General features: G+C 31.9%; 4 protein-coding genes across 5 annotated transcripts; 2 read left to right on the top strand and 2 right to left on the bottom strand.

Annotated features, from left to right (window-relative positions):
- Positions 1–17,475: 17,475 nt before the first annotated feature.
- Positions 17,476–22,873, bottom strand: LOC116774745 (uncharacterized). Of its 2 annotated transcripts, none has more exons than XM_061524073.1 (7): positions 22,746–22,841; positions 20,634–20,744; positions 20,141–20,211; positions 19,500–19,575; positions 18,183–18,329; positions 17,829–17,988; positions 17,476–17,677 (listed from the first exon to the last, which is right to left on the bottom strand). In XM_061524073.1, the coding sequence occupies exons 2-7, from the start codon at positions 20,734–20,736 to the stop codon at positions 17,539–17,541; spliced, it is 696 nt and encodes a 231-aa protein (XP_061380057.1). In that variant the 5' UTR covers positions 20,737–20,744; positions 22,746–22,841; the 3' UTR covers positions 17,476–17,538. The 2 variants fall into 2 exon arrangements, with proteins under 2 accessions (XP_061380057.1, XP_032523378.2); XM_032667487.2 differs by having other exon boundaries at positions 17,478–17,677; positions 20,634–20,748; positions 22,746–22,873.
- A 2,593-nt stretch (positions 22,874–25,466) lies between these two features.
- LOC116774876 (huntingtin) lies at positions 25,467–54,774 on the bottom strand. The gene is made up of 43 exons (XM_032667657.2): positions 54,599–54,774; positions 54,389–54,530; positions 54,002–54,123; positions 51,924–52,138; positions 51,486–51,617; positions 50,800–50,933; positions 50,279–50,468; positions 49,988–50,136; positions 49,703–49,831; positions 48,400–48,509; positions 47,682–47,806; positions 46,567–47,270; positions 45,941–46,137; positions 45,665–45,784; positions 44,657–44,912; positions 43,751–43,925; positions 43,126–43,407; positions 42,814–42,971; positions 42,018–42,524; positions 41,296–41,456; positions 40,744–40,837; positions 40,115–40,214; positions 39,365–39,459; positions 38,230–38,472; positions 37,448–37,841; positions 37,077–37,263; positions 36,628–36,769; positions 35,166–35,348; positions 34,814–34,932; positions 34,591–34,722; positions 34,153–34,305; positions 32,714–33,749; positions 32,319–32,515; positions 31,959–32,105; positions 31,194–31,382; positions 30,610–30,758; positions 30,323–30,450; positions 29,725–29,913; positions 28,990–29,153; positions 28,554–28,692; positions 28,053–28,188; positions 26,582–26,901; positions 25,467–26,359 (listed from the first exon to the last, which is right to left on the bottom strand). The coding sequence occupies exons 1-43, from the start codon at positions 54,661–54,663 to the stop codon at positions 25,895–25,897; spliced, it is 9,174 nt and encodes a 3,057-aa protein (XP_032523548.2). The 5' UTR covers positions 54,664–54,774; the 3' UTR covers positions 25,467–25,894.
- A 259-nt stretch (positions 54,775–55,033) lies between these two features.
- On the top strand, positions 55,034–56,909 carry LOC116774725 (pyridoxal phosphate homeostasis protein). The gene is made up of 4 exons (XM_032667461.2): positions 55,034–55,267; positions 55,491–55,848; positions 56,064–56,305; positions 56,375–56,909. The coding sequence occupies exons 1-4, from the start codon at positions 55,175–55,177 to the stop codon at positions 56,441–56,443; spliced, it is 762 nt and encodes a 253-aa protein (XP_032523352.2). The 5' UTR covers positions 55,034–55,174; the 3' UTR covers positions 56,444–56,909.
- A 568-nt stretch (positions 56,910–57,477) lies between these two features.
- On the top strand, positions 57,478–70,499 carry LOC116774726 (uncharacterized). Its single transcript, XM_032667462.2, has 5 exons — positions 57,478–57,837; positions 67,091–67,472; positions 67,822–67,989; positions 68,285–68,420; positions 69,522–70,499. The coding sequence occupies exons 2-5, from the start codon at positions 67,244–67,246 to the stop codon at positions 69,646–69,648; spliced, it is 660 nt and encodes a 219-aa protein (XP_032523353.1). The 5' UTR covers positions 57,478–57,837; positions 67,091–67,243; the 3' UTR covers positions 69,649–70,499.
- The last annotated feature ends 1,590 nt before the right edge of the window (positions 70,500–72,089 follow it).

Below are 72,089 nucleotides of genomic sequence, written 5' to 3'. Positions count from 1 at the left end.
TCGTGATTGATTCCATCTTTTTTTATTATTTCTTTTTGTAGAAGAGGATCTAAGGAACTAATTTTGTTACACCTAAATAATATGGTGTGTACTATAATCTTTTTTAACAAAATAAGAGGAAAATTTAGTACTTTTACTAACAGAGGCAATAATTAGCTCATTAAACTCACAATTAATATCAAAGTGCTTAATTATCTGCTAAAATTATTTCTCAAACTCATCAAAATTTCTTTGCCCCGCTGTTGTAATTTACCATTCATTAGGATTGTGTAATTTATGAAGAGCTGTCGTTAATTAACTGAAGATATTAAAATCGTTTTTTTTTTTTGTGAATTACCCTAAGGAATTAAGGAGAGCGTTAGAATGAGGATGAATCTTTCGATAGAAGAATTACATTTACGTATATTTGATATATAAAATAGCGAGCTCATTAATATTTGAAATTGTAACGATTTACTGTATTAGTAAAATGTTTGATAATTGTTTATATTAATTTGTTAATTGACTCAATGTTGGCTTTCAACGAGGTCTTATATTTTATTAGTAATATTTTGTGTTTTGTACAATGTTCTAGCTATTATCATCTCACTAACTGAATTTTGTCTGTTAATTAGCAAAATGTGACATAGTAGAGTGATTTTGAAACTTAAGTCATATATATGAATTGTGATATATAAATATAATTGTTCCATTAAAATACCCGAAAGTCGTTGCAATTAAAAGTGAAGTTCTAACGCTATTTAAACCAATACTTTAAAAAAAAATTAGATTAGACCTCCTTAGGTAAACAAGCTTATTGTAAAATCGCAGTATCAACTACCAAACGTCTTATACGCACCACTTCTTTCCACAAAGTATGAAAGCTAAAGGAAATGTTTAACATTTATCCCTTATCTCGTTCACCTGACTAGATAAATTGGCTATTTTATTAGTCCTTATATGTTAAAATAAGATATTTAAACTTTCTATTTTAAAATTATTAATCTCTTCAAACAACGATTCTTTACAAAAGGAAAACAACGAAAACCTTTCAAGGGCCTTAAATTTTGGGTGATTTGGATTTTCAGATAAGTATTATACGTTATATATATTACCTTTTATGATAATTTCTTATGAGACTTGAATCTTGTTTCGATAAAATCTAAGGTCCAGGCATATATGCAAAATATATTTTAAGTACAACAAAATAAATTAAAATATTTCAAAATTTGTTTTAAAAATGCCTTAAAAAGTATTTTTTTTTACGTTCATTTTAGAAATTTTCATTAATACCACTCTGCCCCAACTTAAAGTCCTTTTCAAATTTAAATTAAGTTAACCATAAATTAAATAAAATTTAGGTTTAAAATTAAAATCTGTACTTAATAACATAATACAGAATCATAACATTACAAGGACAAACCTAATTTTCTCAGAAGATATTGGCTATGAAGACTGAATAATATTATAAGCAGAATATTTATTAATTTTAATAGTAAAATATTTAATCGCACAGAAAATTGTAAGATCTTATTGAAAAGATATAAGTGCTAAGAGATTTGCCTAAGATATAAAGTTGTGTCATCTTGTTAGTTCAGTTTTATCAATTGAGCGACAGCGGTATGTGAATGACAATGTGAAATATTCCTGACAATGCGACGAAAAAATGCACAGAACTCTCTCAATATTTTACTACGATCAATTCTAATCGGACTAATTAGATGAGATTAAAATTTTATCCTATTTGAATGTAGCAAAGAAATGTATAAGGTATAATAAATTTTCAAGATAAGGTATTAGATTTAACAATGTATTTTAATTATATTGACTTTGATTAAGTTGTTTTTAAATAAAAACTTATTATGTACTATTTAAACGAAGTATTTAGATCATAGTTTTCTATTTTGTTTTCATTATATTTGATAATATAAAATATTCCATAAATAAAATTCAAATGAAAACCAACGAACTTGAGAAAATCATCCGCAATTTTCACATTTAATTATTTTCCTTGACTACCTTAGAGTTCTGTATACTTTAATGATAATGGGAAGAACCTTTTAGGACATCAATAAAATGTGTGCCTCAAACTCGAGAAGGAATCAACCGAGATCTTTTTCGTATTGCCTTTGAATGTATGCGTAGCAAAATATTATGCCTTCAAATTGTAGAATAGAAATTTTAAATTAATATTATATTTAAATTCTGCCACAACTTTATTTTAATATTAAACTAGTTATTAACTTCAGATAATATCGGTGAATTTACGCTACGTATGACAAAGGCTTAATGAAAACTTTTGGTTGATAAATGACTAAGATAAGCCATTGATTTTACAGATGCCTACAAATCCAAACAGGATTATAATTCCGTTGGTTTTAGTTGGAAAAGGTTAATAAGGGATAATCAAGGATGGCAAATGGATGGCTTTTTGGTAACAAATAAAGTTCATATTTTATTATATTACAATTGCCAAAACTTGTGGCGATTGATTTACGGTTTTTATGTTAAGATAAAAAAAATATTTTTTTTTTTGTCATGACTTGTCTTGTTCCAATAATAATAGACTGACAGTGATATAGTGCGTTCGAGGCCTACGACTTCATTTTCACCTTCCAACAGGTGGAATGTAAGTCAAGCACTATCCAGTTAATATTAAAAATATATATATAACAACCCTACAAAATCGTTTAATATCACGAAGAACGAAATAGGAATATTTGTCAGCTAGCAACTCTTATATTCTTGGAAAGCTACGGAGAGGAAATGAAATTCTATTAAAAGCAAAATATTAATATTTCATAAATTTTATGTTCAGAAAAAAAATATAAAAAGGAAAAGAACGCATAAATATTATGAAAATAAAAATAGTCGGATATACATAAAGAACGTTATCAAGAATTCTAATCACTATTTAAACGAACGAATTAAATTTTCAATCAAAATAATTTTCCAAGTGTAAATCTAATTCTGTGATCATTATTTTTCAAAGATTTTGTAGTCACGCCCCCTCTAATTTATTCTTAGTATGTAAAATAACAATGAATAAATTACCTACTAAATACCTTTTTCGGTAACTAACCTAAAAACTTTCATATCTTTTTTAACGTATTATAGATTGTACGAATTTTACGTACAAATGTATGCTTAATTTTTCTTTTCGAGGAAATTAATAATATGAAGGATTTTTAATATGTTTTATAGAAACATAACTTTTTCATGGAAATTTTTTTTTGTGATAGAAAATGGCATATATTTTTAGATATTTTGCAACATTTAAATACTTGGAATAGAAAAATGTCCCTAAGTGCAATAGTTTATTAATAAACTCAGTGGGAACCTACTGATAGGTTTCTTAAAGGTTTCATTTAAGTAGAGTTCATTGTTAATATTGGATATATATTAATTTTACTCTTATCTTTAATACATAATAATATAAAGGTTATACGTATAGTGAAAAATTTACAAGATCATTAAAAATCTTATCATTTATAACTCCTTAATAATATGTCAATATTTTTCTCATGTCCATATCAAAAGGTAGAGAAGGTAAACAAATTAGCTGTATAAAACTTTTGATCCCGTTAAAACCTATCTCTTTAGAGGAGAATTTTAGACGTTAACAGCTACACTGTTATAGATTATATACTAAAAGTTGTTGAACGAGTTTGAAGGTTCAATATATCATTTAAGCCGTATAAATACTTAAAGCTTTATAAAAAAAAACAAAGATGTACCTACATTCTAGAATATTCGAAATCACGTTTTAACCAATGGAAGCTTTCAAACACGTTAATTGAATAAACAAATCACATTCCGAATGTTCAGTTTGTTCAGAAAGCAAATAGAGATAAGTGAATTGTAGAGTAAATACGAAAAAGGAGCTATTAATTTACGGTTTAACAAAATATGGGTTTTATTTCAGGAAGATTTCTACTATAATATTTTAACTTAATCTATGCGGCGTTTTTTAAAAAAAGGTATTTTTAAAAATTTATTAGAAAGTCGACACTAGAGACAAAAATTTTTAATTTATTTATATTTCATAATAATAAGTAAATAAACATAATATGTACATTTACATATATAGATTTTGATTTTCAGTCAATCGTACCTACCGCTTATTGATTGAGGTCAGAATGTTTGCTTTGCTATGTACATACAGATATGCATGCTGCCATCTCTAGTTTAATTTAAATAACACATGAATCGAAGTTGACAGAACTCAAATGATATGAAAATGCAAATAGCAAAATTCGTATGAATTACTTTTGAATACTTCAAAGGATTAATCCATTTTAATGAGAACGTATCAAACTTTTTGCATTACATAAAATTAATTACTCCCAAGACTAAGCCGTAATGTAAAAAAATAAACAATAAATGTGAATAAATAATTTTAATAAATATCATGTTTTAGGCGTGAGTTATATTAATCGGCTCGATTCATTTTACAGCAGTTCGCTAAAGTTATAAATCACGGTGAATTATCAAAGGCTTTGTTACAAATGTTAAGCGATTATCGATTGTATCTGCTTTTGTTAAGGTTTATATTCGTCTACTTACTGCACAAGTCGCGACCTACGTTTTTTGTTTATACAAGAAATCCTTTTTGATTTATATGTATAAGTTTGATTAAAAATATAATGGATTTTCTTGGATTTTACATTTAAAAACTTCATTATTTATGATTTCCATCACATAGTTTTTTTTTTTAATTAATGATTGCTTAAGAAGAAAATCACAAACATACTTTCTTTAATATTCAAAATAAACAATTAATAGGTTTTATTGTCACATCTTTCCGATTTTTTGGAGTTTTCAGTGTTGTAAAAAAATATAAACAGTGAAGTCTATAAAGTAAAATCCTGTTTTTGTTGGGACGAAAAACTAAACATAAAGGAAAATAAAATTATAAAAATAAATACGACATCGTATGTAGATATTGCAACACTAATAGCTACTTTTTTTCTGATACACTTAGCATCAAAATAGTGCAAGACACAGACATATGCAATTCAGCATCTTTTTTCAAATATATATGTATATAATTAAGAAAAAAAAATCGTATATTAAAGCAGTCACATATATATATATATCAATCATTTAATTCGGATGGAAGGCCATGGCCATGGCCAAGGTGTTATGAAAAAAAACATTTTATTGTCCTTTTTCTTGTGAACAATACTTTAAGCTACATATCAATTTAAAAAAAAAATTATAAAATATTTGTATAACCTTCTCGTGATACTTTAACACTATTTTTATAGATAGAATAAATTTATTATCAAACTTTGATTACAATGATCTTGCATTTTAATACTACATATAAATTCAAGGAACGAACCTTATATTTATATAAAATTTTTTTTTTCGGAAAACTGAGCTCTTTTTTAATATTATATATTTTACATTTCCCTGACGTTTCGATTACTTTTCAGCGACCGTGATCACGGACAGACGAAATGAAAGTCACCTTTTACCCTCAAAACTTAGATTCATTTTAAATGTGCACACGCGAAAATACTTTTCATATTCACTCATTTGACAGTACGTCATCAGTATGGAGGATGCCTGAAATATTATTGATACAGTTTGCGACTGTCCATATAAAGTCTTATAGGATGTCCAGCCCGTAAATACAAAGGTTTTAGAAGACTCAACAGGTCGTCAGGAATAGCGTTCAAAGTTGAAACATTGTCAATTTTACGTCCTAATCACTTCATCCAACGAAAAAACTTAGATGAACGATAAAACTTTCATTATCAATATTAAAAATTTGTATTATTTGGAAATAAATTAGTTATTTTTTGAAATTTTCTACATATTTTAACAGTAAAATAGTTGGTAGGTATTTTATTTACATTTTCAAAGCAAAACTGCAAAAAACTAGCCGACCGATTTGTTTCTGCGTGAAATTGTACTCGTTCAGTTGTAACTTTTCAGTTCAACATGAATTACTTGCATCAGTTCACATTCTATTGTGAAAAAATATTTTATATTTTATTTTATGTGTCATCACATAAACCTAGAACTCAGTTCATTTGCTAGGTCATTAAATATTTATATGTAGTATAGTAAGAAACATGTTTTAATTTCTTGATTTAAATTAAAATTTGTAAAAATATACTGAAATTTTTATTGACACGAGCATGATTTGAACCTGCAAAACTTTTTTTTATGAGAAAGGTGGCAAACGAGCAGACGGCCTATTTGATGGGAAGAAGTCACCGCCGCCCATGGGCATCCGCAACATCTCTGTTGCGGATGCGTTGCCACCCTTAGTTGTTGAGGAAGGAAGGGAGGAGTAGGAATATTTTTCATTCCATATTTACTAATCTTAATTTAAATATAATCTCAAAATTGCTGTAATGTTAAAAACGTTATTGCACGAACTTTAGATTCTGGTCTACAGGGAAATAAGTACTTTTTTATTAACCTAAAACTAAAAATTTTATATTGCTAAAAAATGAACACAGGTTATTTACCTTGAAATGTATGACAAAACATTACGGGGTCACAGTTTGTAATTCACATAATATTTCATAATTTTAAAATGATAGATTGTTACATCAAACAATATTATCAAGTAACGAGTATTACGAAAATGGAAATATTCTTCTAAAGAAGGAATTTCGTCATTAAATTTACTATTAACTCGCTTTAAGCTGATACAGATATAGGTGTCATAGTACATAAACGTGTCAAGTCCTACATACATAATTGTGTTAGAATTGTAGCCGCATTTGAAAGCCTCCGGCGACTGACATTTGATGCGGTCGTGTGCATACCTTAAGTTTAGGTGATTTAAAATACATGTCTTAATATACAAGGACATAGTATTTTAGACATATTATTTAATCCAGGATTCATTTGCTTATACTTTACAGTAATGGTTCTTTAAGAATTTCAGACATTTACTCTCTATACTGTTCTCGGTTGTGCTTGATTTTTGTGCCATATTTTGTACATTTGTAACTGTACTGAAATTGTGTTTGAGCTGTTCTCACTCACGCCATTTAATGACGATCGATAAACAGCTATCGCTTCCGTTTTGGAAAAAAAAATAAGATCAAAAGCTGCTATTTTCTGAAATAATAAGAAAACAATACGGAATTTGGTATAATATCTAAAAAAAACATGTATGACAAATATTGGCGATCATTTTGACGTGGGAATGAAAATTATAAATTTTATAGAAATAGTAAGAAAGATATTAATACAACACAAATTAACTGTTTAGTTAACATTTGTTGGAAAATATACTCGTGAAATAGCACAATGACTTCCGTGTAGAAAAACTGTTCGTTCCAATTACTCGCTGGGACACAATTGCGTCATCCCTCAAGAGGTAAATTGTTGTCGATGGAGGCAGGACACGTCACCTAATAAAAGCTGACCGTAATAAACAATAATAACATAATGTTTGTTTAAACGACTTACCCTAATACAAACAGCCTATCATTTTATCCTCTTTATAAAACTATCTGACTAAATGCAGCAACTGATTAAGATTTTCATTTAAACCTTCGAAGATTTTATATGATTTTTACGCTTTGTGCATTTTGATGTTTTTGCTTTCAGGTAGGAAATATCTAGATCAAATCATATATAATGGTTTGGGAAAATCACAAGCCTATATTGAAACTAATGTTGTAAACAGTTAGATTTATAATGTTCTGGGATGTTTATTATATTGTGTTCGTTTAGTATAAGCTTGAATAATATGTAAAGTAACAACTCAACCTTCAATGGCAAAATAATACCTGTGGCTTTGCTGAACGGAATAATGTCACAATTATGTGACAAATAACGTCATTAAGTGAAAATTATTAGAATGCTCTTTTACATTCAACTAATTCAATAATATTATATGTTCCATTTAATTTCATTGCCTTTAAGTCATTTATTAACGAACAAGCCCTTTGCTCTTTTAAATTAAGGAAAATTAAATAAAAAATTGAGAGTTAATCTATTAATCACTATTAAGCTAAACTGTCCGTATTTTTTTTATATTAATATTTGCCCTTACATATAATGCGTCAAAATACATTGTAGGTTTAGTTTAATTAAACTGTCACAAAAGATTTTTAGAACCCGTATTATGTTAATATAATTTTATTAAGCGGTATTAATTAATATAAAGCTATCTCTAAAAAGCAACCCGATGACCTGTGGCGATGTGCCGATGCGTGAAATTGAAATCATTCAGATAAAACCTTTCAGTTTAACAGAAAACTATCCAATCATTTAAAATAAGTACGTTTCAAAGAGTATGCAAATGATGCTATCGTTTAAAATATGATAAATTAACGTTTAAAATCAGGTCAAAATTATAATAAAAATAATTGATATTCGTGATGAAATTTTATGAAAATCGTTAGCAGTAACGTAAAAGGTGTTATTTCTATCCAGTTTATGAGATAAGATATAATAACGAACAGAGAATATAAAAAAAATGTTAAAATAAACGTAAACTTGATGATATATTCATTATTACTGTTATTCCGCCTTTGTCTTCTCGATCTGTAATCAAAAATAATTAACGAAAGCCTCTTATATAATTTATACGTAATGACATCAATTTTCAATTTCCATTATACTATAAGACCTTCGAATTTATAAATATAAAATTAGAAGACGTTGTAAAAAAAAAATAATTATAAAATATATTATTTTTTAAACAATTATTATAATTAGCATTACATTCTATTATGCCAAAGTTATATCTAATAAATATCGATAACTACTTGATTTGAATTCTGAAAGTGTACAAAATAAATATTGCGATTCCTATTTTAATACATACCAAAAGTTTTGCAACACTATTTATAAGTAATAACACAAACATGCTGCCACAGATGTACATATTAAATCGAGTCCGGCCGGCTTCAATATTGAGGTCAAACTTCCGTCTCCCCTTCGACTTCATCGATCTATACAACACAACTTTAGCCTTAACTATATTTAGAGATCTAAAAAAATATAAGCTCAGAAATTAGTTTAGTCTTTCAATAAATTACTAATTTACTAATTAATTTGATATTTTGAAAGATGACAATCATTAGTATTTGCTATGAAAACCTAACCGAACTTATTTGGTTTCACTTTTGGGTAAATATAGGGTTTTCCATTAAGGGCGCTTGATCTTTGAAATGCAAAAAAAAATACATGTAGGAAAGATATTTGCGAAATTTTTTATTTGGAAGGTCTATCGACTCCATTATGTATGGAATATGACATCATTCAAATGACCGCCACGGCTTCGGTTGGTGGCGCGCACACGAAAGGTCCAATTTTCGATGACTCTGGTGCACAAATCGGGCTGTATTTGATCGATGGCGTGGCGTATGTTGACTTTGAGGGCATCGGTGGTTTGCGGCTTGTTGGCATAGACCTGCGACTTAAGAAAACCCCACAAGAAAAAGTCCAGCGGGGTCAAATCGCACGATCTCGGTGGCCAGTTCACGTCGCCTCCGCGCGAGATGACCATGTCCAGAAATTGCTCGTGCAGAACTTCCATCGTAGCGTGTGCTGTGTGGCACGTAGCGCCGTCCTGTTGAAACCACATGTTGTCCAGATCCATATTCTCGATTTCAGGCCAAAAGAAGTTGGTTATCATCGACCGGTATCGCTCACCATTGACGGTGACGGCCACACCATTATCGTTTTCGAAAAAATACGGACCAATCACGCCTCCGGCCCAAAATCCGCACCAAACAGTCACTTTCTGCGGGTGCATTGCCACTTGGTGAACCTCGTGTGGATTGGTCTCGTCCCAAATACGGCAATTTTGCTTGTTGACATAGCCATTCATCCAAAAATGCGCCTCGTCGCTGAAGATGATTTTTTTGCCAAAATCGGCGTCAACTTCCAACTGCTCTAATGCCCAGTCAGCGAACACACGGCGCTGTCTATGGTCATTAACCTTGAGCTCTTGGGTCAGCTGGATCTTGTACGGGTGCAGGCTCAAGTCACAACGCAAAATTCGCCAAGTTGTCGTCTGCGAAAGGCCGAGTTCCTGTGCGCGACGCGGAATTGACTGCCGCGGGTTTTCGAGGACACTGTCGCGCACAGCGGCGATATTCTCGGCAGATCTCGCGTTACGTTGACGCACGGGAACCGGCTGATTGTTAACTGACCCGGTTGACTCGAATTTGTCCACCAATCGACGGGTAGTCGACTCGGCAGGACGATCATCGCGACCGTAAAACGGGCGAAGTGCGCGGAACGTTGCTCGAACTGAAGACCCATTTTCATAAAACAATTTTATGATTTGCACGTGCTGCTCGACACTGTAACCTGCCATGGTGGTTTGGGAGGACGGAATGAATATAACACACTGCATTTGATAGCTGTCACTCAAACAACATGGCCGCAATCAGCTGTCAAAATTCAAGCGTCCCTATTGGAAAACCCTATAGTAAATCTTTAGGCTTTTAAATTTCTTACGAACTGAAGATAATGCTGAATATTCCCTTACCAATTCCTTTTAAAATATTTCTTTTCTCGTAATAAAGATAAATTATAATGACAGCAGATAATAAAGAATAGTCGTGGTGGCCTGGATGTTAAAGGCCCGCCTCTTATACGTGAGAGCGCAGGTTCGAAACCTGGCAAGTACCAATGTGATCTTTACCGAGTCATATGTACTTTCTAATAGTATTCGGACATCACTGACAGACTATGAAGGCAAACATCTTCAGGAAACCTGGCCTTATATTTAAAAATTATAAGTTTGAAATCGCCAATCCGCTTTGAGCAAGCGTGGTGATTAATGCTCTAACCTTCTTGCATAAATAATTAATAGAGCTTGGTTTGATTTTATCTCAAGTCATGTACTGCTCTCTGTTTGACATAATCTTTTTATATTTATTTTTAATGTTCCATTTCTTTTAAATATGTATAATTTCTTTCCTATATATATCTATATGTATATACAGGGTGTCCCAAAAAGACTACGTCCCAGTGACAGGAGTTAGATGAGCACGAGATCTATCAGAAAATCGCAATTTGACCTCAGTAAAAATATCACGGTTTTCGAGATATTCGTACTTTTTAAATTTTTTTAAAAATCGCTGCCTTGTGTCGGATTTTATTGGAATTTACCATATTTTGCTTACATTATTCATTTGATTTAAGTCTACAATCGAAACTATCACTTTTTAATTTCTATTACAATCCAATTGCAACGGTCACACAGACGAAGTCGCGGGCATAAACTAGTGTACTGTATGTAATATGATAGCTTTGTTTTCTTAACACCCTATGAACTCTATTATGTCTGTTAATGTTCCCATTCGTAAAAATATTTCCTACATAATTTAGAAGAAATCATTCAAAATTACACAATTGATTAAAATGAGAAAGTTTATCACAGAATTTTCTGGTAATAACAAAATAACTTACTAGTATATATTAACAACAGGTATTGGCTCAGTTTAATTCCAACATATTATTGTGTCCAAAAACATAAACCACAGGAATTGCTTTGTTATGGCTCGGCAAAATTTAATTTCAGCTGGAATTGGACCATTCTAAGGGTCATGGGCTTAATAAAAACATCTACAAGCTGTAAAGTTTGTAACATAATTGGAAAATACGATAGTATTGTGTACAAATATATATAAAAAATCATTGGCAGTCTGTTCCGCTTTATATATAAAGTAATTTTATTGATATTATATATAAGTTTTGTGGATGAAGAAATTCAAAGACACATTTCAATTGCTGTAACGAACTTTTATTATAGAAAAATAGACTTTGCTAATTTTAATACCTTACAGCAAACTTTATAAAATTATAATTTAATTAAATCAATGTTGAGCCCACATACAAATTTACAATATCCATCGCTCCCAAAAAACCACAAAGAATATAAACAATTGTACCCAAAACTTTGAGGTACTTTAGCAATTTTACATAAGAGATTATTTACTGTTCACCTTCTACTTATAATCCTTGCTCCTTTTTTGGGTATTCGGGTCAGTACATGAACGCTTTTGTTTTCTGTTTTAAAACACGAAATTAAATATACGTTAAAAATCGTAAATATTTTTTTTTCTATAGAATTAAATATATTTTTTCTATATAATAAATTCCATTTTATTCATTTCAATTTATGAATCAAGTATAAATAAATTTCTATCGTCACGCTTTAATATTTAATACGCTATAACATTACACACATATTGTTAATATATATTTATTAATAATAAGAAAAACGAATTGACGATTTGTCTCTGAATCTTTTGTAAGACATGAAATAAACCCCTGAGGGAAATCAGATAAAATACAATATTGCTCTCATTGTCAGCTTGTATTACATTGGACTAGAAGCTTTTGTGTGGTTCAGATATCATTTATAATGTGAGATATATAATATCCAATAGTGGATACAAAATTCTTATAACATTACGGAGTTTGATCAAGAATAATACCATGTAAATTTAAAATTTTGAAATGCTATGATTAGTAATAATCAAGAAGGATCTCATAAAGACGACTGAAAGACTTATCTGTGATATACCCAGAAAATATAGTCATTATTGTTAGTGAACTAAATATACGATAAACATCGCTGAGTTAACAAACATAATCTAATTCAAAGGTCGTTGACTCGCTGCTTTTATACAGACAGACATGGACAAACGAGGATCGTCTGAACCTTTAAAGACTTAAGTGTTTGGAATTACACGCTTCCAAGACTACAAATAGATAGAGAGATTATAAAGATTGACTCCAAAGACTTGAGACGACAAAGTTCACATCAAATGTACTCTTATATACTTGGATTTGAATTCATTATAATATACTATTAAAAAAATAATTGTAATTTACTAACTTAATTCTTCTTTTAGACTTAACTTTTCCAACTATTTAATCTTTCCAATGAAATTAATAGAAAAACTAGTTTCTAGTTAAATTTTTGGTTTAATGAAGCTAGAAATGTAAATAGTATAACAACAAATTTTTTGAAAGAAAATTTCAAAAAACCCTTAAATATTTACGAAAATCTTTTTGAACTCATACGGTCCTCAACCCCTTTATTTGGAGTCGGTTAAAAAGGAAATTGTTTTGAATATATTTAATATATATTAAGCTTTAAATTCATCAAACTTAAAGCAAAAAAACAAATGAAAAACACTTCCAACTCCTTTGCTTTCAAAAATACAATTTTATATGACGCCAAGAAAGATAATAGATTAAAAATTTTATTGATTTAATATGATATATGAATATTATAAAAGTGAAAAGCTTGTTTTATTATTGCTAACATCTAAGTTTATGACTTTATACATATATATATTAAGTTATTATTGCTAACACAAAAAAGAATATGATTTATCGATAATTCAATCTTTATACAGAGACAAAGATGAGATGAAAGCCTGTAATCACGGTTACTGCAAAGTCGTCGAAACTTCTGATAAAATTAAACGATATTTTTATGATGACGTACCTAAAGATGTAAAATATTTGAGATTTTATAGTGAGAGTAAGAGAATTTATAAAAATTAAATAATAATAACTACCTAAAACATTTTAACAAAATCAGAACATTCAATATTTCAAAACATTTAGTGAGCACTAAGCATAACAAGAAAAATTGAAATAAACTGAATAGACCACAGCTCCGGAGAGTTTTTTCAATCAGTAATACAATCAGCAAACGGCTAACAGAACAGAGTTAACTGGGAGTAACATTTATTTATAAATTAACAAAAATAATTCCAAGATGGAAAATTCATAACACTGATGATCTCAGCTATAAAGAAAAATAATTCCAAGACGGAAAATTCATCTCTACTATAAAGAAATGCCTAAAAAAATTCTACAGTTCGCTTTTTGGAATTGAACATGAGTTGTATTCAACTAAATAAATTTACATCAAAAAGTACATCCAAAGCTCGTTTCACCAAGCTTAAGTTGACATAATTAACTAAGCAGTATGTATGTATGCAAACTGTTAAAAGTGACATTCACTCGCCTTCCTACGAACAAAGCTCCTTTGTGATGTCAGTGACACTTTGATCCCCTTTAATAAACTACAGCTAGTTTGCAGTAAGGTCTCTACAACGGCTTACTGCAATTATATTATATACAAACTAGTACCAAAAACCCTAGTCTAAATTTTCATCCTGTTTATAATCATTCGTATATATAACTATTTCTCATAAAACAGTCGGAGCTTCTCCTTTGTATATATATCAATACATGTTTTAAAAATGGACACGCTTTGAAAATCTATATATTCTTAAAAACACCTGAATTTTTCTGATAAAGTATTTTTAACAGATATCGATGAACCGAGATTGAACAACTAGACAGCATGACACAAATCTGGAGAGAAAAAAAAAGCATTTTAAGAAAGGTCATAATTTTGTCGCCATTGGTTTTACATATTTTTTCGTCTTCTAATATTATTAGGGTCTTATTTAAGTTTATATTACTAATACCATCTAGTGTCCTTGACCTCAAAGAAGCTATACACTCTTCTGTGTGCGTGTTTATGAATTAATTCTGAATTCATATTGGAATCTCTCTAAATTAGAGAAATATTATTTAGTAAACTCGGTTACTTATTTGCATGAAATAAGATTTTGCTAATTTAAAATACCCAAACTGTTGTTTTTTTTTTTCTTAATTAATGCTTCGTCCTCGCAAATACCTCAGTACTTAAGCAATACTTACCAAAACAGTAAATCAGATAGTGTATAACAATTGTGTGCATTTTTAGTTCATTATAATGAGACAACTTAGTTATCTAATTTATTTTATATTTCATAAATAACTTGACTTAATGAGGACTTTTCTTCTCCATAACTTCAAAGCTCTTGAATCAATTTTATTTTTCTAAGTAGAATAAAATAAATAGTAATTAACTCAATCAAACGAATCGTCGATATCTAAGGGTCTACTTACAAAGAAACAATTGATTGCAAATAGACGCTAAAGTTCTTACAACATTCATTGACTTTACAGCATATTTAATAAAAACGAAATCGAATTACATACCAGGGATGTATTACAAGTGAAACTTAACTGGTAAGACAATGTCAGAACTGACAGCTTCGTACTTAGAAAATCACTGTTTATAAACTCAAACGTCAGATAAGACAAGCAATGGAAAATTCAATACAGGACGATAAGGGTCGACACGGAATTGAAATGGGACGGGTATTTTGAACGGGAGATGATTGATGACGGAGCAAATTACACTAGTCGGGAAACGGTCTAATTTTCGAGATTCGGTATAGGGGACAAGTTACAAATTAATGTTCATAGTTTGCTTACAACTTCATGGACTTGATTTTGTATGAATTTATTTCGGAAATATCTTTGTGTTTTATATTTACTTAACAATCGATTGTGTGACAGTTTATAACAGTGTTACAGTTATTAGGACAAAATGAGACTAACAGGCTTCCTTAAAAGGTAGAGCCTAGCGGTGGTCAAGTAACTACAGCTCGAACATTGGCTGACTCGACCGGGGGAATACTACACTCTCACAGAAGATCGACGTGAAATAATCTTTAAAGGCTGCGTTTCGTCCGATGAGTGAGAGAGCCGGTTGCACTTTCCCTATTCCCACCTTTTCCTACCATTTTCTTATTCCCTCTTCTCCCTCTTTCTCAAGAACCAAGGTCGGCAACGCATCCGCAACATCTCTAATGTTGCGGATGTCAATGAGCGACGGTGTCCATCAAGTAGGCCGCCTGCTCGTTGGCCATCTTTCTCATAAAAAAAAATAGTGAAACAACATCGCATTTAAGGAAAAAAATTCGAACCATCTTGCAAAGTAATCTTTTAAGTATGCGTCAATCATAAAGTCCCCCTATGTTTTAAGCTCGGTTCGTCTTTTCTGCGGTTATAAGTGCGCAAACATGCTACTCTACCCGTTTTGAATTCTATATTTTTAAAATAGTGTTGTGCAGAAGAACAATTTGAAATAATTGTTTATTAAATGTTCTTAATAACTATCCTAATAATGCACTAGTTCTTTCCATCGCTTATAACTTGCATCGTGGCAGTCTCACACTGGATATAGCAAATACAGTTTGTGTACCATCACTGAAATAGTTCATGTTGTGAACAAATAAGTAGCTGGATACATTGAAAGTTGCAATTACAATTACATATAAAGGTCGGTGATCTTTAATCAGTTGTCACAGAAAACAATAAAGCGAATTCTCCCATTTTATTCTCTTATATAAATTAGGACCTAAACAAAAATTATATCATTATTGGACTAATAAGATATGAATAAAATATTATCATATATAAAAAAAATCGTTTTTTAGTTGAAATAGGTTTCCAAATATAAATAATAATACTCTTCTTGGATATAATTTTCTTTTATAGTTAAATATTTAATATTTAATAGTGGGAACGGTAATGTTGTATAAAAGTCAGATAGGTATATTATGAGTTACAACTTATTTGTATGTCCCAAATATCATAATATATTCCTGCTGTTAATGTTATTCAAGATTATTTTATAATTTTCTTTAATATTTCCCACTAATAATATTTTTTATGTCAGATAGCCAGGTACATTTAGTTCCATATAAATCTGTTTTTAAATTTCACTAACAACTATGAATTTAGGAGCGAGGAAATCCTATTGAAAATTATGAGTAGTAAAAACAATTTGCTTTTTTGCTGATTACAAAGCGAGTCGGATGAGACATCTTATTATTTTTGTATGTATATGTACATTAGTATACTGTTGCCAAAATCTTTGTTCTCCTATCTCTCCCAAGACCCTAACAATATCATTTAATTTTTTGTTTTAATTTATACTAATCCCTTATTCGTTATTAAAATCTAATCTTAGATTTAGTGACTGTTCCCTTACAAAATGGAAACACATTTTTTAAGAACCTTAGCGTCCCTGGAGCCTTATTAAGTCTGGTTATTAAGAGCTTATCAGTCAAAATGTTAATATAATGAAAAAGATCTGGACTCGAGGAAGACGGTTTAATAACATTACGCTGATGAAAAGATTACACGGACATTATGTAATTACCTGGAGGTTTTTAAATTCACGTCTTCAAATTATGTAAAGATTTATTTTATAATAATATACACATATTGTCATATATACATATAGTAATTAATTCTAGATTCACTATTTGCTGAGAGAGTATCAAAGATATTGATAAATAATTTCTTTATTGGTTTCAAAATTTATGTAGAGAATTATTATATTGATTATTAATTATCTTAATTCATACGGGCTCTGCCACTTCATTTCAATGTTTATTAGTATATTAGTCCATAAAAACTCTAGCATTATATAATATTTGTCAGATATATAGATTTTTCAGTAAAAAGTTACAGAGATGTACTTTCTTTTTAAGTTGTAGACAATACATGATGTGTGCATTTATGTAGTTTAAAGCAAAAGTGAAAAAATAATATAATTTTACCGACTTTAATATCCAAAATGTACTTCTATATACACCTTTTTTAATAATAAACTATTATAAATAATATGATTTATTTTTCACATGTATTTAATTAAATATAAATATATATTTCATAACAATTTATTTAATATAAGAATATGGTACCGTCTGAATGGTTTTCAACTTTTATAGTCGGCGGTGGAGGATCCCTTTCCAACAATATTCTTCTTGTTTCTAACAACACAACGTTCAACATGGAACATATAACAGCACCTATAAGAACCCTGGGGATAACAACAATATTAAATTTTATCTCTCATATAATCGTCATAAAATATTGAGATAAATTCAATTGGTATATTATATTAAAAAATAATGTACACAAAATCATTACCATATAAGCTATAAATTATTATTTTAAGCAAAGCTACTTACCAATAAGAATATCCTAAACTGGCGTCAACAGTCAAAGATCCTAAGGCTACGTAAGAGAATGCCAGATGTTTCTTAATCGTCGACGCCGCCCAATATATACCGAACGTCAACATAACTATTAAACCAGCACATTCTGCTGCCACATTTGTCCAGACACAACCTGAAAGTATTTTCATATATATAAATATATATATATATAATACCTCAATGTATAACAATTAGTATAATTCAAAATTGTTTTGGTTAAACACAATTTAATCTTAATTCGATCAAACTACAAAATACAACTTACATTAAATAAAAATAATAACTTTATTAACATGTGTTTGTACTAAGAATAAACATCTCACTTACCTGGTAAGGAAAATATAGGTTCTGTGGGATTTTTCAAAGCATTAAGCAACGCTAACGCCGCAGCGATAGCGGCAAGCGCTAGTTGTATAAAGAGGAAAAGGAGCACACTAACGTAGACACCGAATGGCAGAACCGGAGGATCAGGTACTGAAAAGATTAAAAATTTAACGAAACTAATATTTTCGTATGACTACGCATTAGTTTACTACTTCTGCCTACATGTGATCACGGAGACGAGATGCGGTCACACGCGATCACGAAATGTCGGGTGTATGTAGTTTAGAAAATAATAAACTAACGCGTAGTAATCCGAAAATATTAGTTTCATTAAAATAAATACTCGCAAGGTCAATCTCATTAAGATTAAAAAATATATGATTTACAATAACACTTCCGATACAAACAACTATACATTTTGGTAACGTCATTCACAAGGATAAATCTTACAAGTTCTTTTAACAATAAAACAATCAACTACGCCATTTAAGATCTTTTACTCTGTACTGTGCAAATATTCAATGCTAATATATTTTTTTTTCGTCTTGCACACTGCGGTCTTACACTGTCACGTTACAAAAAAGCTTCTTTTCCGTTTAAAAAAGCTGGATATATTTCAATGCAATACTGGTTTACCCGATCCAATTGGTTAGAATAACAATCTGAACCAACTATTTGTTTTAGCTTAGAACTTCAAAGTGAAGAAATTACAGAAAGCTATTCCAACAGACGGTGAAACGTTTGAAGAGAACCGCGTACAGTCGCGTTCGAAATGGAATTGATAATATGAGACGCGACCTGCATTGGTAATATTTTATTTTTTCTATAAATGCTCATGCATGATTGACCGAGATTTGTTCAGAGTGTACGCGGATAAACTTCTGCTTCTACTCTAAGATTCTCTTTATCTCCCTGACAGGTAGGAATCAGAGTGATCAAAACAACCAGATGTTTGGTACTTACGAAATTTTAGTACAATTCACTTAACATTGTACGTTTTTGTTGCAATTATAACAGAAAACATAATACGATTTTCTAGTATTTTTCTGAATTGTTTTTTTTTGTATGATTACAAAAATTAGTCTAATAAGTTATTGAAAATAGATATAAATAAGAAATATACGAAAAATAGATATTAAACTCTAATCTTTAACGTTACATCTAACAACAATAACTTGCCAAATAACACTTTATATTGACACCAAGAGAAATTATATTACTTTTGATTCCCCTTTTATGTGAAAGTGACTACAGGAGTCATATACTATAATGTCGAAAAAGTATTAATATTGTCTTTTTTTGATATAAGTTATAACTTACATGGATCTGTCGTATTAACAATCGTCACTGCACTACAACCGTCGTTCGGTCTGTAGCCTTGTGCTAACGCCTTCACCTGTATGAGAAATTTAATGGTATTATTAAAATTTCTCTTATTTCTAATCTAATAAAACATTTCAGGTCTGGTTTTAGTTTCATTGTCAGTTTGTTTGTATATAAATTGTGAGTACATGCATTTAATTGTATGTACCTATCGACTTAGTAAACACGAAGTAAAAGTAATTTAATAAAATATTATGGTTTGTAGTGTAATAAATGAAAATTGATAAACATTTTAAACTTTACAACATAATAAAGATATCATTCGCAAGTTTTTTAGAAATTTATTAAGTGTGTTAAAATAAAATAAATTGTACCAAACCAGTAATGATATCTATATATATATATATATATATATATAGATAGATAGATAGTCTGTCTCACGTGACATCACTTGACAGCTACACGGAAATCCGGAATAAATTATAGCCTATGTATTAATCTGACATTTAATATATATTATTGTAAAGCTCCATTTAAATACATTCAGTAGTTTTCGAGTCGAAGAGCATCAAACATACTTACAAACATCCTCACAAGCTTACGTAATTAAAATATTAGTATTATTAATTATCAATTACCTCTTCTTTTCTCGCTTCAGCTACAGTCTTACAACTGACGGCGCACGCGTTCTCAGAAGGTACACATGTCACTGCACATAAAATGTATAACTTTAGCAACACATTTAAAGTAACTTCACGATTTTTGTATATATACACATATATTCATTAACATTAACGAAATTTTAATCTACTAAACAACAATGGTGTTTACATTGTACGACAAATCTGTGTTTTGATGTCGTATATCGTGAAGACTATCACGTAGAATGTATTTTTATAGAGAACTGTTCGTCTTTATTAATACAGTGAAAACTTGTAATATATTTACTGAAATAGACCAACAAGTTAACAAAGCGCAGTAAACAATAAAATTGAAATAAAATGGCTACAGATATTATATTTATATCAAACTTTCCGACGCTATTATTCTAATTACAGTTACTTAATATTATATGAATGGTTTAGCTACTCACTATAGCGACTAGTTACTCGCTGTAATTAATATACTCACTATAAAGAGCACTAAAAGATGGTGTCGTTAAGAGAAATAGTCCAAATTCTCCGGAAAACAAACCATAGGTCACTGTACTATCCCTATAATTATCTGAGTACATAGTTGATACTATCTGAAACAAAGTAAGATTTTAAATACAAAATTATGACGTACAATAATGAGATCTAAGACTTTCGCGAGTATTCACTTAAATGAAACTAATATTTTGAAAATATTACTTTCATTTACGAGGTACAGAATTTTTAAGATTTTTGTGCGCTACCACTGTTGTTTTTTTAAATAAAATAGTTTTCAGTATCAACTAAAATAATTTTAATTTGATTTAAATTTATAAATACTGGAAGTGACAACTAAATAACGACATTAACAAAGTATAAGCTTCTTGTTCTAATTTTTAAAAACTGTATTTTCGGATTTTGTATCAACGATGCAAAGTAAATATCATTAATTATCGTGAACTTAAAATATTCCATCAAATTTTTAACACGACATTTTGAACATGTTTTTTGTTTTTGTCCTAACAAAACATACCTTTAGTGTACATTTACAAAAAAAAAAGCCTAAAAAAATGTTAATAAAATAGTGTTAAAAAGAAAAACATGAAGATCTTTAAAGCTTCAGTAAAATCTTTTTCATGTTGCAATAAATATATGTATAAGATACTAGATTTATAATAATAATACTAATAGCAATAATGAAATCAATAATTTAAGATCAATGGTGAATTTTATTTCATTCAGATCATTTTATAACACAACGATTAAATCATCAAAGTACAAACAAAAAAAATTTAAAAAGATTTTGTTAAAAACATAATCCGTAATCACGATGGGTAATTTGATAAAAATAGCAATAACATAATATGTAATGGTATACATACTATATTTATTAAAAGTTGTTTAATCAGTAACATTCTAGTCACGTGTTGTCGGTTATAAAACATACAAAAAAGCTGACAGCGGATAATGGAAGGTTTCAAATTACAGAGCAGTTTGTGTGACATATCGGGATTCTTACGGTTTTTTGTAGCGCAAAGCTATCGGTGCTGAAATTTATATTTTCAGTTCCATGTTTCATTTTGTACGTTTTCAATAACAATGATATTATTAGATATTTTATTGCTTTTGTAAATTTTGATTGATCGGGTTTAGATGTCGGGCCTATAATCGTAATACACCTTAATACTGCAGGTTTTAAATAGTAACTTGTAAATGATTTAATTATTCCTGCAATTAGTGTTCGTTACGCAAAGTACAAAACAATTCATTATTATCGGTGCCCACTGCTGATCAAAGGCCTCTTCTCACACGGAGAAGGTTAGAGCATTAACCACCACGCCTCCTCAAGGCGGTCTGGCGATTTCAAACTTTAATTTGAAATTATGAGTCCAGGTTTCCTTAAGATATTTGTCTTCACCGTTTACTAGTGATAAATAATTACAAATGCATAAAGGTATATCCAGAAAATATTCTTCTAACGAGGGACATCAGTGTGATTAATACGAGTTTGCATAGTCACACTATATACACAGCGTTTCCCGTTTCTCATATAATAACCTCCGTTATTAATATAATATGCAAAGTATTATGAATAAAAACAGTTATAAATTTGATTGTATTTCAGCAAACTTGAAATAAATATACCGATGTAAAGACAAACTTCATCATTTTAATGTAAGTAATTAAAATTTTACTGTTTCAGTATTGATATTTTACGTTCCACCTGTTTGAGACCAAACAATGGTTTTCGTTTCATTCGGAGGATGTATTTTTTAAGAATAGGATACGTATAAGTACTTCCATATTTATTTCTAAACGCTTACTTGCGTTTGTACGAAGGAATCCCCTGAAGGACTATGATATGTACCTTCTTATATGAAAAAAATCTGAAAAAGCAATGAACCATAAAGCATTTCCTGTCACTACTTATCTTAATATTTATCCATCCATCCATCAGTTCATAAAAATCGTAATTTGAAGTTAAAGTTTTAACTTATTCTTAGTCTGTTATATATCTATTCAGTTTGTTCCTTTATTTTTATTTATGAAAAAAATACATAATAAATTAGGTTCATAGCTAGATAATCGTAAAATACATTTAAATACAAACCCACGCATCACTCGCGATTGCAACTATTATTAATATCACACACACAACACTAGACACAAACGCTCCATAAATGTAGCCACGACGGGTGACCGCCATGTTGTTTAGCTGATTGATAAATTAACATTTTCTAACAATTATCAATACGATAGTGATTAAAATGTTATCAAATGATATCATACTTAATGTCTGAACAATATCTCGTTGAATCATTATTCTGATAAGGTCTTTGAGATACCGTTATGGAAAGTAGATATTCTTTATATTTCTATTGAAAATAAATTTACTTTGTGTTGTCTATTTTACTTTGCATCTTATTTTTTATATTCTGTTTCCTTAATGAGGTAACGTTATTTTCTTCCAATTTCTATAAAAAAATTGTCCTAACTCAATCTCTTTTTTTCCTATTGTAACGCACGTAGACATTTCTTATCGGGTCCGCAAAGAAGACAATTAACGAAACTCGGTCGCCTTTTTTACTTTTGCATAAGATTTATCTTAGTCCCGTAATTATTTAAAATGGATTCCTATCCGTTTATGTAGGAATTCTTATAAATATTAAACTCTATACCTAATACTTAAAAGAAATACCTATTTGAATTTATTCTCGATTATTCAAAAAATATATCTTCTCAAAAATTCCTTCTTACTCTACGTCCTTTTACACAAATTCGTTTACGATACGATTTTGAAATGAACTTTCTTTACGGTTCAAATTTGCAGTCACAAAAGCTGTTTCAGAATATGATAGTCACGAGCTCAACTTGTGTTAAGATGTCAGGTTAATTGATCTTTGTCATTATAAAGCTTTTTTTTATTATAGGTGAAAGATTTACTTTGTATTATTTAATTATAGTAGTTACATATTCACAACATCGACTAATCTATTATATTTATATATTGGCGGACCAGAAAAGATCGCTCTTTAGGGATAACGTCGCAAAGAACATTGCTATAAATACGATGAATGTTTGTTAATTTAATGTTTAGTAAGGCATATTATAAAATTTGATAAATATTAAGAATTTGAATTATAAACATAAGCAGCACGACCATATACAAATATTTTTTATATATTGTGAACCTTACAACATACATCACCTAACTATTTTTTGTCCATCTATTACATGTCGCATTACAGCCGGGCGCGGAGTTGGTGTAAAAGTGAAATGCTTTTAGGAGGACCTGGGTTTTGATCAGAAATTTCAACACGCGTCGACCATGAACGTTTTATTAATTTCTTTTTCGTGATCTTATTGGAAAATAATATATATCGCAATTATTTCATTAATATAATTGTATCTCTCGCCGCCTCCTTCTAACTATCATTATATTTCCCTTTGTTTTAACGCCCCCATCGAATAATCTTCAGAAAATTGGATTGAAAAGCCTTCGATGCGATAATTTCTCTTACATCGTGGTTTCACAAAACTAAATCAAACTTTTTGCTTATCTTTTTTAACGAGTATCGATTTAAAAGATTGCTTAAAAAAACCGCTATAACCTCAAATGAAAAAAAAACGATGATTTAAGACTTTCGTGAGTTTTATTCATTTAAATGAAACTAATATATTTTCGGATATACTACGCGGATTTTATTATTTTAAAACTACATAATCCAGACGGCAGACGAGATGTGAATTTACATTATTCACATCTCGTCTGCCGTCTGGAAAAAAATAATCATTATGACGTGTCGGTTAATATTATTCGAACAAAAAAAAATCACAAATAAAACAAAAATATTTAATTGCATAAGCTTTATTCTTAATAAGTTATTCCTAATTAATTTATTTCTTAAGCAAACATAAGAAAAACAAGTCCGAAATATGTGAGAATAGAAAAAAGGTTTAGAGTTATTATCTTACAAGTAATGTAGTCAGTATTATACGGCCATGTTGTTTGTTTGTTTGTTTTTTTTTATTCTTTGTGCGGTGGTTCATAACAACATGCAATCCTTGCTTGCTAGGCTTTCATTGTTTAAGGAGAAATATCTAGAACAATAATTAAATATAGCCTTTAAATGTTAAGATAGAAGTTGAATATATATATATATATAATATATATATATAATATATATATATATATATATATATATATATACCACTGGTCTGATACTTCCCCTGTCATTATATTCTACAGAAAAAGTACCTCAATAACAATTAATTTAAAACAATAATATAATTGAATTACAACCATTTAAAAGTCAAGATTATATCAGTTTTAAAAAAATATAAAATATAGATTAAATAATAAAATATGTAAGATTTATTTGTCTTGTAAATTTTTATATGTTACTAGTTTCTTACAAACAAATTTGATACAAACATTACAATGTATCTAAGACAGTACAATTAAAGCATTTAATTATTATTATTTTTATTACGTCTATCCAGTTACGACTAGGTCTACAACTATCAAGCAATCTAATGAAGGCCTCAAAATTACTTTTTGTACTACTATTTTGTTATTTATCATCTGAAATTTCCTATACGTGTTTGATACAAATTAAATATTAATTATAAGAGTAATTATTGTTTTTCTTTTGCTTTTGTCACTTTTGTATTGTTTAAAGAAGTATAAAAAGCACGCTCCCTGACAATCAATTTGAAAAATATTCGACGATTCCAGTGCGAATGAACCCATAACGCAAAAACAAATTAATAGCAACACAGTATCTAACTAAAACCTTCTTGATATGGAAAATAAAATGAAAAAAAAAGGTGCAAAATAACAATATTTATTACAAAAAAAAAAAAAATCTCACAGTGCCTGGTTCTGGATAATAATAATTATATTATATATGATAAAAATAAATAAACATTATACAACGATATTGCACTGTTATTTAAACTGAAAAGAAAAAAAATGTTACAGAGCTATAAACACTGTGATATACACAAACATACACGTGATTTAAATTCCTTTTCACCAAAAACAATATATTTTAATCATCCTAACAAGAGTGGAATTTATGAAACAAAAACGCGAAACAAAAGAGATCCTATATAAATAATTTTCTTTGCAGTCAAATATATATACAACCTTTTGGGATCGCTAAGTCGATCACTGCTATTCCACCTAACAGACGATCTTTGTTGCAAACATCAAACCATCAATATATATTCACTATACAGGCGGCGTTCCTTAACTTATTCCGTTAAACATCTCATCAGATCTCCCAAAAACTCGTTCCCTTCGCACAGTTGCTTCAACCTCTCCAACTGGTTGGAGCTGAAATTTGAATGCAGAGCCACTATGCATAGAAGACGTCTGTCGGTGAACGACATTGGCGTATTTCTTGTAAAATCACCAAATATACCCCAGTTTTGGCCCGAATCAGTCCTATTCGGGGTTAAAACATCATTTTTATCATTTTCTTCCGTGTTATTCCTTAAATACATGGAATTATTATGCAGTCCCTGTCTGAATATGTAATATGTTAGCGGATGTAACGTCCTTATGTTGGCGTTGGCGGATGCGGACACCAATAACGTGAGCAAACAGTACGGGACCAGCTTATGTGATATCTTCCCTGAGAGTAAATGACAGAGAGCTTCAAATATCCAACCGCTTAGAACTGGCAATTGATCTTGAGATATAGAGGTGTTGAATACCTGGAAAGATATATATATATATATATATATATTATTATTATTATTGATATATATATATATATATATATATATATATATTATTTGAGTGAAAACTAATAACATAAATATACTTATATAAAAAAAAAAGTAATAAAAATGTTTGTTTAACTAGAGCTTGAAAATTCTATTCTGTGTCACAGTATAGTAATAACTCTTACACTTAAGGAAATCCGTCCTGCTTACCTCGAACACAATATCAGCGTTCATGATAGCACATTCTATGTTATTGTTGAATTCTTTGAGTGCAGTCATATTTAGCCTTTCCGTTTCCTTGCAGCACTCCAAATACTCTATCACGACTCTACTCAGAGTCGCGGCCGGCGGTAGAGTCTCTCGCAGGAAATATTTCAGTGTCGCGGTACAGATCTGTTGATTCTCTCTATATTTACACTGCTTCAGGACTTTGTACAGCAGCGTTATGCGTTCCATTGAGTTCATCAGCACGTCCGGGTCCATGTTGGACACGTCGGTTTCGAATCTTGGACTTATCAGCTTACTGTCCGCTGGAACCAATACATATGCATTACAACTAATTTTTTATTGATTATTATTTTAATTAAGAGAAATATTAATATTAATTAATTTATTTATGTACCAAGAGTAGAAATAGTTACATAATTATAAATGAAATGTCATGCACCAAGGATAACCTATCCCTTATAAGACATTTTTGACCCTTTTGATAGAGGAAACCAGATAAGAAAGCGTGGTGTAGGTATAACAAAAGAGAGAAGGAAAAAAAATACTATAATGTATGTTACCTTTAAGTTATAAGCAAAATATTATTGAAATTGAACTATGGGATGTAAATTAATAGCTTCTATCCTCGACTCTGTCCGTCATTTCTTTGGTATTGTGTTTACAGAGAAAAAAACGATGTCCTTTTAACGAAATATATAATATATGAAAAATATAACACAAGTAGTTTATTGGAATAGCAGTGTATTTGAGGAATGTTCGCGTGGTTCAAAATAAAAGTACATATGTTTGTGTCAGAGGACCATACACGGAAAAGTGCGGTCGTAATCAAATTCAAAGAAAGACATGAGATGAATTCCCAACAGGAAAATATGTTTCAGAAGATGACCCTACACCATCAAAACTTATAGCGGTGTTGTAAATGAGGTTTTGATGTCAGTATTGAGATTCAAAGACGATCTTAAATTTTTCTCTTAAACGCTGGTAATAATGAAATTTCGACTATCAGATTAAAGTGCAAACGCTGATCTCACGTTGTATATAAAGAGAAAGATAAGTTATTATACGCGAAGAAATGTTGTCAAAATACATAATTTGTAACTAGAATATATATATATATATATATTTAAAACGGATTAAGTGATGAGATGATTATTTGAAGAAAGAACATGGACCAGAATAGTAACACATAGCACAGTATAGGAATGTCTGAAATCCTTAAGGGAGATAGTGTAAAGAGATATGCTGGCAAGGAAAGGTTGAACCAAGCACCGTGTGTGTGAACTACTCTTAACTCTGTTCTATAGTATAGGGATTTTTTATATAATTAATATGTCACTAGCTCGTGCAGTAGGTGCATCATGACCTTTCGAGTATTTTTTACGTAAAAGACCAAGAAGAATTCAAATATCCTGACAAAATTCACATATATATATACAAGAAGAGTAATAGTCACCAGAGAACAAATGCACCATCAGTATCTGAACCGCGTGGTGCTCCGAGTACATCTTCATATTGTCCAACAGTTTTTCTATGATAGACTTCTTGAGGTCCTTCGACAGGACTTGTTGCCGCAGCACGGAAGTTATACCCTGGCGGATGAAAATGTGTCTTACTTTAGACGTGACATATATATATATAAATATATATGGTTTATTGCATCATAACAAAAAAATCTTAAAGCCGTCTTGTTAATAACTGTATATAATTAATTTGTAAAGATTTAAAACAGTACTTATATGTATTATTATGAATGACAGACTGAAAATATTAAGTTAAGTCATATATAGTTATACATGAAAAAATATACATAGTTAAGTTAAAAAGAATGGGGGGAAAAATTCAAAAAAAATATTGGATATTATAAGAATTTTAACTTATATATGGCTGTATTAACAAATAGCACAAAAACATTATTCCTTTAGATATAAATGATCTTATGATTATCAAACGTTACCTTAACAACAAGATCCGTACAATAATGTCTAGGTTTATTCAATACAAAGTCAACAGCTGTATGCATTAGATCACTGTGACCCAGCTCCACTAGTGTGAACAGTACCGACCAGTTGAGACTCTGTTCGTGTGGTGATAGCCTGTAAAACGTTTATAATTATTATACAAATTGTTGAGAACACTATAATTTATTATACATTAATATCTGATAGATGCGACATAAATTAATGTCCTATTTTCACTTAAAAGGGTAAAAAATCTAATCTCTAATAATTCTCTAAGGACAACTAGCCATTTGAAACAACAAAAAAATATTATAAATCTTAATTATGTAAGAAAAATATTACATTATTATATATAATCCAATGCTTTCTAGCAGTATCTTGTCCCAACACTCCCCTTCACCTTCCCCTCGCTTGTTTTCCACTCCTCCTCACCTGTTATCCCCTCCACACCTCACACTGTCCCGGAGCGCCCCAGCGGCGTCCCCCGGCCCCCTCCCCGCCAGCTGTAACAGCCAGCCCCTCAGCGCCGCCTGACGGACCGCAGCCGCCCCAGATGATAACGACTTGAGAAGCTTCTCGTGAACACTGGACACCTCCTTGAGACAAACATACATAACATCTAAGATTTTCACGAGATATATGTATGTAACTATACTTGACGGATATATCACGAGATATTTTACATTTCATCTAACGGAATCGGCCCAGTAGATGAGATTTGAGGTGACAAATAAGAAAACTAACTTAGAGACACATTCATCTCGTCTACCCTTGATGAATTAAAACGGGTGAAGGTAAAATAAAAAATGGCAAATACTACTTTCCGGTTTCGTATGCGTTGAGTTTTAATTGGGTTCAGTGTTAAATGAATAGCCAGCGCCATCTATAACGTGTCACGTGACCTCATACACATTTCAACTGTTATGCCGTCGTTCCTGTGTAAGTACACGAAACTTTGTTATAAATTATAATCCTTATGCCATATTCATATCTTGGTTACATTAATGGAGAGTATCATCAATAAACACTCACTAGTTTCTGCGTTGAAGAGCCACAAACATACATACATTTTTCGCTTTTATATGTAATATCAGTAGCTTATACAAGTTAAACCATTGGGAAGTCGACATAAATTTATAGATTCTAAAGCTCTATGTAGTGTCATACCTGGAAGTCTCCTTGTAGTACAGCGAAACAGCCGGCGAGGGCGTGTAGGAGAGGCGCGGCGGCGGCGGCCCGCGGAGCCCGGGACAGGAGGGCCGCCGACCGAGACCACTGGGAAGATGACGACACCACACACCACGTATGCTCCAGGGACTTGATCACGTATAGACGACCCGCCACGCCGGTTGACGACTGATTAATGACGTATATATAGAGAGAGAGAGAGAGAAGGGGGGGGGGGAAGAGAGAGGGAGATTTGTATGTGTCGGGGTATACATATAACAAAAACTTATTAATATTATCATATATATTAGTCAGTAACTTATATATTTTCATATTACATACTACTTTAAGAATTTGCCTATATACGAAGAACGATAACAATAATTAAACAAGGCTGTAGGACTTAATATCATTAGAGATCGAGGCCGTCGCGCTCAGGTTTAACGTATGGTTGCCTTAAGTTGACCATAGATATCAATCGCTATATATTTCAAACGTACATATATTAGAATCATTTTCTTATTATTTGTATATTAATATAATTTAATTTTTAGAGGTCGCATGTCATATTTTCAGTAAGTTGTTTGAGCGGGTATACCTTAGGATCCAACATGTCGGTCGTGACGTCCATCAGTAGTTGTATGCAGCTGTTCACATCTATATCTTTATTTTTTCTCTTCCGTTTCACAGCTTTACGTACTTTGTATGACGCCTCGTTTGATATATCTGTAAGAAATATTACTAAATAAATTAAGTAAACAAATATACATCATTAGAAAACGCGATTCAAAATTATAGGGACACAAATGTTACATTATAGTAAACATAGACTGTTTTTATTTACGAAATTTATCTCGTCTCGTTGGACGACGACATAGGACCAACCTGAAGCGTACTTCAAATATTCAGTACTGAACTGTCCCTGGTGATAGCCGTCGAAGCCGTCCTTGATGAGCGGAACGCGTTCTAAATTCACGTCTCTAAAGATATCATATATTGATGTTCCAACCAAAATGTTCCTTAGCCGTTGCATTCTGTGCCAATAAAAAGTTAATATCACACATCACTATGAGATAGTTCAAATTGTATAAATCATCTCTATATAATAATACATTTATACAAATAGTTTATTTTTTAATCACTTGAATACGTAAAACCTTATAATGTTTTTATTCATCCTAAGTCCCTTGTATAAATGATATATCAATTATTACGCCAGCAAAGTTCTGATTTATTTCTCTTATATGAGTAATATATCAATTGCCATGTGTATATTCATATTACCCGGTTACTATTCCTAATAGATGTAACCATACTAAGGATGGATTATGACATATATCATAATTAATGAAAAAGATAAATTTATTTATTTTTTTGCTAGCGAACTGAATTTTCTACCCGTTATTAATAACTTTGCGTCTATCACACCCGTAGTGGCCGAGGTCGATCTATATAAAATGTTTTCATACCCCTCGTTGATCTTGACGTATTTCCTCGGCACGTGTATCATCCGTCCCCTAACGGAGGGGGCCGTTGTGAGAAGCAGTTGTGTGATACCGTTGATAGCCCAGTGTGTACCGTTCCCTTGTAAGGCTCCCAACAAACCTACCCAAATTTCTTCGAATTGCTTCTTAGTGGACCAACCGATTAGATTCACCCTGGAAGTGAAAACGATTTGAAATTAAATACCATTAATATATTAATTTGCCAAATAAATGAACGAGAAAAATTCCTGAAACCAATAATAAATTCATACTATTAATATGACCTTGGTTTTGTAAATATCTGCACTATTCAATACAACTAAGCATGTTGTCATCACGTGCTGAGGAGCCCGGCTGGATGACTGACACGAACACAGTAAAGCGATCTACCCACATTACACTTGACATCGTATTAGTCTAACAGAACCCAGCGAGCGACTCATACATGACATATGAATAAAAATTAATATTTTTTCAGATTTACTAGGAGAATTACTATTATTTAAAAAACTACATACTCCCGACGTTTCGGTTACTTTGCAGCAACCGCGATCACGGGCAGACGAGATGTGACCACAGTTTTTAAAACAAATAAAAATTTGCAAACAAATAAATCCGAAGAAAAATATTGGTTTTATTAAAATGATTCGCGAAAGTCATAGATCTCACTAGCATATGAATTGGTAAATCTATCAGATATTTAAATATAGATATATATTCGGTGTAAACACACAAGTATCTGAGACAAACCGGAGTATGAACGCCTCGAGCACATCCATGTCCTGCAGCGGATGCAGCGGGATGTCTATTTTCTCCAAATTATCATTCTTCATTTTGACTTCAACATAGGACCAAGCTATGGGCGGTATCAGCGCTATGTTGGTCACTATTTCTAACCTGAAAAGTAACAGTGACCATTACTGACCAGGTAATAGGAATTAAAGTTTACCTTGTTGTATACAAACAGAAGTAGCGAATGAAGGACATGTCTAAGTAGTATGCCGCTGACACTAACCTTATATTGCCAAAAAATTATTTATTAAGTTCTTACTGGGATATATTTCAGAAAAATTATAAACAATAAACAGAATCTAATATATATATACTCACCTCGACAAACTGATTAATAAACTTTCAATCGGTTTCTTATATCTCGCACCGAGGACACGTCTGTTTGTCCTCGTGTAGAAATTCTCCTCCCAATACTCTATGAGCGTCGCCAACTTATTGCCTGTTATTATTATGTCGGGCTTGGGACCCGCATCCCGGTATGGCATGTGAGACTTCAATATAAGGGGTCTGGTGTCCTGGAAAGAAAGTGTTTTGTAACACCGGACAGTTGAATGCTTACAGATAATATTTGGCTGCTATTGCAAATTTGAATATGAAATATTAAGTAAATTTAACCCAAAAATATTAAATAAATTTAACCCACAACTCGCCCTTAACACGGGTTGATGGGCAACATGTTCTTACTTACTATTTGTATTGAACAATATATTTACCTTAACTAAATACTTAAGGACCGCGTACAAACAGGTTATCGCTGACTGTGTTTTATTCATGTAGTTATCAGCGTTAAGCTTAGTCCACACCTCATCGATACTTAAGGCTCTGGACACATTATCGATCGTTACGAGTATGACGTAGTCCACGCACACATTTTCAGTGTTAACGGCCGGCGAACGGAATGACACGTCGGTATTGACTGGAGTTTCGACGACTTTTTTGTTTTTTATCAAAAATGATAAGTACTGCAGCGACACTATCGAAAACATGGCCATGTTGCGTGCAAAATTGTTCGGTATTATATTCTCTATGCATTTTTCGAGCAAATCGCAATCCGTTTCGTCAATAAGGGTCAGAATCCCATCAACGGAATTCAGAAAACCCGTCAGAGCTGATTGTATAGTCATGAACTCTTGATAGAATAATTTATCTTGGAAGACTAAATGGCACCTCCTGGTGTACCTGTCCAAGGTGTGGTCTATATTTAGGTTAAAGTTTTCGGATTGGCTCAATGGCCGGTTCTGTTTCGGGAACAACTTGAGGATATCCGCCAAGGATTTGTCCAGCGTCGCGAGTGACGCTTGGTACAGCTTAGGCATGTCCGGCACAACAATCTCCATTTCCTCCTCGCATATCTCTAGGTTACCAAACTTCTCGGCGACGTCATCCACTATCGGTATGAAGAATTGTGATTTTGATTCCTTATTATCGTTTCTCTTGAACACGTTCGTGTTGACCACGCTGAGTTTATTGCTGTCTATCGAGGACGACATTTCATCTTTAAATCTATTCCCTTTCTCCTCTTTCAACGACTCCATCTCCATCTCTCTCAACTCCTGCGCCGATGTGGCATTCAAGAAATCCCTTGTAAAATCTTCACATGATATCTTGAAGCACATACTCAATATCTTCCTATCGAATTCGGAGTAGGACATCACAGTCGTCACATCTTCTAGTGATAAATTCTTCAACAGGTTTGCGAGATCTTTATATTTTGGTACTTTAGGCATTTTACAATCCGACTGACAACATCTGAGGAGAAATAAAAATATACAAACAATACATCTCACTTTAATTAGCAAGAAGGCCTAGACTGTGTTATTGATATCAAAATATTATAAATAAAAAATAATAATCTTATTAATAGAAAAATATATGTGTATATAAACAGAGATCAAAGTTTTTGTTGTCAACTGTATAAAGATTTTATGATAATCTTTGGTAAGATCAGAAATTGACATTTAGAATATGTCTACGTGTTACTGCCATATTCATACTGAATTTAAATAATCTCACGCATTCTTCATGTTGAAACTAATCTAAGAGGAAAAAATATCATTTCAGAAACGTTTTGACACATCTATAAATATTTTTACAGAAAATGTCTGCTTTTTTGATAATACAAACTCTTCAGCTGTGTATATTATTGACCGACCTGCTCTTTATTTGGTTGATAAGCCACGCGTCGTCGGGTGTAGTTGTATGTATGTAATGAGGATTTATATCACGTTCCTGGGACAGATCCAGCGGCGAGAGATCCAAGGCTGATGAAGCCAGCGAGTTCAAAGACATCACTAGCTTTGGATACCTGGACATTATATAAATATATATATTATAAACATTTTGTGTGTAATTAATTGATCCAAAGGTAAATATTTCATGAGATACATTTTTATTAACTATTATCAAAAAGAGGAGTAATTTAATCGTAATTAATGTTAGCTTTCCTGACAGTTGTAAATTGCAAATTGCATTTTGAGAACTTTATCATTATTAATTTATATTTTGTACCTTCGTGTTATATATTTAAGGTTTAAATTACAATGTATAGTTATACATTTTTTAGTACAAATTATAATAGAATGTATCTCACCGTATATGTACTTTGTCTCTTTGTAACAGCTCCAAAGCAACTTGTACATCCTCCTTTGATAGTTGAGCGTTGATGACGTCAGAGGGCAAATCCTTCAAAGCCTTACATCTATCTATAGCTAGCTTTGCGAATCTATAGACAATATAATAATCATTAAAACATAATTGTAATGTAAAATATGCCCAGTGGATTGTACGCTTTATTTAGTTTTTTCTAAACACACCTCGCAGCTATGGACGGGTCCAACTTTCCAATGATGCGACATATCAGGAACACTAATGCGCCGGATTGACTCTCGTGCGAGAGTGATAGTATTTTGTACGTGTTTAAAGCGAACTCGTCCTGGAAACACATACATAAGTAGTAATAAAATACACATACACGCACACACACACACTCACGCACACATTTACTACGCGTTTTTAGTTATTTTTAACAACACACTCCCGACGTTTCGTACACTTTGCAGCAACCGTGATCACGGGCGGACGAGATGTGTATTGGAAAAATATTCGTTTAACTTCAATGAAAACTCGCGAAAATCTTAGGTCTCACTATATTATAGTTTTCTATACCTTAAGACATCCTTGACACCTGGCGGCCACAGCTTGCAGCAACAACCCAGAAGCTCCAGGGGTTATCTGAACACGCTGTATAAGAGAATGTACGACGCGTTCCTTGTACTGTGATATGAGGATATGTATTCTGTTCACTAACAGCCAGGACAGGTGAACGGCCTCGTTGAAACCATTATCCAGCTGTTGGAGGTAAAAAACAATTGTTAACAAACTTGTTCATATAAGAAACGAAACCTCTCAGCTTTCCATGGATTCACCGTGCGGGTGCCGGGTCCATCGCGTTGCAGGGAGAGGAGCCTCAACAGTGCCCGGGACTTGCGACCCAGGTGTAGGTTTAAGGGGCCCCTAATTAACGCGCGGTAAACGCTTACCTCCACCGTCCAAGTTCCTCTACCTAACCAAATTTGAATCGAATCTACAAGGGCTGCCTTCGACACACGTTCCCAGAAAGAATTGATGTTAGTTCTGGACAGGTCCAAATTTTTTATTAGGTTGTAGAGAAATTTAATTGTTATACCTCTACCGTGTACAAATTTACAACGATAGGTTCGTCGTATATTATAAGCGAGTTCGTTAGTGAGCTCGCAATACTGGTTGTCCTTCATGACATGGTGTTTGGGGATGCTGTTTTCCCAGGGAACCGTGAGCTCTGTGATATATTTATAAATTCGTAAATCGTCAACTTTGTTTCCCATTCCAAGGGAATTTCGGGGCCACAAGAGGGGTCATATGATGATTTTCCCCTTTATATAAAAAAAGGGAATTTCGGGAACTGATGAAGTAGAATTTGACACAGTTATATATTTATGAAGAGCAAGTGAACAAAGCTATCATTATGTAAAGTGTGCTCGTAACATTACACACACCACCATGATTTCGACACACACATATAATACGTCATTTCGCGAACATTCCTCTGCGTGTGTATTCAAACCTTATAAATTAATTCTAGTCGAATATCAACAGGTAATCATTCTATTATTGACGACAGCAATTGTAAGTCTTATGTACTTATTTTTTTATAAATAATATACATATTTACATATATACCAATATTTCATCGAACTGTCTTTTAATTCATAGCTTCTTATTCAAAAGTGACATGTAAAATTATTATAATAGATATGCTATGGGTTAAGTGATAAACTAGTCAATATTCACACCGCCCGGTCATTATGAATAATGTCCAAAATGAGAATACGATTTCATAATAATTATTCAAACAATCGAAATGACTGGTCATAACACAACATGTCCGTTACCTTTTTGGCAGAATAATACAAACATGTAATAACAATTGCTTTTATCCTTCCAATTATTAGGTTACTGGGTTAGGCTAGTCAGATAAAATCACTTTACTTGGTAGGGCTAGACATTATTAAAAATGCCCACATTATCAGTTGGTCCATAACATATATATATATATATATATATATATACACATAGTTTCAATACTCACAAAATATTCACAATAAGCCATAACACAGGCCGTCTGTAACAAGTCAACCTTCATCACGCTGGAGTCACATCCGTGAGGGCTGGGGGTCATGAGAGCGGAGCCTATCAGCTTGTGCCAGTACTTGTGTGACAAGAAGTTAAGGCTGGAATGACATTTGTATATACAGACATTTGAACATTTGGATATACAGACATTTGGACATTTAGACAGTTGGACATTTAGACATTTCATAAATATAGGAATCAGTGTTGAAATTTCTTTACTAATAAAGCTTTTAGACTAAACAAGATGACATTATCATTGGAACTTTAATTCACAAAGTAACATTTAGTATCTAATTGATAGTTTATTAATCAATATATTAAAGAAGATAAAATCTTCTAGTAGATTGAGTTGTAGCTTTTATTTGGCCTCCACCATCACTCCTCGCCATTCCTCCACTCACTTACCGTATCAACAGATGCGACCAGTGCACAGCCAGCAATGGCAACGAGTGAGCTAGCTTCAGACATATAACATTCAGTGCATCCAGCGGTATGTTTTCTTCGGGACTGTACAAGCCGGTGTTGAGGCCGCTCTGTTCGTTGTGCAGGATTGTTTGAGCTGTTTTTGCTGTTAGAGGGAACATACAGCCGGCTGAAACAAACACACAGATATATATAGAAATATGCTGACATACAAAATAATTATATCACATAATTTATTGAAAGATAGGATTTAATATAATGCTGGCTGGGTGTATGTAAGCTATGTAAACATCTGTAATTATTAATAGCATATAGAAATTATTTTTACAATAAATAATATAAGTTCGACTCACGGGTCAAGTGTAGCATGTTTTTTGCTTGAACTATTATATTCACGCATACAGAATACAACAACGTATTTTCATCCTTATCTTGGTTCGTAATAAAGTCTGAATTAGCTTGGAACCCATCCATTTCCATTATAGCATAAGTCAACGTTTTGAACAAAAACCTCACTAATATAACATCCGGCGAAAGGTTCGCGCAGTTTTCGTTAACATTCTGAACATTCAAAGGGTCCACGTTCTGTTTAACATTGAAAAATATAGACTGGGGTGAAATGCATGTCGATTTAAGATAGTTTATTGACAATAGTATTTCTGTTTCCGGTATCAGTATCAGCACTTTCCGTAATAGTATCATTATTATAGACAGATATCTGATCTTCAGATTCTTTGGTGACGTTTCCTGAAAATAATATATCATTTATTGTGACAGACAACTAGGATTACATTCTGCTTGTAGTCTTATTTTACACTAATTATGTTTGGGAATATTTTTCACTATTATTATGTTTTTAAACGAAAATAAAAAAATAACAACTACTCCTTATTACATCCCTATGGCTATGCGCCAAAAAAAGTCCACTCAAAATAGATCCATTAAAATTTGTTTAACGGTTTCAAAGTTAATCCGGAACAAACATGTAGGAAAAAAATAAATAAATGTGTATGTAACAAAAAGCAATTTTTTATATTATTATTAAAGAAATAATTAAAGAAACTTATGTATAGAAGTAGAAAAATTTTATCCCATTGATATATTTATGAAAGGAAATCTGTAACAGATAACTTACCTTATCTGGCGGACACTTGAACAATATCTTCAGTACAATCTCAACCCTCGACTGTTCCAACAATACGTCTCTGTAGACACATTCCAATAGCATTTCTATAGATTCCACTGAGCAAAATGAGTCACCAACTGTACGCTCGCTGAGCAAATTGAGCAATGAGTCGCTGGCTAGTTCCGACCAGCGATAGTAGCTCTCCGGATGTTCTTGGGAAAGAGATAGAACAGTCGATACTAGACTCAGGACCTGGAATTATAATCAATGTTACATAGAGGTTATACCTAATACATAGGATTTTATTGATTTACTAATTTAGATAATACTATCTATACAGCTATATACAAAATTTTGGAATAAATGTGTATAAAGTTGTTAAAACTATATAGTAGCAATTTAAATGTCCAAATTTTCTACTAGACTTTAATATATTGTTTAGCGGTTAGTGCCCTAACAGTATTATATATATCCTCAGTCACGTGTCAACAGATTATGAAATAAAAAAAAACTTGAATTATAAAAATGTGATTTTCGATATTCTAATAATTAAATACGATCATAAAAATAACGTTAAAAAAACTTGGGATTAATTTTAACATTCCTGTTACATTAATAAAATTTTTGAAGTGAAACTTCTAACAAGGTTGCGTTAAGCGTTTAACGATCCTGGAAGAGGGGGGGGGATGGAAAAGTGAAAAGCGGGAGAGGATACATGGCGCTCGACGGCATACGGGTAATCAATTGTGACTTGTGAGTAATGTTAATGAAGTTTGTCTTAAAGAAACACTAAAAATTCCTTAAATATCAATTTCTACCCCTTCCTGTTTTACACACCATTAGTTTTGTCATTTTTGTTTAAAAAACTACCAGTTAAGATTAACAGTTGATTAAAAGACTTACATAGAATATATAAAACCGTTTCTTTTTCTTGTCTTAATATATAATTAAAATATTAAAATCGCTGAGTCAAACTGAATAATAATATACTTGAACTTAAAATTTAATACCAATAGTCATACGACAGGTTAAAAAACGTAGACATATTAATTAAAAAAAAAAAACTTTAAACTGTCCGTATTTATTTGGATGATGAAAACTCATTCTAAGGATACTATTACAGCTATCACAAAGTCTAACATACTTGAGGTAAATGCATCGTCTTCTGTAACATATAGAATAGAACCTCCTTAGTCGCCTGGAGCTCTTGCTGTTGAGCTCGACCCAGTACACTCACTCCTGTTTAAAAAAAGATATTTACATCATTATTGATATTATTTTAAGTATTTAATTTTATAACAATTCAAGTTAATTAAAGAAATAAAATAGCAAATATTTTAATTTTTCTTCAAAGATTCGAACCCCGGACATTCGTGACACGATATTTCAGACACTTTAACAATTAAGCTTTTGTTAACTGAAGTTTGTTTATATCAAATATAAATTATTTGAAATTCGTACAGGAATTTACTTAGATCAAATAAAGAACTATATAGATTAAAAATGATCCTCGTTTTGCTAATTATCAATGGTGAAAAAATAGTTTTTATATATCAGAGGGGCGAACGAGCAGACGGCCTGCTTGATGAGAGATAGCTTACGTCGTACATAGACATCTGCAACATAAGGGATGTTGCGGATGCGTTGCCGACCTTGATTGTGGAAGAAAGAGAGGAAAGGGTGGGAAAAGGCAACCGTCTCTTTCACTCATCGGATGAAACGCAGCCATTAAAGGCTACTACTTCACGCCGATTTTTTGTGAGATAATGGTACTCCCCTGTTCGAGTCAGCCCAGTACGAGCTGTAGTTACTTGCCCACCGCTAGGCTCTACCACTTTTTTATTATAGTACCTAATAATATAATAAATCATTAAATATTAGAAATAATTATTACCGGCCATGTTGCTGAACACTCTCGCTGCTACAGGCGCCAGGCCACTCACACACTCGTCCTGAGCCCCAGCCGCTAACAAACCATCACATAGCTGAAGCAGCTGAGAATGGACATAGAAATTTTGTTACTGACAGTTATGGCCTGTTATACTAGTTATTGCTTCATGTGTTATATTTAAAAGAATATTAAGAAGTAATGAAATAAAAGCAGCCTAAGTCTGTCATTATTCTATGAGCTATCTCCCAGTGAGAGTCCCGTCAGAATCGGCCAGCAGTTGAGTAGATTGGAGAGAACAAACAAACAGACAAAAAAATTATAAAAAATAATAAGGATATATTTGTTGACAAAAGTTACTTTATTATCACAAACAGATATTCCAATTTTATTTGTTTATTTAGTCATTGATTACTTAGCTTCAACCAATTACTATCAGCGACAACGCTGGCCCAGTCGTATAACTAGAATCTATGACTGTATTCTTTATTTCAATAAAAAAAAAAAAAAAAAACAAATTAATAATTTATTACATTAATGAGGTTTTAATCTAACCTGATCTAACAATGAAGTTCTCTGCCACCTTGGCAAACACATGAACACACACACATATACAAAAATAACATAACAAATACCTTTGGGATCTCAATGATCTGTTTCGTGTTGTGCTTGGACGACGACAGTTGTACCAGGAATAGCATTATACTGTTGACCAGCTGACAACAGTTCCTGGGGACAAGTAAACATAGCATCAACACTGTTGTTAGAGAGACAATTGGGAAATTAACACGGCACTCTGACACTGAGGAAAAATATTAATCACAATTTTTCTCAAATTAAATAAGCAGTATCTAGAGTTTTCATTTGCAGTACTTCACACGACACCAGCCACTGAGGTTAATGAATTAAAAATTGGTATTCAGTTAGAAGATAAGCGCTGAACTCCGCAATACAAGTCGTGGTGCGGACTATGAATGTTTTATTTCTGTGTATACTTTAATAAAACATATATATTTACTAGCTTATGTAGTATCCATAATATAGTATTTTTAAATTTGGAATGGAATTAGGATATACGATTTCAAATTGTAACTGTTAAAAACACCCCAAAATGCCTGAAAGACATGTTTTTTTATATCTATAGCTATATCTACATCCACATCTGCATCTATATCTATATATCTCACGGTATCTCATGCTGTTCGATGTTATCCAGCTGCTTCATGAGATATCCTATGAACACCTGGTCGCTGTCCAGCATACAGTAGTTCACGCGCAGTGACAGCAACGCGCAGAGGAGGTATAGCACCGAACATTGTAGGGGTATGTCGTTCTGCATGGTGTAGGCCTGGAATTTGACAACTTACATTCATTATATGGAATAAAACTAGTATTTTTCGGAATTACTACGAGTTTTTTAAATAAAAAAATACTCGTAGTAAATCCGAAAAATATTAGTTTTATTTAAATGAATACTCGCGAAGTCCTAGATCTCATTAATTATATGAACATTTATTATTACTAAGCTCTGCCCGCGGGTTTGCTTGCTTATTTTTAATGTTAATGTGCGTGATAAACTGTTAAAAGTTGTGTGTATTATTGGAATTACGTAAATTACTGATGTTTTGAAAATTTTATGTGGATCTATGAGTATGATGTTACACTTCAACACTAAAACTACTAAATGAATTACTATTAGGAAACTACAATAATAAAGTATGCACATAAGAAATATTAGTGCATTTCACGCCTAAACATTTCATAATACTCGTTTGACAATAGATGGCGTTGCCTGTTGGTAACATCTACATATAAACGTACATTATTAATCTCTCTGAAATTTATTTTATATTTATGCCGAGGAATCACAAACAAACAGTTTTGTAACCATATATTAAAAACTACTGACCTTTAGTGACTGTATGACGACAGGTTCGAACAGTCTTATATATCTCTCTAGTTCCTTCTTGTTGGTGCTCCACTTCCTGTCCGTGCGGTTTTTGGCAAAATTCTCCAAATTCATGAGCATTTTCCTCTCATCCAGCATCCTCGTGTTCCTGACTTCCAACATCTGGCTGCAGTTGGAGCTGACGCTGCTTCTGTCGTCGTCTATAGCGCTCACCAGCATGACATGCTCGTAGAAACTCGTAGAATCTTCTAGAACTTTGTCCGCTATGCTCATGAAGTCGTTGTACTGATTGATCATATTCGTGGCGAAGAGACACTTCAACAGTTGCGTTATACAATGCACGGTCTTGTTCGGACACAGCGGCATTATAACTTTCAGATAGAATAATATTTCCTCTGTGACATGACCGAACTCCTTCTCAGTGGCCAGTTCCAGTTGAATGGATAGACAGTCCAGTGTTGTGGACAGAAACGCATAAAATATACTGCTTTTCGGATCTAGATTGATCTGAAATGTCAAAATAAATATTATTATAGTTTTTTATTATGTTAACTATTAAAACAGAAATCGCCCGTTTCGAAGTAATTTTATAGCTTAAATTATAAACGCAATACATCATTTTGTCGAGCTTATTTCTTTATAGTTTTTAACTTTTAAGCATAACAGGTAGAAAAGACATCTTGGCACTAAGTTTTACTTTTATGCACAATTTTATTATATACAGTATTGTATTTGTGTAACTTTTTTATTTAAATTCATAATATTTAATAACAATTATATTCAATCAAAAACCAACCTTATGATTGGAGTACGTAGCTCTCAAGTTCTCATACAGCCTCATATAAAACGGTTCATTAAAGAAGTGTCCACTAAAGTTAGCCTTCAAGCTTGCAGCGGGTAGAGGTCGCTTTTTTTTGTCTTCTTCAGTCAAACTACTCTTTCTTGGTATTGATTCTAAGAACAAATATTACTTTAACAATAATGTAACAAAACTATTATTTTATGTAGAGGAAAATACTACCAAAAAAAATTTGTAATTTAGAGCTCAGTTCATTATGTTACTCCATTTAAGAGTTTAGTGCTTGTAACACAGACAAACATATATCACCTTGAGTTTTCCTCCTCACAGGGCTTCCGGGCAACGCAATACCGCTCTTATTCAGATGTATATTAGGGTTGATCTCCTCTATCAAATGTACCAAAACATTTAACATTTTCAATGTCACTTGTAGAAATTTTTCTGCTATATTGGCAACCCTATTGTCGATTTTTGTATACTCTGTACCCTCAAAGTCTTGATACAGATGTTGCCATTTCTCCTTAACTTGAGTGTCCCTTTCAAATATATCCCTATTCGCTGTCTTATGGCGCATTACATTGTGGATTTCGACTGAAATGATAAATTCATGTACATTAATACACATTACTTGATAAATAAGATTTGCATATTGTAAGAACAAGATTATATATAATAGCAGTGAGTAACAAATAATATCACAAAGTAATATGACATTTATAATTTATAACATATTAAATCACACACATACACACACACACACACACACACACACACACACGCACACGCACGCGCGCACGCACGCGCGCACGCACGCGCGCACACACACACACACGCGCGCACGCACACACACACACACACACACACACACACACACACACACATATATATATACATATATAAATTCCATAATAATTATTTAGGGTTAATTAATTACCTGGATACACCAAACGGCATATATCCATTAACATAGTCCTCACAACTACTGAGCTATTGCAATAGTCTAGGTCATCCACACAATAGTCCAGAATCCCTTGGCCGGTAAACGACTCTATATGCTTCCACGGAGACCATTTAAGGCATACGGCTTGAAGAACTTCTATCAGACCTTGCTGGGAATTATATATTACATTATAAAACTTACTAAAAACGTAACTTATTATTTTAAAAAAGGAATTAGTATTCACATCTCGTCTGTCCGTGGTCACGGTTGCTGCGAAGCAACCGAAACGTCGGAGTATGTAGTTTAAAATACATCATAATAACGGGTAGTAAGTTAAATATAAGTTTCATTTAAAGGAATACTCGCGAAAGTCTTAGATCCCATTAGTAAAAACGTCTTATTTGTAGTTAACGTCACTATGACGTCACTTCCCCCTTTATACATATATAATTAAATTAAAATAAATAAAATTCCATTTAATAATGGAATGAGTTCCATTCATATTTTTGAAATATAAACCCGAATACTTTAAAGAAAAAACTCAATTTATCAAACATTATTTTCTAAAAACACTTGGTATAGATTACTTTAAACTATTATGATTATGGTTGCCGTTTCAAAATTTTCCTCCATATTGCAAAGTTAGCGAGAAAATTGATAGAATTTTTGTAGTTAAACCTAATAGATGGCAGCACCGTTCTTATGTGAAGGTTAAATATATAAAATGCTCAATTCACCGGCTCGATCCGGGACACGGTAGCTTAACTGAAATGGTATTTCAAAAGTTCGCGGTTCGTATCCCGCTCGTGGCAATGAAATTTTCAATCTATATTTTAAATTTTAAATTAAATTTAAACAATTTAATCTATATAATCGTGAATTACTGTTTAAAATGCTTACCGTATAATATTTACTATTGGAAGCCATTAGTTTTCCCATTAAATCCCCCAGGAACATCTTCAGGCTGTCTCTGTTGGTGACGGTGGCGCCATCTTTCAACTGTTCCGGGAGATCGTTATAGAAATATATATCACGTACGAGCTCCAATGACAGTCTGTTCGAGTCGAACGTGAATACTTTGCTCTGCCGCTTCGATATTTCGGCCATCACTGATATCGGAGTGGATTTACGTGATGGATACGCTTTAGGTATTATCCTGTAACAATATATCATTTATTTTTTGCTTCTTATCTAATTTTCATACAAAATTATGTTCATATAAGAATACTAATATCGTTCTATTGTCGCGCCGGCTTAAGGATCTGATTAGCGAATACTGTAGAATGTTCTCGACATTTAGCTTTAGCGCCATCTCGTGACGAGTGGTCTAAACTATTAACTACACGTTTACTACAACATTCCTTTTGTATTAACAATCTTACTATTATATTACAATTATCTCTACTTGTTTCTAAACATTACTTTGGAAACAAGCAGAAATATATACGAGAAGGTTCTGGAATGTTCTAGTAAAGGGATTGTCGTGTATAAGTGCCTCTAGGTCGGATTGAATCAGTCGTTCGAGGAGCAACATGAGAGCGATACAAGCGATATTACCTAGGAAAATATTAAAGAAAATATTTGTGTTTTCCATTAATACCGTATTAATATCGCTAATCAAATCCTAGCTCGAATCAGTATGTACTTAATATTTATGTATACTTAATATTTATGTAAGAGCAGCTCTTGGAAGTAAGCATTTTGTTCTCGTATGATTTGAAACAGATTAATGTATGAAAGAAAAAATGATCTTTTATAATATTTATATGACATTCAAGATAAATTTCTAGTGTTATCACAATGGCAGCTTTTTTCCCGATATATATATTGATTGAATAGAAACAATGAATACATATAATACAACATTGTATATAAGTGCATGTGTATATAAACAAGTCCAATACATACTTAGCTATGGCCTGAGCAGCCGCCGTCCTTACTTTCTGATCTTGATCGCCACACAGGTGAAACAATGCATCCATTATAAGTTGGATCCTTGAATAATATTCAGGATGCAGCGTGAAGAGTCTAGAGTATAAAAAAAATACACTTTATATATATATATATATATATATATATATATATATATATATATATATATATATATATAGGAAGACTTTAAAACAATTTAACTCAAGCTAATTATACATAGAAAATAATCTCTAAGTATATAATTGTGGTCACCTTTCATACGGCAGCTTCTCGTATAACTTGGCGAGATTCACTCTACATAACCAGTATGTATTGTACTGGGCTGTTATGAGTGAATTGAGTGAGTCAGTTATGAGTGACCAGTGAACGCTGTGACATAGAACATTACACAGCCGACCCAAGGCGGATAGAGTGTGATTCACTGTTGAGTGAATCTCATCATGAACACCCTGTATAAAAAATTAACTATTACATTTCAAATTAAACAGCTGAATCGAGATACTATAGTATAGGTATTTTATCAACTTGTATTTTCATTTAATTGTCAACTCAACATAGCTTATTAACGAATTTATTTGAGTTTATACATAAAATATTAAGTGAGATATAGAAAAAAAAAAACAATGTATAATGTATATATTCCGTCCGATTCAAAACCTGATCATATTTAAAGCGTTTATAAGTGATTACATATATTTACTTCCTAATAAGTACTTGTTTGAAATTATTTGACATTAAACTAATATATGACAGAGCTTAAATAAGTGGTGACCGTGGAAAGGAGACATCAAAATACTATTTTCAATAAAAAAAAAACCATGATCACTCCATAATAAATCATTGCTTACTAACTATTTATATAGAATGTGAGAGCTGACCTTCAATATAGTTTCCATGAGTTTCTCAACACTAATGTCCTCACTAACATCTTTAGGCAGTTGACTGTAACATTTCCACCTGTTATAATCACCGTGGGCCGACTCTAGGGCAGCACACAAATAATTACCCATACAGACCCTAACAATACCACGTATTTGAGGGTCACTGTGACCCTCCAAAGAAAATATATCAAATAAAAGCTGATGTTTAAAACAGTCCTTATCGACTTTGTCTTTGTCAATTTCTTTAACAGTCACAGTTTTCTCATGAAAAACGTCTTCCAGAGCTGTTATAGATTCACCGAAATGATCAAATTTCATATCCAGGTCTGCGCTGGAGGTCAGCACGTCCCCGCTGCTGGACATCGGATATCCGGTCGACACATGGTCTATGCTGCTGGTCATGTTCGAGTTGGACGTGAAGTTGCTGTTCGTCATATTGGGATTGGTACTTTCAGCCATCAGGTTAGCTCTACTATCTAGTATAGCACTGTGCACATCTTTTGAACTCTTCATATCACTTTCCAGCGATTTATCCGACGATTTATCCGAAGATTTATCCTTTTTGAATATCTGACTCTCGGTGCTGCGGTTCAGTAGTTCCTGACTGAGCGACTCCGTTATGGAATCCTGGTAACAGACGTTACGCTCCAGGATGTATTCGTTTATTTGGTCCGGATTCGTCTCCGTACCCTCCGATGTACCTATATATATATACATATATTATAAGTTAGGTCTCATAATACATTTTACTACACTTATTTTTCAACATATATAAATATAAGTATATAATAAATTAGGAATTTGGTTTCAAATAATCATATATATATATATTACGTCACTGTCTCATTAGGATACACCTATTTAAATAATAAAATCCGCGTAGTAAATCCGAATAACACTAGTTTCATTTAAATGAATACTCGCGAAAATCTTAGATCTCATTATAGGATACACCTATATAAGGTGTAAATATTCATAAGTCTATAGTAGTGTGAACTTGTTTAAAACGAAACAAACTAAATGGGAGTTTCTAACACATACATATGACATATGTATTAGTAAATTATAATTTAAGGTTTACTTATTTTTAAGTATATTCTGAATAAAATTACCAGAATAATTCTGAAATCTAACATCTTCTTCTTTATCCAGATATAAAGTCAAGGCTTGAGGGTAGAGAGACGAAATGACTGACAAACAAGACAGAGCCGATGACTTCACAGACACGCGAACCAATCTGGAATCATAATTATAATATTTATAACTTAAGCATACTTAAAAATTATATCTCAAAATGTAGAGCTCAGATTATATTGGTTTTGGATACATCTAAACTAGATGTCCAGTTTATTTTGATGTGAATACACGCAAGCGAGTAGAATAGCTGTTACTTAACAAATATATATATTAATTCCTTATCAAACAGTATGACTAACAAACATAAATACTACTAATATTATAAATGTGAGAGTTTGTTGGGACGTAGAAATGTCTGTTGCTCTTTCAAGCAAAATATCCTAAACCGATTTTGATGAAACTTTCCAATAATGTAGGCAACTAATTAAATAAAATATAGGCTACATTTTAACCTATCTTCTACCTTCTGTGCAGAAGTTACGTTACACAGATTATATCACATGACGTTTGGATCGCATTTATTTTAAATTAAGAACACATTATTGATTTCCCTTGCATAAAAACGTAGACAATCCACAAAAACATCTGCAGACAACAACTAGCCCCTAACAATTCATGAGGCAGATTTGCTAATACAACCAAAAAAGCTGAATGCAGTTTTTAACAATTACTGTATAGGAATTATAATAAAACCTGTCAGATATGAAATCTCCTTTATGTCCAGTGAGAAGGAACTTTGATGCCAGCAGACGCGAACAGTATCTCAGTCGGACGTCATCCTCATCCGATGAACCGATGTTTATCTAAAAATTAAACAAATATTGATTAAATGATAGTCTATATTATTATTAGTCGTGACGGCCGGGAGGTTAAAGGCCTCGCGCATGAGGGCGCGGGTTCGAAACCTGGCAAGTACCATTGTGATTATTCCGAGACATGTACTTTCTAAGAGTATTATGACACCACTGACAAACGGTGAGGGAAAACACCGTGAGGAAACCTGAACTTGTAATTTCAAATTATAAGTTTGAAATCGTCGATCCGCTCTGAGCGAGCGTGGTGATTAAGGCTCTAATCTTCTCTATGTGAGAAAAGGCCTTTGCTCAGTAGTTGGCACGAATATGCTGATGATGATAATGACGATGATTGACCATAATGTATGGCATCAAATAAAAATTATATCTACATACATATATATTTATACTTAATTTTTTTGATACATAAGTAGCACTTTACCCGAATATTATCTGTTTAATATATTCTGTCACCAACAAAAATAATGGTCTTTGAATTGATACAAAAAATATAGAATTTTACCAAAATAAGGCATATTTTCTAATGTTGATAGACTGAGACAGTAGTATCTCACAATAAGTCTACTTTGAGTTTCTCATATTAGTTAAGTACATATATTTTTAGTTTAACCTTAACAATTATTTTGAGTATTGTCAGGGATGGTACAAATTCGTGTAACTAGAAATGGAACATTCCTCGTATGTATATAAAAAGCAGATTGACACAGGAAGTTCAAAACTAATAATTTTCAAAATTTTAAGTGTATATTTTTTTTTGTACAGTGAGTAATTATTTTTGTTTAATTCATTACTCGCTTTGAACTTAAATGTCATTAGATTTAGGAAATTACTAAGGTTTATTCATCATCTGTGAACTTTTACTGGGGATACGTTGAATTATGCTAGTTAAGTAGTTACTCGGATCTGCACTATCCCAGACCATATACAGGTAAATGAAACTAATATGTTAGTATACCCGTCATTCTATTATTTTTAGCCGCCTAGTCCCGACGTTTCAGTTACTTTGCCAACCGACAGACATTCTCATCTCATCTTCGTGATCACGGTCGTTGCAAAGTAACCGAAACGTCGCGAGTATGTTGTTAAAAAAAAATTAAACGCCTAGTAATCCGATAATAGTTTCATTCAAATGAATAATCACGAAAGTTTTAGATCTCAGATAAACAAGTAATATTTGTCACCTTAAGCCCACTATCTCTGATGTCTTCTCCATACTCCTCGTAATCCTTGAGCTTTTCGGACACCTCTCGCGACAGCTGCTCTGTATCCGACGCCTCCAGGTCGGATTCAGTGACGGGAGAATCTGGTGTCTATGGAATATGATTCATAACTATAACACTGTATTATATCAATTCTACTTACTAACAAATGTTACCTGAATAGGTTAAATGTTAATATAGTATAGTTAATAATATATATTGACCATATGTATAGATTAAGTAAAATAGGATTATATATATATATACCTGTATGGGTAGTTCGTCAGTACTGGCCGTTAGTTCATCAATTCTCATAACACTTCCTAACTGTAGAGCTCCAGTGAAACATATCTCAGACTCTCTTCCCTCTAACACCATACTTGGTATAGTAACTGATGATATAGCACTTGAATAACCTGGAAAAATAAATTATCATCCATATATATATTTAGCTATAGCATGTCTTTCAATCGTTGTTTTATACCTTCAGATATATCCTGAGATATTGCGATTTAATCTTAAGATATATCCTATAATTTTATATCAAGAATAACTCACTCATATTCCTCTTATGTCCTTTAACGCTCTGTCTATCATCAAGGCATATGGCGTGGGGGTGTTTTTCTAACAAAGCAATCCTATATTCATCTTTAGCTTGTGACAAAAGTACGGCCAAACACTCCAATAGTGTGTTCTGGGCGTTATGTTCAGTCGATACTTCTATATAGTTTATTATCAGTTGATACAACTGAAATTTAAAAATTTCCTTTTTATAATAAAACTTATTTCTATATACATTAAGTATAAAATTACATAAGTAACAGGATCCAAAAAAAAAAAATGCTAAAAAAACATTTATCTAATTACTATCAGACATAAAATCTTTTCACATATGTATATATATATATATCACAGACTATATGGTATGAGTAATAAAAAAAATAACACTTATTCCTTTACAAGCTAGGTTTTAAATAATTTGTTTAACTACAATTTATACTCAGACATGCCAATATGTGCTGTACTGATATAAAAATAAGTTATAAAATCGTTTGATCTATATGTAATTTCAAGACTACCTCCAAATAGTCCTGAACACCAAACAAATCATTTTCTTTAAACTTATCGACGTCATTTATCTGGAATATGGCTTTGATTACACAGAACCAGCCGATCACCGCACAGCCATTCTGTGTTAACGGCCACAACCTCTCTGTAATAATGGACATAATTAAAAAACATGCGTTGCAGACAATATTATTGAATCCCAATTAAAATTCATGTAACATTGCCTTCTAGTGATTAACTTTTTTTTTCCGCGACTTTGCTTGTGTGAAAATTAATTTTTGCAAGTTTCCATACATTTATAAATTCGTGGATATAGTTCAAATTCAATTGTTTAAAATATTAAAAATCCTTCACATATATGTTGTCGGCAAAGTTGGAAGACTAGAAAGATTTATACAATGAATTGAAGTGATTGTTTAATGAACTAGCAATAAATAGTATTAAAGTTACTATTCTGTACATTGAAAGGTTGTTATAATTAATTCTATAACACAATTTTTGTACACAAATTGTACACTGACGTCATGCTTTATCGTATACAGAAATTTGATAAACATTATTAAGCATTAATCTAAAATTAAATCACATTACTTGTATTTTATTACAAATAATGGGAATTTAATGAAAATTTACATCTTGTGTGTTTAAATTTTTTTTTAAATATCTATATTAATGCTATATATTTAATAGTATTTACCATACATCATTCCGAGCACGTTTGTTAGCAGTAATTCTCTGTGTGAACACAAATTGGCTACACAGTTTGATATGCCGCGTCTCAAAGCTGGTTCGACATTCTCGATGTGAGAAAGTAAAGCTTTGGATAGATCTAGAATGTATGACAAAATAACAAATATATGATATAACTATTTTGTTTATGTTTATTTAATATTTTCACTGTAAAATTCATATATGTCCATTTTAATATATATTAATTTTTTTTTGTATATTATGAAATACAATTATTTTTTGTAGAATAATATGACAAAGTAATTTTACGGTGTGTATATATAAAGATAAATAATTAAAACTATGAATTAATTAATAGACAAATAGAACTTTTTAATAAATCAAAAATCTAATTATAGTTAGATCTTAATCATTATGTATCTGTCGTCAACATAAATTTACATACCAAAGATCTCTTCATCCGTCGTGTACTCCGCTAAAGCCTTCAGTATCCTTGGCAGATTATGCTCTAAGGCTTCCACTATGAGATTTACTTCCCCTGTTCGCACTATTTGGGTGAGTTTTGGGAACAATGTCTGGGCTTGAGAGCGAATCTTGCCAATACCCGGTCGAAGCCAACAATCGCCGAGGCAAATACGAGATAATGCGGCTTTTATCCATCTGTATATAATAAACTGTTAGCGTATGGAGAAAACTGTGTTGGAATGTTTGGACATTTGTTACTCTCCCACAAAATAACTATTGATTTGATGATGATGAAACTATACAATAATATAGACAATACATAGAATAACATACAATAATCATTTGGACAGTGACAACTATATAAACGCTCATATATTTATGTCTATTAACTATAATCTACACACAGGGAAGTAGTGGACCAATCTCCTTTTTGCAAAATTGTCAGAAGTTTATAGCACCAAGTTTATCCTATACCCTGAGTACGTAACCTTGACGGAAACCAACGTAACGCCATCGAGGCGGGCAGCGTTTAAGTTAGTATCTAGTCCTCATATATTGCAGAAGTTCACATTGAAAGAAGGAGCTGTCACAGTATTACTCATTCCTTTATCGGACTTTCATATATATTTTTTGACAGAGGTTAGGAAGAATGCACTGTGATCTCTCTACAAAAGTGTTTAGCCCTTGGTCGAGATTTGTATGTCGCTGACATGAACGACGGTAGGGCCTATATTCTTCCACTCCAACACAGCAAAGAACTGCCTTTTATATTGGAGGTAAATTAATCCCATACGCACCAGCCGGCGACGAATAGAGCACTGTTTGGTCATATCTCCCTGGACCACATACTAACGAAACACGCTAACGCGCTCAGAATCGCCTTAGTCTATAATCGGTGCTTACAATAACATCCAAGAAGAGGCAGTCATCCTCAAATATCGGTTGAAAGTCAGCGCAAAACGCTACTTCACAAACCCAGCCCAAATATAAATAGTAATGCACCGACTGCAGCTAGCTTCAATCCACCAATAAAAAATTTAATTACATTTTCTTGTATTTAAAAAGTTTTGATTGTTTACAATATTTTATATCTACAAGATAAGTCTTTATATATGTAATTTTAAAATAGTACTCAATCAATGAACATATTTGTGTTAAGGTGTTACTAGTTACTGAAGGATCAATTCATTGTAGTTTTATTATCTATGAAGGCACAGAACGCATAATATGGATATAATATCTATAGTTTTAACACTCTATATATTTTGCTCCAAGCCCTATTCTGAACTCCATGCAGATAAGTAGGAGGCAATAACTAGTATATTATAAACTAGTTTAGCACGCGACTTCTTCCGTGTGAATCTTAGTTGCCTCAGACAGAATTTTATACTTTGTGCTAAGGCTTGCTACCACAGAACTGCACTTAATTTCGGGATAAACTATAGCCTATATCTTGTGCCGATATGTAAGCTATATTATTGTGCAGCCTCATCAAAATTTATTCAGTAGTTTTTGTATGAAAGTGAAACAAACATACATACATATGTAACTTGTTTAATTTCTATATAATTAGGATCCTATTTAAGGGAATTTAGAAATAATTTATTTTCCATCTCACAGTCAGTTGATTATTATTGGCATACTATTTTATGTTTAATGTTGGAACGATCAGATTTGTCCAGTTCAATTGCCTGTTAAATCTCAGCTTGAAAAAACACAATTATGAATTGTATGTATGAATCTATTTTTCTATAATATTTTTTACAAAAAGTTAATAGCTCAACATAAGCATAAAATTTAATATACTAAAAAAATAAATATAGTTGTCTATTCTTAAACAAATAGACCATATCGAAAAAAAACAATTTTTAATTAATGAATTTTAGATTTGCTTTTAATTATGAGAAACAAGTTTCTAAAAAGAAAAATAATTAGTGTAAAGATGTATTAGGAAATGTTTCTTTAACAAGATTACTTACATATATTTATATATATCTATATATATATATATATAATTTGATGAGAAGGTAAACTTTGATATACAACTATGAAACTTACCGTGCACTTTTCGTAGCATCTATTTGATTTTGCAGTATAATATTTGTTTTATAAGAATGAAAAGCAAAACCACCAGCTACAGCTCTATTCAGAGCTTCGTCTCCCAGTAATCTGACTTCAGCCTAAAATACAAAAATAATATAACAATAGAATATTTTAAAATTATTTTCTAAAAATTTAAAAGTAGAGATATGTTTTAAAAAATATGTTTGCAAATATAAACTGTATATATCGTTTCCAAGGTCAATAAGACTTCATTATTGAGTAATAGCTTGTGGTACATAATAGATAGTATTGTTAAATTAAAAATTTGTTTTGTACTACAGATATATATAAGTAAAAAAAACGCGCAGTAATACGAAAATATACTCAGTTTAAAAAACTTACACTTTCATTACTAGCTAAAGTAAGAAGGGTAGGCAAGGCTGTATGTAACAAATTAGCGTAGTGTCTAGCGCAGTTTTGCCGACTTCCTAGTGCTCCTAAACAACGGCCGAGAGTCCCTGCTGCCGTTTGAAGCTCATGACCTCTGAAAATAAAATTGAAATTAAAAAAAATATATTCACACTAATATTTATCTTCTAAAACTTTTAGTACTTCGCAATTCCTTCATTGTGTTTTAAATATTCCAAAGCCTTTTCGGCTTTTTCTAACACATTCATGATTGCATGTATTTCAACCACAGGCTGAGGACATAATTGTGAATTTAATTGTTAGATGCTTATTTTCCGCAAACGAAAAGGCAACAAACAAACACAAAAATCAATCGAAATCAATCCTTATTGTTGACATTTAATCCAGTGATGCCTTTATAAAAAAATACACGATGAAAATATGGTTTGAAGCTTGTTCTATCAATTTGATAGAAATGTCTTATTAAAAATAGTTATAATGTATATTCAAAGAATGTTTTTTTAAGATTGATAAAGTAATGTATGTGAAATATAATATAGTATATTACATATTATGTAAATATGCAACGAAACTTAACATTCTACTATCGTTTGTCATTTGTCAGATTGACATTTTCAATTATGCTTTTGACTTTACTGATAAGTGATAAGGATTTAATAACGCCGTAAAAAAAAAAAGCTTTTAACTTTATTAGCAATTAGTTTAGGTTAATCAGTTTGAAAAATTTTATCCAAAAGAACAATATAGGTGAGGTAAATTATGTCTAATGATAAAACTGAAGAAGTAGACGTTATGCAGGGCCTAAAAACAGTTTTGGCTCAAATAGAAGTTGCAGTTGCTAGAAGAAATAAAGTAAGTCGATTCTAACTTAAATATTAGAAAGTTAAACAAATTTTCACTGGTATTCTCATGTAGAAAATATATGTTTTTAAAAATTATTTTTTCTAATGGTTGCCATACAGTTGTGAATACACTAGGGCATATCTATTATAAAACCAAAATTTGTTTTCAATGGCAGTGCGTTTCTGTTACTAATAATATTAATGCAAGTTGTACAATAATAACAATCTTTAAGGATCTTCCTCAAGTCTCTCCAAGACTAGTAGCGGTATCAAAAATCAAACCAGTGTCACTAATCATTCAAACATATGAGGCTGGCCAACGTCACTTTGGTGAAAACTATGTGAATGAACTTGCAGATAAAGCAAGTGATCCGGAAATACTTGAAAAATGTAAAGACATACATTGGCATTTCATAGGTCATTTGCAAACAAACAAAATCAACAGATTACTTGGTTCTCCAGGACTTTATATGGTGGAAACTGTCCATTCACAAAAGTTGGCTGACAATTTAAACAAGCAATGGCCAAAATATATGAAAGCTGATGAAAAATTAAAAGTTATGGTCCAAGTCAACACAAGTGGGGAAGACGGTAATAATATGTATAAAAATTATAGAGACGAGACCTCTTAGCATTCAATGGATTCACCGTGCGGGTGCCGGGTCCATTGGATATTTTAATTATACCTCGAAATTACATATAGGCTATTAATCCTGAAAATTATAACTAATAAGCTGCCAAAACAAATTTGTGAATTGATAACAATATTGGTACAAAAATATATGTTTTTCGTAATATGTTTCCAGTAAAAAGTGGTGTTGAACCAGCTCAAGCTGTATCTTTAGTAGAGCATGTCATCAAAAACTGTGAAAACCTGGATTTTAAAGGCTTGATGACAATTGGTCAATATGATTATGACATAACCAAAGGTCCAAATCCAGATTTCCTTACACTGGCATCTTGCAGAAATGAAGTGTGTGAGAAATTGGGCTTGGATATAAAAGATGTTGAATTGTCTATGGGAATGTCATCAGACTTTGAACATGCTGTAAGTTATTTTTTTTCTTATTCAAAACATTATGGAGTTTTATAAATATAAATGTAATTTGTTTTTCAGATCGAATTAGGTGCTACCACTGTGAGAGTGGGCAGCACTATATTTGGAGCTCGACCAGTTAAGAAATAATGTGGTTTAGTTTAGCAAAAGTTATATATGAATTTTAACAACATATATATGTAGCTTTTTTAGTTTTGAATGAACAAAGTTATTTATATCAGTTAATATATTCTGTATTTAAAGATGGTTGTGAAAAAGTGGTAGATTTGATTGTTAATATTTGTATTGATCTTTGTTACTAACAAGTTGTCTAATTATAGATACTACACACATTCTTATCATATAATAGTATGGAATACTAAATCTGAAAGCAAATACTATTAACATTTTTATGTAAATGAAGGCTCAGGGTTAAATAATGTAAACAAACTGAGGTATTAACTAGAAATTGTATAATATATATTTACATCTGGCATGTCAATATTCTATAAATGATGTAAAGTAAGTAGAGTTTTTTTAAATACATAGCATACTTATGTATTCAGGGGCTTCCATCATATGAATTAAAAATAAATAAAAATAGTGTTATCGAAAATTGCCTTTCGTCTTATTGATTGAATATATATAATATTTGTGTAGAATACGGTTTCATATATTTAAAATCATGTTTTTTAAACGAAATATTGTATAAGCTAAAAATAAATAGTCGCAACCTAGTCTCCTTTAGTAGTGAAATTTATTATTGTTTGTTGTTTAAAAGGTTTTAGTGTTTTATGACCACATACATATTAAATATTCAAGTGATTCGAAATTTGAAAGTATAATGTGATTATTTACTTATCAATTATCTGTCTCAAGTATGTAGATAGAGAAAATTAATGACAAAAGTGCAATTGGTTTGTAGAGACCTAAGTTCTGTTCTTAGTCCAACATCCAATAATTCTTTTTCTTTATTTTAAAATCTAACAGATCCAATGTACACCCGTTGGTTTCAATTGATTTGGCGTAAAGAAAATAGATTTTGGAAATCAACGCTTTACATGTAGATAAACGATTAACATAATTAATATGAATCGGCTGAAAGTAAGTACTCTATATAAAAATCTAGTGATTATACATTACTTTTTACTATTTGTTAGGATTTTTTTTTTAATATCATGAAATATCAGAAAAGGCTGTTGTCATATAGCCTTCGTGTAGTATTTGCATACCTCAAAATTATTAAGATTGTCTATGATCAAAATGAGTACGTCATACAGCAAACTAAACTCTAACTTGGATCTCAGATGTCAAGTGTTGTTTGGTGTGAATGTGCGCGCTTCGAACTATGTAATGCAGTAATATTTTTTATATGAGTGAACTCGTGTTAAATCTCACCATAAGTTTAAAATAATAAAAATTTTCGTAGAAAAAAATCACAATAGTTCGATAATTAAGATATTCGTTTTCAATAAGTGAGTAATTTAAAACTTATATCCTGTTCGAAGTTCAAAACAAGGCCGCGTTTTATAGTGTATTAACAAGTAAGTAGAAAGGAATAAACATTTTAGTTTTAATATTTTATTAATGTAATTAAAGAAACAGAAATATATACAGTGTAATATATTTATCATTTTGTTGGAAGTAACCGTAAGTCTGAATAAGTAGAACAGTGACAACAAAATTAATATTGTTCAATTGTAATTTACCTACATAAAAATCGTGTTAGAAGTATAAAAACATATTTATATCTTAGTTTATATACTACTTTAGAGACTCGCTCTTTATTCAGTGAAATGTGTTTAAATGTCTCATTTATAATTCACGTTATTTAAAAATAACCTAAACTATGTAAAAGTATAGTAAAAGTTTAGTGTATGTTGTTTATTTTTTGTTATTTCAAATTAAACTCTCAGATTGGACATATTAATAAACAATAATTCATTTTCTGAATGTTATCAAAGTTTTGAAAAATGTATTTTTTTTATTATAAAACATGTATAGTAAAATGAGTAAGTGTTTCAATTATATTTTAACATTTTGAAATGGACTTTTGATACATTTTTTAATGCTTTTCGAAAAAAAAAAAAAATTTATAGTATCTTATTTTGTCATCTTTATTATGAAAATTAAATTTTTCATATAATATCTGATGTTAATTTACAAAATACATAATCTAACAACAGCAATAGAAATCTCAAAATTGTTGCTTGCTACCTAGTATACTTGAGAATGTGTGAATCACTTGATGCAAAGTAGGTTCTGTTTGAGCTGTAATTAGCTTCAATTGTCAGTAGCATAATAAGTTTCCGAGTCTTCTCTACAAAGATATAATATATATATATACCTATAGAGATATAATATATATATATACCTATAGAGATATAATATATATATATATATATATAGTTAGATATATAGATTTAAAGAACTATGGGTAGAGGACTCAAGATATTTTTATAACTTGCAGATTTGACTGAATGAAATAGAATAATATTAATTTATGAGAATAATAATATCTAAGATTTGTGAGTGCACATGTAAATAAAAATTTTATTGAATTTACTTCAAGATATGTTATTAGTGATGTTTTGAGTAATTCGCAGTGACTGAGACCATGACAGACAAGATGAAGGTGTCCCTGTTAGTCTTGATTTTATTCAAGCTTACATAGGTGAAATACATTTGACAAGATCTATACTGACACACACACACACACACAGACATTTATTATATATATAATATACATCCTATTGAAAAGGCGGTCAATAAGAATCCACTAAATAATTTTTTAATTTTATTGAATACTGCTCTTAATGTGCACATGAGATCTGGCTGTGTGGTCATGTATATGGGATTTTATATTTTTGATGCTGGTATCCCAGGTTTTACATAATTGCCACCTTTATTGAAATTAGGATTAATGTGGGACCATGGAATCTCACAGTAAATCACAATTTTCTGTACAATTATTTACATTAAATTAGTTTGAAAATGTAATTCTTAAGGAAATTAAAGAATATACTATTTGGATACAAATGGTGTCATAACTTATGAATAGATGTATGAATGATATTGAGTTCTGTTGAATATTTATTAATACCAAGGACTCGTTCTCTGACATTTACCTTATTAAATTAATAATGATACCAAATTAATGAATTAATGTTACAAAATCTAAAATAATAGTTCGATAAAAATTATATAAAATATATAAAATTCAATATTAACTAAGCAATTATTTTTTTAATAAGCAATGTTGAGATAATATGTATTTTAATATGAAAATTTAGATCGAGAAATTTATTGATATAATCAGGATTAAAATCTGCAAACTCCGAATGTCTTTCCCGTTTTAGTTGATAGCGACTTCAACTGATATTACTTAGTCTTATTTAATATACAGAAATCTATATATCGGGGTAATTCATGTAAAGGGGATTTACAAATTTGTCTTCGCTGGATCTTGCATACAACTATAGATTATGTCATATTAGCCAACTGGTTGGTATTGAAAAGATTTTGATTAAATTTACAGAATAAGATTGCAAAAAAAATATTATCAACTACCCTCATGACACTGATAAACCTAAAAATTTTTTTTTTATTTTCTAAACCATTAATACTTCTGTTATAAATAAATATTAACATATACATATACATATTTAAATTGCAAAACGTAAAAATTTTGTACAAGTTATTCCCCTATCATGCAATATTTTGTCTGTGATTTAGACTTTTAAGTTGTAATAAACCAATTTTAGAAAGTAGACAGTGAAATTATTCTCGGAATGCCATATTAATTAACGTGAAATCATGACGTTTAATTGCACTATAAGCCTTTTCTTTACGGGACTTGTATTATAAGGTTAAGTTAGACAATAAATTATGAGAATGTTTTATATTGACATATTACATACCTTTACCGTTAATATATATCGATAAAATATTGATATATGCGATGTAAAAATATGTAAAAAATATCGATTAAATTACTGTATGTATTTATAAATGAAATTAAATTAAAGTAGTGAGATTTTGGAGTAAAATTTTGCAACATCAGCTGTGTGGTTATTAAATGCGAGTTATCCTAGGTGTAGAAAATTCGGATTCCGTTTCTTGTCTATATAAAGAATATTTCGTTGAACTTTATTTTCTATAAAAACACATATATTAAATTTTTCAAACTTAGTTCCTTTAAAAATTATAATACTAACTTCTAACAGGTGTTGATGTTTTATTTTGCTCCTCAATTTCTATTTCGTATCTTAGTAGCGTCATTATGTTAAGTAAAAAAATCACAATATTAAGTAATTCCATTGTTCTTTATATTGCCAAAACAAACACGGTTACTAAACAGTGAAAAATGACATCGCTTTGAGAACATTTTCAATACATTTTTTATTGTACATTTCAATCAATGTAATACTATCTTACGTCACAGTTATATTGACCCCAATACTCTTTAGTATAACTAGTAAAGGTATAGTGGCTGGAATTTTTTATGAATATAGGTTTTATGTAGGTTTTATATAGGTGTATATTATAATAAAAAAAAAGTACTTTAGTCTATGGTGTAGGCCGTAGGGAGTCATAATCTTACTGTCTTTTGTTTCCGTTTTTTTTTTTGTGCAACAACATTACGTTGTCCGCCATTGTTTGTGAATGCGCAAACCCGTTCACATTGTTACGGAAGTCAGTTACATAACGAATTAAATGTTTTAATATTTGAAATTAATAATATATGTTTTATTTAAAAAATCGGAATGGTTTCAGCCACGAAATGTGTTGTTGTTTCTATGTATAAATTTGATTATAATAAGGCTATTTTCTTTTAAAGTAATTGTTTTGTTCAATCGTTATTTCCGATAGAATTTTTTTCTGACTAGTTATAGATGAAAAAGAAAAATATCATACTGAATATTACCTAATCATGCGATTGATATTAAAAAAAAAACACAATGTTTGTTGTATATTAGCAACATACAAAATAGATATTAGTTATTATAATAATAATTTTAAGAAACTACCAACTATTTTATTTAAATAACATCTTTACTACGCGTTGCAGTTTAAAATGTCCTCCTTTAATTTTTATTACATGAAAAACAAAATGCCCGACTCTAACTATTTAATACACCTGGTTTCCGTCGATATCAGTAACTAAATCGCTTTGACCTCGACGTAATTGACGAAAATTGCGAGTGAAAACTATAATTTGTTATTCAAGAATGCTTGATACGCTTCTATTAGAATTGAAAGCGGCCAAAATTTCACTAGTCAATTGTTAATTTCTTTTTCGTGATGAAGAACAATGCCTTATGTATATTTATTAATGATACAGCAGGGCTTATAAACTTTCTAAGCATGTATAAGTTATGATATATGTCGTTTGCTTAAATTTTACTATCTGTATTTCTTACTTATCGTCCTTAATTATATATTATATACTCTATACATAGATTTATCTTACACGGATAAGGTTAAATATGTTAAAATACAGTCAACGTATTATTAAGTTGTTGTATTTTAAGATAATATTTTTAAACAAATTAATCGTCAGTAACTATTGCAGTCGTGACGGACATGAAAATTCTAAACTATATCTAGGTCGGTATAATATTATTTTGAGATCTGATGGCGAAGCTGACGTGAAATCCATAGGATAAACTCGTTCAAACCCCATAACAAAAAACCGGTTTACTTTCAAGCAAAGTGTTGCAAATTTGAGTAACATATAAGTACATTTATATGTTTTAAATACATTTTAAAACACTGAATCAATACAGCTGTTAAGCGAGCGTATGATCTATATATGTAAAACTATATGAACCGAATTATATTTCGTTTGTAATTATGCGAATTTATCCGACTATATCGTGACCTATAAATTTATGATCTATTTAAATTTTTTTTCGTTTTTCTAATGAATAATTGAAGGCAAGCAAACAAAAAGTTCCATGGCTATCGAACGTCAGCTTCACGCACTAAATCAATTAACAATGAATGTTTTACAACAGTTAGAATTATTGCATTCACAGTTAACTTTAAATAGTGTTAGTCGAAATGTTCCACTTTTGGTATATGCTATATATATATATATATATATGTATATAGTATAGAAGAACGGTCAAGCTTAGACCACTTCAACAATAGTTCTCTACTCAATTTATAAATGAAATTATTGATATTTTAAACTATATAAAAAGATTAAAAAAAAATCTAGTTTGTGTTGACATATATTTTTTCAACGAATATTACAAGGTATATAAAAAAAAAGTTTTTTTAAATTTATATTTCATATAACAAAGTAAAAGTCTGGCTAGGTTATTATATTTTCTGTGTAACTATTTTGATCAGGTAATAATTTATAACATTATTTTGAACCGTGGTGTGGTTAGTTTCTCTCCGATGGCTGAACACCCCTCAAAAATTTTCCTGTGGACATGCCATATGGCTTACGTGAGTCCATACCCATTATCTGAATTCAACAATCTCAATGCAAGATAAAAATAAGTCGAAATAACTACTATTATGCAAGGGAAATGAAAAATAATTACATATATTAAATATTTTAATCTTTTCTTTAAAATTAAAGAATATTTTTTAAAGTAAAATAAGTATTAGTAAAATCTAATAACTAAAAAATTCTATTAATCGATCTGTTTATTTAAAACGCATTTAACATATACTTCACAAATATATATTATATTTGATAAGGCTATTTATACATGTGCTGTGTATAGGAAGCTTAAATAATATTGTCAATTTTATGAAACATTTTTGAGTGAAATACAGGGTGGGCCATTTAGTTGAGTGGTTTAAAAAAAACTACAAATCTCAGGAAAGAAGAATATATTTATAATAAAGAATACAAATGGATTTTTTTTCATGTATGTACATACATTATTACATAAAAATACCTTGAACAAAGTCACCATACATAAATATGTAGGTATTTATACTATATACATGATTAATTCGTCGTACGTGGCTATCATTGAGATTTAAACGTGCTTGCAATTGATTATTGGTAATCAGTAACATATGGAGAGTTTTTGCGTAACTGAAAACGTTATTTCGTTAAATTTCAAGTAGTGTACTGAATTATAGACAGTTATACACAGGTGGTGGAGCCTAGCTGTGGTCAAGTCACTACAGCTCGAACATGGGCTGGCTCGACCGGGGAAGTATCACTCTCTCACGGAAAATCGGCATGAAGTAGTCTGTAATGACTGCGTTTTATCCGATGAGTGAAAGAGACGGTTGCCCGTTCCCTTTTCCCACTCTTTTCTTCCCTCTTCCACAATCAAGGTCGGCAACGCATCCGCAACATCCCTTATGTTGCAGATGTCTATAGGCGACGATGACTACCTTCCATTAAGTAGACCGTTCTCGTTATCACTCACAAATCACACGACGTTCCGCGGACAACGTGGCGTATGCGCCGATTACGACCGGATTAATGCACGATACCGCCAGTCGCCCGAGTTACGTCGAACGGACTGTCACGTGAAAGCCTCTTTCCTAACGTCAGTGATGTTCACTTCGCTAAATCGCTAAAACTACCATCGATCTATCATAAAATTAATAAATTAAATCTCTAAAATTACAATTACACTACAAACCTAAAATATTTTTTATGTCAAAACTAATTAATCACGAATATTAGCAAATAATAATTACATAACAAAACTTACTATCAGACTTATAAAATTAATCTGTAAGTTTGTATTTATAGATATTTGTTGCTCTTACACATAATACTTAACAGATTTCGGTGTAATTGTACAGTAATGTAAATTAGATATTAGGATAAGGCATAGGCTATAGTTTATACTGGGATTCCGTGTAGTTACTGTGGGATTAAGACAACATAATGTACATAAATTCGCGTGCACCACACTAGTATACTATTCATTTCTCTATGAGCCCAATTCGGAAGACAAATACGCTGGCAAAAACAAGTAAGACCAATACATTTACGTATTTTATTAAAAAACCGGATTTGAAAGTCAATGTCGCGCAGATAGTTTTATTTATTTAATATTACGTACAAATCTAAAACTGGTTTTTTTAAAATATTTCCACCCAAGCAGATTGTGGGTCAATATCGCCTTCAACTTTATTAATCTATGTTAATACGTCGTGTTATATTTAAATATATTTATTATTTTGTAATAATATATCATTATGAAATTGCATAATTTTCAATATTCTTACAAACCTAAATCAGTATTTTTTTTCTTGTTTAAGCTACGAAAGTTGTTCAATGCTTTCCGTGCGACAGACCAACATACGCGGAGTCGTTAGTTACAATAGTCTGATGCTATTGGATCAATTTAATTAACCAGCAAGGTTTTTTCGGTAACAAGGTCATAAATTATCTATATTTATCGTGTTTGCAATATTGTTTTAAATTTCGATATCACGACATCTGTCGACTGTTAATGGAAATATTATGTTTTTATTGCTAACAACTTAATTATACATATCTAAGAATTTCGATTAAAATTTAACTGATTTTCTGATATATTTTAACATTAACATAAAAACTATTTTTTTTTGTATTTTTTTTTACTAAGTCCGTAAATCATAATTTCATTTAAATATCAACGTATTTCCATTAACAAGTCGTAGAGAAATTCGTGTTTAATGATGACTAACTAAAATCTCTATTAGCAAAAAAAAAAAAACAGGATTCGAATTATAGGCCTTCGGAACATCGTGGTCCAGTTGCTATAATTATGTATACAATGCTTCACTCACTCACTCCAGTCAGGGCATCAGAGCTGAAAAGGCAAAGCTACAATTAACATATGGAAACATACGCGAAGGAATTTCATATCGATACTAAAGCGAACAATTTTTATTACGATATATTATGTAATTGTCATATTTCTCGTTGAATTTCTCCGTCCCCATCACAGATGCGACCTTCGCGTTACATTACAGACATATCGTTATTAAACGTGTTCAGAGTTTATTCAAACGCATCGTTCCGTGACGAGGCCGTTAGTGTGAACTTATGCGAGTACAAGGTTGTAAGGTCGGTGTTATTAATATCGTTAACCGATTTTTAAAAAAGCGGTCATGGATTTTATGATTTGTGTTGATTTTCTTATAATTTTTTTATTTGGCACTCAGCGAAACAGCTGTTTTGTTTATTAAGTCATTGAAGTTTAAAAAGCAAAAAAAATATCAAAATCAGAAAAACAAACAATTTTAAACGAGACAACAACTTTTCCCCCGACTTTATTTGCTTCGATTTCGGCAACTTAAGAAAAAAACTAATGAGTATTTAAAAAATATGTGTTAATCATCTGCCAGCGCCATCTTTTGTCTGCATTAGCAGATAATGTGACTAATATCAAATGCAATTGCTATTCCATGTTTCTTCCAGAATTCTATAGAATTTTTGAGAATATTACTTCATATAATTATTACAAAGGCACAATAAATCTATGAGTTATCTGGGCTATTTGTCACAAGCATCGTAACATCGTAGCATTTGTAACTAAGGAACTTTCTATATTTTTTTCTTAATAGGATGCTGCCTACTGCATACTGCCTACTTATTTTGCATTAGAGTTGACGCCCTATTTGTTATAATTTTTATGTATATATTTTTTGTATTAACTTGGCTTTTTAGCTGTTAATTCAAATAACATTTAACTCATGCTCTCTTTATATTGAAATACTGTTTCTTGCCAAATATTTATCTTTTTCTTTTCAAACTAAACTAATGGTACGAAGATTTAGATATGACGTAATAACAAATAAAATACTATCATACAGGATATGCTTGGATAAAGCTACACTTTTTGGTCAGTAAACAGAGGTTTTATAAGAATTACAAGTTATATGGACTTCCCATAACACCTGGAATCGCTAATTTCATTAAGATTATGTTACTAGTTTTAAAACACTTAATTGACCTATTTTCCTGGTTACTTAGTATTGTTACGATTGAGCATTTTAAATTAACGTTAGTTATACTAACTACCAGTTTCTATTAACTAACGGAATACAGAGTCACCAGTTTCTGATAGCTACGTTGATATTGTGGTTACGTTTTTTTCAAATTATCTTTAAAGCTACATATTACCTTAACTAATCTTATTCTTTGAATATACTTTAAGTGAACTCTATGTTTCCTTATTAAAATATCTCGACCTATTTTTTTTATATAATTACAATCTTACAATTAACTACATTTAGACAGACAGACAATTATTTTTAAATATCTTACCTAAAGAAATGTTAGTTTAATATAAACTTATTTAAATGAAGAGTTAATGAGATTCCAAAGACCTAAGATTGCATCATAAGAACCAGCGCAAGTCATTTCCTATATCTTGCCTAATACTCACATATGGGAAAGTATTTAAGTTATTACCGGTACTAGCAAGTAGGTTTAATCCATTAACATACTCTAATCATTAACTTTATATTTATAGTCGCGTTTAAATTTGATATCCGATTTAATTCGGTGTTACGTAGTATTTATTTATCAGCATATAAATAGTTGGTAAAAAAATAGTATTATGTTTTTTTTTTATTGCGTTATTGAGAAAAGCGTAGTATTAAATATGTCTGAACTTGTATGCGTTAAGAAAATTAAAATCGGTCTCATAATAAATAACACAAAAGAGGAATCCTAAATTTATATAGCCGGAAAATTTTCAATGCAAAACTCATTCCATACCAGCTAGACGTTCGACGACTGTTAATTGATATAAAAAATACGTAACGTGCATGTTTATAAGCTATAATTAATTTTCTTTATTGTTTCAGAATTTCTTTGTTTTGTACATGGGAAGGAAAATAGAAAACAATGCACTCCGCTGAGTATTAGAATGGAAAATCATATAAAAAGTGAATGATGTGACGTAGCGCCATCTATTGACGGCCGCTTGTATTTAAATAGTGGTTTGATTAATAACGAAAATGAAGTTAAATTTATTTAAAAGGTCTATGATATTTGCTACGTTTTTTGGCTCGTGCCTCTGTATAGCGCTGATTGTGGCTTCATTGGGCACCACGCATTGGGTGGACGCTAGAGCGAAACGTTTGTCAAATACATTGGACTCTGAGGGTAGAATTAGCTTTGGTCTCTTTGAAGGTCACAAAGAACTAAACTTTGGAGGGTACGGATGGAGATATTATGAATTCAGTAGTGAGTATTATTCAAAATTTAATAATATAATATTTGAGTATCTGTGTAACATTATGCATATGTGTTTTATTTTCATTAACCTTCACTTGAAACATAAGGGATATTTCAATTATGAGATCACTTACTTTGAAAGCTTTAAATTCAAGTTCAAGTTATAAATTTGTATCCATGAAGTAAGAGGAGACCTAAGTTATATATAAATAATATAAATAAAAAATTATTAAGCTAAATTTTACATCTGATGTATGAATGAAAGTAACATTAAATTGTATATAAGATGTTGTAATTGCAAAATGACGTGATATTTGTATGAAAAAAATCAGTAATGATTAAAATAATAATTATTTAGTCCGCACCGGCACTCACCCGGCCCGCCGCTGGGCCTGGTGCGGCACAGCGGCACAGCTCGCTGCGGCACTTGCCGCTGCAGGTGGAGCTTGTTTACTAGCGGCACTGGGATCTGCCGCTAGGAATGCCTGCTCACCAAAACCATTGCTTGTCTGTAACGGTGCCACTGGTATGTTTTATTTAAAAATTTTGTTATTGTTTTCTTTTGGGTATTTTAATAAAGATGATAATATTATTTGTCTCATCTGAAAATATTATAGTCCCATACTTAAAATAGCTAACAAATATCTTGTAGATTAAAATTTTATACAAAACTGTTTATAGTCACATATAAGACTGTGAACTGAATGTTATCTAATTCAAACAGCTCTATTTTAAGCAAAATTACCAATTCCATTCCAGTGCTATTTCAACAAATATTCCAATTCCATTTCTTTTTTAACAATATACCAATTCCATTCCAGTTTTATTCAGTCTGGGTGCGATAGCGGTATGGCTGACAGAATTCTTCCTACGTCTTCAGCACAATGTAATGTCGGACGAGGACCTTGCCAACACATGGTCTTCAGACATGACTGCGGATTTAGGAACCTCGTTTTGGTATAATAATGTCTTCCCATTTTTTATTTTCTATATTAATTTAATTTGCTTTTGGTATCAGTATCATAGTAGAGATGTTATTATATATTTACAAATCTAGGGAAAATATTTTTTTTTCTGTCAATTCACTTATAGAGGGTGAGAGTAAAAGATGCATATCTATTAACAAAGAAAATAACTTGAATTTAACATAAAAAATACATATTTATTAGTATATTTAGGTAAATTTAATGTAAAGGAGAATTAGTTTAAATAGTATTAATATGACTTTTTAATCTATATTATTAACAAATAGTCAATAATATTTTAAAATAAAAAGTAGCTATAATTGTGTTAAAAAAAAAATTATAATGATGCACATGATTGTGTTTTAAAAATGTTTTTTCTACAATATTTCCTTCCTACATACATATCATCTGAATACATACATATAATTCTACTGTGTATGTCTATTATTGAACTTCTTTTGTAGGGCTGGAACTATTTGAATGGATTTTTTTGTATGCATTTGTGTGGCAACCCAGATAGCTCAAATTCACTAATAAGCTCGGTAGATGGCGCTTCAGTCGGTATATACGTTAATTAAACTAAAAGGTTGTAATGTAGGTTATTATAAGTATTATTTTAACACAATAAACACTCCTCTCTGAAGGCAACCTAAAATTCACGCGGACGGATTCGCGGGCAAAGACTAGTGAAATTAAATAATTTTGTCTCCATTTGATTCTTTACAGTTATATAATTAAGTCTTCTAAAAATAAGTTTTCGTTTTACGGGACACTTTAATTGCTACAATTTGATGCGGTTTTTGCTTCTACCCACAATACATAACTACTTGTACCGTGGCGACAATGTAAAAATTTAATTTGGTAACACCGCCATCTGTGAGAACTAAAGTGCAACTAATTGTTTTATTTTATTAACAACAAACGGAATTACTCATGTTTGAAATAAAATCAGTCACGTGACTTGTTAATCTTTTACCTTACATAGCTTATGAATGGCGATAAATCCTTAATACAAATTACAGTTACAGAAAAATACCTGTGTCGAGTATTACAAGGAAAACCTTAACATTTAACAATGATCTTTGTTTCGCAGGCTAGTGGTGTCTTCTTGTATAGCCGCCTTCATCAATATCATATGTATCCTGGTAGCTGCATCTGAAACGGAGCCTAATGCACCGGCCTTAGAAGAAAAACTCAATGGAGCGATTATGTTGTATTAATAGTTTAAAATATTTAACAAGCTAGCGACGGTATTATCTACGGACTGTTTATGCTCGCATTGTTTATGTCACTTTGAAGTTTTACTCAGTATTATAAGAATTCATAAGTATTATAAAAACATTTACATAAAGTGCTCAAATATCCGTCCGAAAGATTATTTCTGAGATTTAATCGTCTACATTATTAAGTGTAAGTAAGTTTAAGTTAATAAGGCTGATAATTTGGGTAAGACGAACATCTGACGCACATCCGTCCTGTAACTAACGCCATCTCTTGATAACATGAAGGAACTAAAGTTTTATTGTATATGTTTGTAGAGCTGATAATGTTTTGGCCACTTCAATGAAGTTGGAGAGGAATTAAAATTATACGAAACATCAAATATTAATTCTCTCTCAAGGACTTAACTTTTCATTTTCCTTTTTAATCTTTATATATAGAATATTTTGATTAAGTGCTCCTATTTGTATGTTGTTTCAATGTTTTATACTTAATACATTCCTATCGCATTTCAACAAGGAACAGATACTTCCAAACGAAAATGTACAAAAGTTTTTATAAATAAAATGTTAGTATTAGCCTTTTTTAACAATTGTCTCTCCTTTATATATAGAGCAGTAAAAGGAGTAAGTTCAAAATATTCAAGCATTAAAATAAAGTATTACAAGGAAAGATTTACTGAAGTTTTTTTATGTCTCTATATGATTACAATTATATCTCAATGAACTTGTGTTGTGTATGATCTGTTCTTAATTAGTGCCATTAGTTTAAGCATTTTTATGTTTTCTAACTAGTTTTAATGTATAACATTCCATCCAAATGTTCTTTTATTAAAACTAATCAAATTTTATTCCTGTATTTTACTATCTACCCTAAGAAATAAAATACTAAGATATTAAGAGAAGAAACCTTTTTTTTTTTTTTTTGATGACGCAGGGAAACTCTTTTTACGAGCCGTCTCACCGGCCTTGGTGGGGCCGGAGAGGATGTGTGAGACTCGACCTGGGCAGGTCCCTACTCACTAAAACCACTGCGAAAGCCATCGGCCGCTATGTTGGTGCACCCCGGATCTGTCAGCTACAGGGCACACCAGCGACTGGCCGGTCCTGGCAAAGACCGGACTTACTCCCTCGGAGAAAGGGGGCGATCCCGGCAATTAGGACCGCCCCGACGACGCCGGGCTTTCACAGGAGCCGGGTTACCAGCCCGACCCCAGCCCGGGGCGCAGGGGCGCTATTGGAGGAGGCGTTGATATCGCCCCCGGCGCGCCCCCGTCCGTCGTCTGCGGAGGGAGGGTGCATCAGCCGCAACCTCCCGTTCCCGCTCAGATGCCTCCTTCGTGGACATGACCGTCTCACAGAAGGAGGACACCGCCATCCAGGACCTGTCACTCTCGAGCATCTTCTCCGCGACACTCGAAAGCGACAAGCCCACTCCGCCGAGTGCCGCCACAAGGTCTTGGCGCTGCGCAGCCCATCTCGGGCACACCTCGAGGGTGTGCTGGGCCGAGTCCACCGCAGCACCGCACTCATGGCAGCCTACTCCCGGCTCTCTCCTGGCCGTCTGACACAAGTAGTCCCCGAAGCAGCCGTGCCCGGTGAAAACCTGCGTCAGACGGAAAGTGAGGGGTTTGCGTTTCCGCCTCATCCAACGCTCTAGGACCGGACGGAGCGCAGCCGTTGTACGTTTACCGTACGGCTGGCCCGCCAGGTCCTCCCCCCACTCCCGCATAAGGCGCGACTCCCCCTGCCGGCGGACCGCCCGAATCTCCTCAGACGAAGGGTTCTCTCCGAGAGCCCTCCTACCCGAGACGTAAGAGAACACCTCGGCGAGAACCGACGCCACAAGATCCCAAGGCGGATCGCCGGCAAGAGCCGTCGCAGCGGCCCAGGAGACCGTACGGTACCCCCTAACCACCCTCACCGCGGGCGCCCTTTGCGCCGAGCGCAGAAGGGCCTTGACCCCGCGGCTCATCGGGCGATCAGCCCAAACGGGAGCACCGTACGTGGCTATACTCCGACAGACCCCAGAGTATAGCCGCCTGCAAGCTGCGCTGGGACCTCCGAGGTTCGGGAGGAATTTCCCCAGCGCACCTGCCGTCCTCATGACCTTCGGCCCCAACTCTCTGAAATGGGGCACGAAGGTCCACCCTCCGTCAAGGGTGAGCCCCAGATATTTCATGGTAGGGCTCACCCTGACCCTCCCTCCTCCTATGAGGAGGGTGGCACCCGGCGGGGGTCCTTTCCGCCCAGTCCCGCGGAAGAGGAGGGCTTCGGTCTTGTCGATTCTGACCCGAAGCCCCAACCTCTCTATGCGGCTGACCACGAGCTCAGTTCCGACCTCGGCCAGCCGCGCCGCCTCCTTGTAGCTCCGTCCCCGGGATAAGACGAGGGTGTCATCAGCGTAGCATATGACACCCATCCCGGGGAGGAGGCGGCTC

Source organism: Danaus plexippus, chromosome 23 (genome assembly GCF_018135715.1).
Source record: "Danaus plexippus chromosome 23, MEX_DaPlex, whole genome shotgun sequence".
In the NCBI taxonomy this organism is placed as follows: Eukaryota; Metazoa; Arthropoda; class Insecta; order Lepidoptera; family Nymphalidae; genus Danaus; species Danaus plexippus.
This window is presented reverse-complemented; position numbering and strand designations above follow the sequence as displayed.

Bases quoted from the DNA above. Each gene is read 5' to 3' on its own strand.
- LOC116774745 (XM_032667487.2), bottom strand. From the start codon at position 22,841: ATGGCGGTCACCCGTCGTGGCTACATTTATGGAGCGTTTGTGTCTAGT. The intron at 20,212-20,633 runs GTGAGTATATTA...TTTTATGTGCAG, and splicing joins ATCTTTTAGTGCTCTTTATA to TGACATGTGTACCTTCTGAG. The intron at 19,576-20,140 runs GTAATTGATAAT...TTTCTCATACAG, and splicing joins CTGAAGCGAGAAAAGAAGAG to GTGAAGGCGTTAGCACAAGG.
- LOC116774876 (XM_032667657.2), bottom strand. From the start codon at position 54,663: ATGAATGTGTTAGAAAAAGCCGAAAAGGCTTTGGAATATTTAAAACAC. The intron at 52,139-54,001 runs GTAAGTTTCATA...TATTATATACAG, and splicing joins GATGCTACGAAAAGTGCACG to ATGGATAAAAGCCGCATTAT. The intron at 37,264-37,447 runs GTGAGTCGAACT...TGTTTGTTTCAG, and splicing joins AAACATGCTACACTTGACCC to CCGGCTGTATGTTCCCTCTA.
- LOC116774725 (XM_032667461.2), top strand. From the start codon at position 55,175: ATGTCTAATGATAAAACTGAAGAAGTAGACGTTATGCAGGGCCTAAAA. The intron at 55,268-55,490 runs GTAAGTCGATTC...ACAATCTTTAAG, and splicing joins CAGTTGCTAGAAGAAATAAA to GATCTTCCTCAAGTCTCTCC. The intron at 56,306-56,374 runs GTAAGTTATTTT...TTTGTTTTTCAG, and splicing joins CATCAGACTTTGAACATGCT to ATCGAATTAGGTGCTACCAC.
- LOC116774726 (XM_032667462.2), top strand. From the start codon at position 67,244: ATGAAGTTAAATTTATTTAAAAGGTCTATGATATTTGCTACGTTTTTT. The intron at 67,990-68,284 runs GTATGTTTTATT...ATTCCATTCCAG, and splicing joins TGTCTGTAACGGTGCCACTG to TTTTATTCAGTCTGGGTGCG. The intron at 68,421-69,521 runs GTATAATAATGT...TTTGTTTCGCAG, and splicing joins GATTTAGGAACCTCGTTTTG to GCTAGTGGTGTCTTCTTGTA.